Below are 72,089 nucleotides of genomic sequence, written 5' to 3'. Positions count from 1 at the left end.
TAACTCCGCACAACTAACCAACAAGTGCACTGGGTCGTCCAAGTAATACCTTACGTGAGTGAGGGTCGATCCCACAGAGATTGTTGGTATGAAGCAAGCTATGGTCATGTTGTAAATCTCAGTCAGGCGGATAATAATTGGTTATGGGAAATATAAAGAGATACTTGCTTAAATAATAAAGGATAGAAATACTTTTGTAAATTAATGGTGGGAATTTTAGATAAGCGTATGGAGATGCTTGTCCCTGTTGAATCTCTGCTTTCCTACTGCTTTTATCCAATTTTATCACTCCCTTCTATGGCAAGCTGTATGTAGGGCATCACCATTGTCAATGGCTACATCCCATCCTCTCAGTGAAAATGGTCCAAATGCTCTGTCACAGCACGGCTAATCATCTGTCGGTTCTCAATCAGGTTGGAGTAGAATTCAGTGATTTTTTTGCGTCTATCACTAACGCCCAGCCTTCAGGAGTTTGAAGCTCGTCACAGTCATTCAATCCCGGAATCCTACTCGGAATACCACAGACAAGGTTAGACTTTCCGGATTCCCATGAATGCCGCCATCAGTTCTAGCTTATACCACGAAGATTCTGATTAAGGAATCCAAGAGATATGCGCCCGGCCTAAGGTAGAATGGAAGTGATTGTCAGTCACGCGCGTTGATAGGTGAGAATGATGATGAGTGTCATGGATCATCACATTCATCAAGTTGAAGTGCAACGAATATCTTAGAACAGGAATAAATCGAATTGGATAGAAAATAATAGTAATTGCATTGAAACTTAAGGTACAGCAGAGCTCCACACCCTTAATCTATGGTGTCTAGAAACTCCACCATTGAAAATACATAAGTGAAAGGTTCAGGCATGGCTGAATCGCCAGCCCCCATGTGGTCACAAGACAGAATGATCAAAAGGCTTCTAATAAACTAGTAAAAAGTTCTATTTATACTAAACTAGCTACTAGGGTTTACAAAGATAAGTAATTGATGCATAAATTCACTTCCGGGGCCCACTTGGTGTATGTTTGGGCTGAGCTTGATCTATCCACGAGCTGAGGCTTCTCTTGGAGTTGAACGCCAAGTTGTAACGTGTTTTGGACGTTCAACTCCGGTTCGTGACGTGTTTCTGGCGTTTGACTCCAGACAGCAACATGGAACTGGCGTTGAGTGCCAGTTTACGTCGTCTAATCCTGAATAAAGTATGAACTATTATATATTGATGGAAAGCTCTAGATGCCTACTTTCCAACGCCGTTCAGAGCGTGCCATTTGGAGTTCTGTAGCTCCAGAAAATCCATTTCGAGTGTAGGGAGGTCAGATTCCAACAGCATTAGCAGTCCTTTGTCAGCCTCCTTATCAGAGTTTTGCTCAGGTCCCTCAATTTCAGCTAGAAATTACCTGAAATCACAGAAAAACATACAAGCTCATAGTAAAGTCCAGAAATGTGAATTTAGCATAAAAACTAATGAAAACATCCCTAAAAGTAACTAGATCATACTAAAAACTACCTAAAAACAATGCCAAAAAGCGTATAAATTATCCGCTCATCAAAAGCCGAGTTATGGCTCACCAAAATTCGGTCAAAAATTTAATTTACACAAAACCTTCAAACCTCTAATTTCAAAAATTTAATTTGATTGAATAATTGCTTTTGTGACGTTTTGGAAGAAGTTAGAGAATTGGTTTTTAATAGGGAACCTGAAAGTTGTTTTGATTTACATGGGTTGGTTCATTTCAAGTGAATTGGTTTTGAATTGGGTTTGGGACTTGCGACTTTATATGATTCAGTTTTATAATAAATTCCGTTTCTACTTACTCAAACCAAGAAGATATGATTTTAAGGGTTTTCAATAAAATTTAAGAAAATGAGATAGGTTGTTCTCCCCTAAAGTTGGGAGATTTTGCTGTGAAATTTTATTACCAAATTCTGATTTAGAATGAATAATTTTCATGACTTTTGGAAGAGATTTACAATTAATATGATTTGAAGTTGTTTAGAGTTTCGGAAAATGTTACCAAAGAAATAGATTCTTGGTTTGAAAGAAAATTGAATTTGAGAAGTTGTAAACCGGTGATGCTTATGATGAGTTGAGAACTTTGAAAGGAATGATGAACTTATTGAATGTTGAGAGTGTACCAGGCACTATATCCTTGGGTTAAGTATGATAGTGTGTAGGGCACTATATCCCTGGGATTTAATTATGATTAATAACCTTTTCTGGTGCAAGAGTGTGTTAGGCACTATATCATTAGGTTACGTATGCGAGTGTACTCGGCACTATATCCATGGGTCAATAGAGTGTGTCCGGCACTATATCCGTGGGAGTGGCAGAAAAGCGACATCCGAAAGGATGTGTCAGCTTGGCATTTATAAACCGAGAAGAGATATCACGAGCCAATATGACATTCATCATATGCATCTATGTGACATTGTTTGGGTGTGCAACTTTTAAATGGTTTGCCTATGTGAATAATTATGTTTAATTGCTAATTGCTATACTTGATGTGACTTCTTTTTTTGTGTTTGAATCTTTCTACTTGTGGTTGAACTGAAATTGGTTGGATTGTGGTGAATTGGATGTTGATTGAGTTGTTTGGGCTTGAGGCCGTGATTGATTCTTTGCTGGGGCGGAGGCCATGATTGGTTTGTGTCTTTAGTTTTTAATATTTGATAGAAAAGGTTTTGGGTTTTGAGGAATAAATGGATTTCTCTTTGAAAAAGGATTTCGGATTTTTGAAAATGTAAACCTTTGGTTTTGTAAATGATACATAAGGCGAATAACGAGTGCTGTACTCTGAAAACAGATTTATTTTACGTAACTTATTATAGCAATTCTATAACCCTATAGTGAGAACCCTTTCGAGGATGATGTTCTCACTCCCCTACAGGTGTTTCCTTTTCAGGATATCGGCGAAGAAGTCTCAAAGAGTTTATTTTTCTTTCCGTTTACATTATGTATTGTATTGTCTTAGGTATTATGTTTTCCCTCGCCTTTTTCTTTATACATTTTGTAAGAGGGATAGGAATTTGTGATATGTATGTTTGTAAGTTATTTTATATATATATATATATATATATATATATATATATATATATATATATATATAATACTAAAGTATTGTATCTAGTCCGTATATATAAATATATGTTTTCATGAAAAAGCGTTTCTGAAAGGATATACGATTTTAAGTTTCAAAGAAGCTTCTATCTTAGTATTAAATATATTAAGAGTCATTATAATATCCAAGCTATCAGAGTGGCACAGCCAAAAGCGTGACATTCTAATAGTGAGGGTGTTACATATAGCATTGAGATGGGCGCCCAAAATGCTGCATCCAAACCTTTTTGTACCATTACTTTAATTAATTAGTTTCTTTATTAATGAAGAGGAAATTAGTAAAAGGGAAGAAATAAAAAAAAAGGTTGTTATACAGAGATTAGAAAGGTGAGGTTTGTTTGTTCGTTAAGACATATCTTTTACTATTAGCACGTTTTAAAAGTGTAGCCATATTTCTCACATACGGTCACATTTTTAAGCATGACAATTTATAAAAGCGTGACAAAAAATAAAGCGTGGTGATAGGTCACCAAAAACATGGTGATAGAGCAACTGACAAGCTTGCAGATGTGACCCTTTCAAAAGCGTAACGGTAGCTTAAAAAGCGTGGCCCAAAGCTATCGCTACGCTTTTACCAACTTTTTGCCACGCTTTAAAAGCCTAGTAAAATGGATGTTTTCTTATAGTGTCAATTGTTTTCTTTAGCCAATCAATTGGATAATTCAACCAATCAATTGGATCCCCTCATCTAATCAATTGGATAGGTAATAAAATCGATTGATGTAAAAGAGAAAAGATTTTCATTTACTAACCAAACGATTACATAATTGGAAAAATTAGTTGTTTTTCTGCAAATTGCAATTTCCCTTGCTATAAAAAATGTATACCTAGGACACTACTACAAAAATCACTTTTAGCGGCTATTTATTTTACTTTTAGCAGCAATTATACAATTACTGGTGAAGACCTTTTTAACCGCCGCTTAAAGTTATAACTTTTAACGGCTATTTTCATGGCAATTTATATGGCCACTGAAAGTAATTCTAAGATTGCAATATTATTCACTTTTAGTTGCCATTACTGTTGCCATTAAAACCCATTTTAGCAGCAATTTATATGACCACTAAAAATATTGTAATATTATTCACTTTTAGTTGTCATTACTGTTGTCACTAAAACCTTAATATTTTGTTAGTTATATTATACTCATTTTTTTAAAGCAATGAACTATCTTCTTTCTAGAATTTTAAAATTATTTTTGTGAACAATTATTATGATTGTGCATAATATAAATATATTGATATTAATTACTACAAAATAAAATATTTTATTAAATTTAAATTATTAATACACAAATTTCTCTTGAAAAGTAATAAATAATAGAAAGCTGTGTTATTGAAGGAAATTTTAGCTATATTCATTGATACATTGCTCCAGTATGGTTTTTCATACTAAACTAGTAAATCTACAACCATTTTTGATAGTTTAGATCAAGAATGAATCTAATCAGAACCATATCATCAATTAGCCTATGGTCATACCTGAAGCCACTTAGAGTGTCAATTATCTATGTGTAATGAATCAAAGAAATTTGGTTCATTAGAATGAAAACAAACCATATCGAATGGTCTTCAAATTTTTGCTTCCGTCTCTCTTCATGCACCTCCTGGAATATATCTTTAAATTTGTAACACTATTAAACTGTAAATGAGTTCAGATATCAACAAAATAGAGGGTAAGTCACTAATTAGTCTAAATTACTAAGAAATCTGGCATACAAACTTGACATTAAGAAATCTGGCATACAACAGTGACACTAAGTCCATCTCTCTTCACTTATGACATTGTTTTCTCTGTTATATTCACTTATGTTTGACTAAACAGGTTTTAGCCGCAAATTTAACCATGAAAATTGAAAATGTAGTCCATAATCTTCTACTAATTGAAAATGCAATTCCTAATCTAAATCCATGAATATATTTTCTCTTAAGATAGTTAGTTAAGTAATTTAAATACAATGAAACTAGCAATGATGATTGATGCACCACTATTTCATGGTATATTTTGTGCGTAATTTAGAGGATTTCATCAACTTTCTTCACACTTATTCACATAAAATGCATAGTTTTATGTTTCCTTCCTAATTTTGCTTAATGGTTGAAAACATGCTTTTTAGGTTCTAAATAAGCTATATTTTAATCTCCCTTTAGGAGGTAGAGCAAATCATGCTGGGGAGGATAGAAGAGTGTTAAGCTCTTACATTAATCCAAACCCAGGCAACTGTGGGAGTAGCATTTAGAAGCCCACCATACATGCCAACAATTTCGAGCTAAAACCTCAGCTCATCACTCTTGTGCAGAATAATTGCTCATTTGGAGGAGGTGCTCAAGAAGACCCGAATCAACACTTGACCATCTTCTTGAGGATTTGTGACACAGTGAAGTCCAATGGAGTCCACCCAGATGTCTATAGGCTGCTCTTGTTCCCTTTTTCACTCAGGGACAAGGCATCCAAATGGCTTGAATCCTTCCCAAAAGAAAGCCTGACAAATTGGGAGGAGGTAGTGAATAAGTTTTTGGCAAGGTTTTACCCCCTCAAAGGATCAATAGGCTGAGAACTGAAGTGCAGACGTTCAGGCAGCAAGATGGGGAGACACTTTATGAAGCTTGGGAAAGGTTCAAAGACCTAACAAGGAGGTGTCCACCAAATATGTTCAATGAATGGGTGCAGTTGCACATCTTCTATGAAGGCTTGTCATATGAATCAAAGAAGGCAGTAGACCATTCCTCTAGAGGATCATTGAACAAGAAGAAGACCATTGAAGAAGCCATAGATGTAATTGAGACTGTAGCTGAGAATGACTACTTCTATGCTTTCGAAAGAGGGAACACTAGAGGAGTAATAGAGCTAAACAATGTAGATGCTTTGCTTGCTCAGAACAAGCTCATTACGAAGCAGCTAGCTGACCTCACCAAGAAGATAGAGAGGAACCAAGTGGCAGCAATCACCACCTCCTCAACAACCCAAGAAGGAGTTGAAGAAGAAGCAGAGGGTAACCTTGAGCAAGCCAACTACATTGGGAATTCACCTAGACAGAACCATGATCCATACTCCAAGACATACAACCCTGGATGGAGGAACCACCCAAACTTTGGGTGGGGGAATCAACAAGATCAAAGCCAAGACCAGAGACGTTACAACTCCAACAACAATGCAGCTCATCAACAATTCACACAGAGGATATATCAACACCCCCACAACAACACTTCTCCACACCCATATCAAAACCACAACAACACCTCTCATCCTTCCACCTCTAATCCCAACCTACCATCAATTGATGACAGACTCTCTAAGCTTGAAACCTTACTTGAAGGAATATGCCAAGAGATTCAAGAAAACAAGGTGTTCAAAGAGGAGGTGAGAGCCAATATTAAGAACCAGGGAGAGACCATCAAGAAGTTGGAAATCCAAGTGGGATGCTTAGCTCAGAAGATTCCCAAACCTATTAATAGCTTCCCAAGTGACACGGAGAAAAACCCAAGAGGAGAAGCAAAGAAAGTAAGATGGAAAGATTGCAAAATAGTCACTACAAGTGATCAAGAGGCTGAAGACAAGCAAGGCAAACTCTCCAAACAGCCTGAAAACAACTCAACAGAGGAGGAGGATAGAGATCACCAAGAACTAGAAATCTCACAACAAGAGTTGCTTAAGCTCTATGCACCATTTCCCCAACTACTCAATGGTGCTGTGGGGAAGAGAATATACTCAAGGTTCCTAGACTTGTTTGCATCTCTGCATGTGAACATACCATTCATCAGGGTCATCCAACAAATGTCTGCATTCATCAAGTATATGAAGGAACTTCTTCCCAGGAAAAGCTCACTCAAAGGAGGCCAGACTATAGTGTTGAACAAGGAATGTAGTGCCCTTATTCAACCTGAGTTGCCTGCAAAAAGAAAAGACCCAGGGAGTTTCCACATCCCCTGTGCCATAGGAGTGATGTGTGGAAAACGATCCAACACAAAACTCACCGGCAAGTGTACCGGGTCGCATCAAGTAATAAAACTCAGGGGAGTGAGGTCGATCCCACAGGGATTGAAGGATTGAGCAATTTTAGTTTAGTGGTTGATTTAGTCAAGCGAATCAAGTATTGGTTGAGTGGTTTATCATTAACAGAAACTAAATTGCTTGGAATGTAAAGGGAGAAGGGAGAATTGCAGTAAATTAAAGAGCAGGAAAGTAAAAGATGCTGAATCTTAAAGAACAAGAAATTAAATGACTGAAACTTAAAGTGCAAGAAATGTAAATTGCAATAACTTAAATTGCAAGAAATGTAAATTGCTTGAATGGAAAGGGGAGTTGAGGATGGGGAATTCAGAATTTCAGCAAGAAAAATTAAATTGCAACGATTAATACAGCAGAAGATGAATTGGAAGCAACTAGAATTCAAACAGGAAATGAAATGAAATTGCAGCAGGGGTTCACAGAAGAACCAAAAGGAAAATGAGATCTCAGGGCTTTAGAGACTAGATAGCAGAGTCTAGATCTCAATTCCCTTCCCAGATCCAAGTTCACAAAGCAATTAACAAGAAATTAAAGAAGAAGCAGTAAAGGAAATGTAATTGAACTCAATTTTGCAGAAGAGAAATTAAAGAGATCTTGAATGGAGATTGAGACAGAAATTCCTCAATTCTTCATACCCAAGACTCAAACAAGAAAAGTAAAAATGCTCAAGCAAGAACGAGGAAGAAGAGAGATCAATTCTCCTCCCCAATTCTCTGAAATCTCAGTTCCTAGCTCTCAATGAAGTCTCAAAATTCAAAACTCAAAAGAAGGTTCAAAAGCTCAAAGTAAAGTAAAAGTTCAAAAGCTCCATGTGTTGCTGTGTTTGATGGTGCATTTGTTTGTTCAGGTTCATGAATGCATTCACTCCTTCAAGATTCTTTACTTCTTTTTCTGAGATTGCATTCTGTGGTTTCTCAGATGAGTGTTGGTTGTTGACTCCTTTGTCATTGAAATTTGCAATTCCTTGAGCAGTTGTTGTTGCTTTGAGTAGGCCATCTGAGAAGTAGTCCACTGCTTTTCTTGTTTCTGGGGTTAATCCTTCATAGAAAGCTCGGAAACCCACTTTATCAGTTGCTTTCTTGTATCTTTCCCATGCCTTGAAGAGTGGTTCTTCTTCTCCTTGTGTGAATGGATATTCCCCCTCTTTCAGCTTGATGATCTGTCGGGATGAAGAGAATTTGGCCAGAAATTTGGTGTCCAAATCGTCCCAACTAGTGATACTTCCTTGGGGAAAAGCTTCAACCCATTGTGCAGCTTCACCCCTTAATGAGAAAGGGAATAACAGGATCTTATAAGTGTCATGATCTAGACCATCGGTTTTGACAGCACTAGAAGTCTTCAGAAAAGTGGATATGTGCTATTGAGGATCCTCCAATGGATTTCCGTCGTAGGAACAATTGTTCTTGGTTAGTGTAATGAGTGGTGGCTTCATGTCATGCTATTCTTCATCTGCAGAGACTTCTTTTCTAATGATATTCTTTCTTCTGACTTCCCTATTTTCCTGTGGCATGCAAACAATCAGGAGGAACAAACAGCAGCACTCTTGAGACTTGAGTGCAGTTAGTTGAGACAAACTCTCAAACAGTTAGTGAGTTGATAGAGGCAAATTTTCAAACAGTTAGTGTGTTAGTAAAAAAAAGAAAAAGAAAAAGTGCTTAATCTAGACCTCCACTTCACTTAATCATTGTCAATCTATTTCAATCCCCGGCAACGGCGCCAAAAATTTGATGTGTGGAAAACGATCCAACACAAAACTCACCGGCAAGTGTACCGGGTCGCATCAAGTAATAAAACTCATGGGAGTGAGGTCGATCCCACAGGGATTGAAGGATTGAGCAATTTTAGTTTAGTGGTTGATTTAGTCAAGCGAATCAAGTATTGGTTGAGTGGTTTATCATTAACAGAAACTAAATTGCTTGGAATGTAAAGGGAGAAGGGAGAATTGCAGTAAATTAAAGAGCAGAAAAGTAAAAGATGCTAAATCTTAAAGAACAAGAAATTAAATGACTGAAACTTAAAGTACAAGAAATGTAAATTGCAGTAACTTAAATTGCAAGAAATGTAAATTGCTTGAATGGAAAGGGGAGTTGAGGATGGGGAATTCATAATTTCAGCAAGGAAAATTAAATTGCAATGATTAATACAACAGAAGATGAATTGGAAGCAACTAGAATTCAAACAAGAAATGAAATTAAATTGCAGCAGGGGTTCACAGAAGAACCAAAAGGAAAATGAGATCTCAGGGCTTTAGAGACTAGATAGCAGAGTCTAGATCTCAATTCCCTTCCCAAATCCAAGTTCACAAAGCAATTAACAAGAAATTAAAGAAGAAGCAGTAAAGAAAATGTAATTGAACTCAATTTTGCAGAAGAGAAATTAAAGAGATCTTGAATGGAGATTGAGACAGAAATTCCTCAATTCTTCACACCCAAGACTCAAACAAGAAAAGTAAAAATGCTCAAGCAAGAACGAGGAAGAAGAGAGATCAATTCTCCTCCCCAATTCTCTGAAATCTCAGTTCCTAGCTCTCAATGAAGTCTCAGAATTCAAAACTCAAAAGAAGGTTCAAAAGCTCAAAGTAAAGTAAAAGTTCAAAAGCTCCAAAAGAAAGGTTCCTAATTACATCAAACTATCTCCTATTTATACACTTTCTATTCTTGGATCTTGGGATTTAGATGGGCTTTTGATTTGGTGAAGAATTAAATTAAATTGTATTTTTAATCCAATTTTCAGCCCAAGAAAATTTTGCTTCCAGGAGGCTGCCCTGCCCTTGTGGAGGGCAGGGCAGAAAATGGTGCGTGCGTCCTTGGTGCGTGCGTGTTGGTGCTGCAGGATGCTGCCCTGCCCTTGTGGAGGGTAGGGCAGAGTTTTTTGGTGCGCCAGATTCTGCTGCCCGTGCGTGCTGATGCTGCCGAGACCCCCTTGGTGCGCCAGATTCTGCCCGCTGGCCGTGCACCACAAAATGCTGCCCTGCCCTCACGGAGGGCAGGGCAATGTTTCCAAAAGTGAAGTTCCAAGTTCGAAACTTGGCGGAGGCGCACGCTGCTTCTTTTCCTTGGTTTTCTTGGCACCAAAGTCACGCCTAGTTCCTTGCTTCCTCATGGTGCCGTGTTCGATCCTTGTGGCAAGCATTGGTAAGCTTTTTCCTTGAATTTATTCCTTTGATGAGCCCGATATTGCCCTTGAGGAGGGAAGGGCAGAGTTTTTGCTCTCCTTGATCCTTGGCATCAATTTGTGCTCCGCCCTTGAGGAGGGCAGGGCAGTGTTGCTTCTCAAGCTTGTTTCATTATGTTGCCCTCCTGGAGGGCAGTGTTTGCTTCCTCCCTTCCATGCGCCACACTTCTTCTCTCCTTGGGCCACGCTTTCTTAAGCCACGTTTTTCCCTTTTTTTTTCTTTCTTCACCTACAAGAAACCAAAACAACCACTCAAAGTACCTCTAAATTCACAAGGTTTATAATTCATTAAAAATCAATTAATTCTTGCTCAAACCTCATGATTTAGCATCAATTTAATGATAGTTGCTTGATTTAAAGAAGTTATGCATTTTCATTCCAAATCACTTACTTAGGATGCAAGAAAGTGCATAAAGACTAATAAAACAAGTGAAATTAGCTTGAAAAACGGGTATATGATGACTTGTCATCAAGGAGAAACAATGTTCGATAGAGCACTCTGTGATTTGGGGGCAAGCATCAACTTACTGCCATTATCCTTGGTAAAGAAGCTGCAGATCAATGAGATAATGCCCACAGATGTGGTCATCAGACTGGCTGACAAGACTCAAAAGCAAGCAATAGGAGTGGTGGAGAATGTGTTGCTTAAAGTTGGGAAATACTTTCTCCCAACAGACTTTGTCATTCTGGACATGGAAGAGAGTCACACTCACCCAATCATATTGGGAAGACCATTCCTAGCTACAGCCAAAGCACTCATAGATGTGGAGCAAGGGGAGCTAATATTGAGGATCCATGATGAACGACTCAGCTTTAATGTCTTCAAACTCTCACAAGAAGCAGACCAAGAGCACAAGGAACCAAGCAAAGATCACATTGAGATGTTGAAGGAGGAAGCAAGCATTGAAGCACACCCAACTCATTTAGGGAAACTCATGCATGAGGAACAAGAAAACAGGTAGTTGTCACAGCTCAAGGAAAAACTGGAGGAACCTAAACCACCAGAGATATGTGAAGGAAGCAAAAAAACCATCTTAGAAGAAGGAGTCATCAAGAGCAAGGCAATGTCAAAAGACACAAGGAAGAAGGTACCAAGAAAGTGGAGGAACAAAAAGATCCCTACGGAAGACTTCTCTCTAGGGGATAGAGTGATCTCAGCTTACTTCCCAGATATTCCCCCTAATCTCCCAACGGTACCATCTCAGTTACCTAAAGTCTTCACTATCAACAGAGTTCTCTCCCTGGAACATGTTGAGATCATTGATACAACCAATGGATACAAGTCCACAGCAAGAGGGGAAGACTTTAAACATTACCAACCACCCTGATGAGGGAGAAACGTCAAGCTAGTGACGCTAAAGAAGCGCTTTATGGGAGGCAACCCATGTTTTATATGCTTTTAGAAAAGTAAATAAGTCAATGATTATGAAGTCCAACCCTAACTTGACAAACACTTGGTGAATCCTTATTGTGCAGTATATAGTGAGGAACAAGTTTGGTGTTCAAAGCAAACCAAGGTGCATGCTAGTCTTGGGAGCTTTGAACAAAACTTTTCATCACAGTGCTCCAAACTAAGTTTGGTGTCACCCCAAGGTGCCACCAATGTGCATATAAGGACACACAGTTAGTTAGTAGTTGGAGTTCATAAATAAACAATTTAATCTTTTCTTATTTTTTTATTCTAGCCGTAAAGTTCAAATTGTCATTTTGATATCTTTTCTTACTTTATCTTTATAGGAAAAAGAAAAGGAGCATTGATGAGGATTGATTGGACAATTAAATGGAGGGGGATTTGGCCACTTCATGAAGAGAAATACACACTTGTCTCAAGAAGGAACGCATGGGGAAACGTTGCCATGCAACATTGAAGAAAGGAGACCCTTGAAGACCGAACCATTCACTCTCATTAAGTGATGATCCTTGTCCTTCCTTCATGCACAACCCCAACCATCCATCAAGCAACCATTCTTGCAATCCACACCTTCCGTTCTCTCATGATCTCCCTATATAAGGGAACCTTAGTGCATGGTCACTCCTAACATTCAAACCCCCACTCTCACACTTTACACTTTCGGCTTGCTAAAACCCTTCATCATACTTTGTCCTAGCCAACCCACTTTTCATCTATCCGTATCCTCCAACCCCCTCCAAAAATAGCAACCCAAGTTCATGGCATGATCAAGCTCAAAGAGGCAAAAGAGGAAGGAACCCATGGAGAGTGCTCCTTTCGATGAGAAGAGATTCAAGACTGCCTTTCATGAGCGTGAATTTGAGCGGATAAGGGCCAGAAAGATATTGCCAGAATTAATATTCTAAATCAATGCAAATGAATCACCACAGATTCGGGAGAAAATCGAACAGAGGGGGTGGCAATTGCTCACAAGTCCAGAGGGGAAGATCAATGGAAACCTCATCAAAGAATTCTATGCAAATGTAGTTAGAGAAGACAAAACCAAGGCCCCAACCTTCAAAAGCTACGTGAGAGGCAAGGAGGTGGACTTCATCCCAAGTGCCATAACAAGAGCTCTTCACCTGAAATCACCTCATTTTGATGAGGCCAGTTATCAGGCAAGGATAAGTAGAAGCCCTGATAATGATGAGCTCTCAGAAATAGTGTCAGACATCTGTGTTATAGCAGCTGATTGGGAGAGGTACGCAGATGGGAGGCCCAAGTTCATCAAAAGGGGAGACCTTAGCCCTGAAGCCAAGGGGTGGTTTGAACTTGTAAGGAGATCCATCCTACCAGCTGCAAATAATTCAGAAGTTAACATCAATCGAGCTACTATGGTGCATTGCTTGGTACAGGGTGGGGAAATCAATGTGCAAGAGCTCATCGCCGAGGGGATTCAAGATTCAGCTGAGAAGGTTGATTCAGGTGCCAGGCTTTGGTACCCCAGCACCATTCTCCGCCTGTGCAACAAGGCAAGGGTGGTATTTGAGGACAGCAATCCAGACTGGGTTAACCCAGGGAGGCCAGTTACACTCGAGCGATTGGTCTATACCATACCTGCTCAGTAACAAAGAAGGCCACATATAGGAAAGCAAAACGCTAAGGAAAGAACTCATCAGGAGGAATATCATCAGGAAGAATACCAACAAGAAGAGCATCATGACCCAGCCAACCTAAATATGACTCACCTTCTAAGAGCTATTGAGGATTTGGGAATGAGACAAATGGAGGGACAAGAGCAAATACTTCACATTCAATCCAAGTGGATGAGACAACAAGAAGAGTGGCAGAAACAACACATTGAGCAGCAACAGGAGCAATACTCCCAACTCACTCAAGCCATCCACCAAGTTACTGAGAGGCAAGAGCATCAAGATAAACGCCTTCAAGAACTCAACCAGCGGCAACTAGCTCAAATGAAATCATTCAATGAGTTCAATGTGCTGAATGAAGGAAGGCAGTTACATAGGAAAGAGTTCAACGTAAACACTCAGGCCAGGTTGAACTACATGTCCAGCAATATGCATCAGCTACATTATGCCATTCCCACATATGATGAGGTCCAAAAAGCATTTGTTGAACAAGAAGAAAGGAAGGTGAAACAGCAGAAGGACACACTAAAGAAGAAGATGGAAGATGCGGGCTTCTGGAAGAAACTGCTTGGGAAAGGCAAAGGAAGTGGGAGCACAAGCACTCAAGAAAAACACCAAGAGGACAAGCAAGAAGGAGAGCATGGGCAACCACATGAGTAAAAGGTGGTGGAGCTCCTTCTTTGGTCTCTCTTTTTCCATTCTGAAATAAGGAAGATCTTGTATGAAATAGAACATGCTTCCATGTTAGTTTGAACCTTTTCAATGATGCATTTTAAGTTTTATTGCTTAAGTCTATGATTTCTGGTTTAAGTGTTACTGCATCATGCCATTACTTATTGTATGCTTGTTTTTTAAATCAAATGAAAGGAGAATGATTGTGTTTTAAATAGACCAGAGTGGAGTTCATAATATGGAAGTGCATTCATGAGTCTTTGGTGTGATCATAAGTTAGCTAAGTTGGTTCAACCATAAGGTGGGGATGACAACTATCTGGCCTGAATACTATACTTTGAATATACCCATGAGACTAAGTAAATAACAAGATCCTAATAAGAAAAAGGGAAAGAACACTTAAAGTGAAAAACAAAAGAAAAAGAGTAAGCAATATGGCTAGGCACCAATGGTTTTAATCTTAAGGCATGTGTCTGTGGTGTTCCTGTGTGAGGGATTTGCTTGGATGAATAAGCTCTTAGGGGTGCCTTATCACTTGGTAACTTGGGTTAACTAACTTGGGATTATCAGCTGAAAGTCCACTATCAAGAGTAACCCTCACTACAGAGCATTTAGTAACCCAAAGAGGTGCTGGACACCAAGGTCTCAAGAAGGAAAATAAATGAACTAGATGTCTGTGGTGTATATGTATGGGGGAGAGACTTGAGGGAGTAAGTCCTTAGGGGTGTCTCAACACCTAGCACCTTGAACCAACTGGTTCGGGAGTGTTGGCTGAAAGCTTATCTTAAAGAGTTGCCCCCTTATAGAGCACTTAGCTTGAAGAACACAAATAAGCCCTGGAATGTCAATAAAAGGATTAATAAAAGTCTCATGGGATGTAAGCAGAGTCAGTGTTTTAGGACATGATAAAGGTCTGAAAGCCAGGAATGGAATTAACCTAAGTTTCTATGCATGAAACCACCATAAAATCAGTGACATGACTTCCACAAGAATGACTCATTTCTCTTGGCATTCCATTCATCATTCTCTTGTTCCAGTACTTGCTTAGGGACAAGCAAGCTTTAAGTTTGGTGTTGTGATGCCAGGGCATCTTGGCCAGTTTTACTGACCTTTTCTTTACTATTTTTTAGGTAGTTTTAGGCATTTCTTTAGGAAATAAGCTAGTTTTGGGTAGATATTCACTTACACCTTGATTCAAGCATACATTGTGAATTTTACATGATTTCATGAGGATTTTGCATGAGTTTAGTAAAAAATTGTATGTTGCATTACCCATGACTTGGACTAGAACTTTGATGCACTCTATTGCTTGATTTCAGGACCAAAGGAAGCAAGGAAGAACCACTTAGCAGTCACGTTAATCTAATTAACATTACCACTAATGTGGAATGGGAGGTAACTTGCAAAGTTAATGAGAAAAGTGATTGCCAATAACGCTCTCGAAGCCATCATTGCCCATGTTAAGAGTCACGTTAACTAAGTTAACGTGAACTCTAACATGAAGAAGGGACTTTGAGCCAACGTTAGTGACACTTAACATTATCACTAACGTTGGCCAATAATCATAAGTGGCTATGTTAGAGTCCACGTTAACTTAGTTAACGTGGCCTCTAACGTTAAAAGGGGGAAGGAAGCCAACGTTAGTGACACTCAACATTGTCACTAACGTTGGCCTAAGATGCAATGTACCACGTTAACTCCCACGTTAACTTGGTTAACGTGGGAGCTAACGTAAGAGGCAAGGGTGGTCGACAACGTTAGTGACACTCAACATTGTCACTAACGTTGGAAGCAACCACAAAACCCCAAGGAGCCACGTTAACTTCCACGTTAACTTAGTTAACGTGGAAGGCTAATGATGATGAGTGAAAGATGAGCCAACGTTAGTGACACTCAACATTGTCACTAACGTTGGGGATGGCTAAAGATGGCCACGTTAAAAGCCACGTTAACCTAGTTAACGTGGACTCTAACGTGAGACATAGGGGCACATTGGAACGTTAGTGACAATGTTTAATGTCACTAACGTTCTCGAAGGTTGGCAAGGCTACGTTAGAAGCCACGTTAACCTAGTTAACGTGGACTCTAACGTGAGACATAGGGGCACATTAGAACGTTAGTGACAATGTTGAGTGTCACTAACGTTCTCGAAGGATGGTAAGGCCACGTTAGAAGCCATGTTAACCTAGTTAACGTGGGCTCTAACGTGAGGCAAAGGGGTACATTGGAACGTTAGTGACAATGTTGAGTGTCACGAACGTTCTCGAACTCATACTTTCACTAAAACGTCAACTCCCCTAACGTCCTTAGCTAAAGTCTCTGCCCACTTCACACTTTCTCTCTGCAAGTAAACCCAAGCCCAAATGAAGAAGAGAACTGCTTCAAACTCAAGGACAAGACTTGAAGAACCAACTAGAAGCTGAGAAGAGTAGTATATATAGGAGTAGCTTTGAATTATTGGGGGACGGAAAAAAGTTTTGGGAAAAATAGCATTACTCTCTGTATTTGTACTCTGCTAGTTCCATGATGTATTCTCCATCTTTGTTTTCATTTTCTAGAGCTATGAACAACTAAACCCCTTTCATTGGGTTAGGGAGCTCTGTTGTAATTTGATGGATCAATACTAATTTTCATTCTTCTTCTTCTATCTTTTCTCTTGATTTTACTTGAAAGCTTTCGATCTTCATCCCATGGGGTAGTTATCTTGGAAAAGGAGCTATTCAAACTTGGATCTCTTCTGAACCTTGAAAGAGGAATGAAGAGATCAAGCTAGAAATGCTTTCTCATGCTAGACCAAATTGGGTTTGGATGGATATGTGACTATAATCCTCTCAATACTTGATTTGGGAAATGCATGTGGTATAATCAGTGATCACACTTCATCTCTTCTCATGAGCAATTGACCAGGGAATTGGCTATTGATTAAGATTTGAGAGATTGAATTGCAAGAAATTGTAATTCAATCAATTAAGATTGCCAAGGAGATCAATGAGTGCATTGATTGAGGAAGAGATGAAAATGAACTTGATCCGGAGAATTGCAACATCTCCTGCGCCCAATGAACTCCCTAATTCTGATCTCACCCCTTCTCTTTAATTTCTGCGTTTAGTTTCATGAGCAAACACCCCATTCCCATTTACAATTTTGCAATTTACTTTCAGTCATTTACTTTCAGCACTTTATTTCTAGCATTTACTTTTTCTGTTATTTACATTCCCGCCATTTTAATTTCTGCAAATTCTCAACCCAAATTCTGAATTCGCTCAACTAGAACTCTCTTCTAATTAAAGTTGGTTGATCAATCAATCCCTGTGGGATTCGACCTCACTCTATTGTGAGTTTTTACTTGACGACAAATTCGATACACTTGCCGAAGGAAATTTGTTGAGAGACAGTTTCCACTTGTATCGGTCAAGTCTTAATTCTTATAAAAACCACTCACGTTGATTTGCTTGGGACAAGCAAAGCTTAAGTTTGTTGTTGTGATAACTTGCATCATCTACCCTTTTTTCTTGCATAAAAAGGACCACAAAAGAGCGTAATCTCATTTGATCATTGCAATTCATGCAATATTTGATGGATAGTATAGTACATTGCTTTGAAATGAGGTTGTGCTGAATTTCAGGTAAAAAAGACAGCAAAAATAGGAAGAGAACAACCAAACAAGCTGGGCATGTGAAACGGGCGTGCCACTTGGAACAAACACCACAAAAAGTACACTAGCGTGGCACGTCAGGAGCTGGGCGTGGCATGCCAGTGCTGAAGTCCAGAAGGATTCTCAAGCATTTACACGGGCATGGCACACCAGAAGCTGGGCGTGGCACACCAATACAATTTTCCAGAGAGCAACATTGAAGGCCATCAAAGGGGCGTGACGCCAGGTTGAGTGTGGCACACCTAGCCCATCACTTACTATAGGGCGTGCCACTTGATGTCGAAGACGTGGAACGCCAGCTTGAAAAGTAACTTGGGCGTGCCACTTGAGGAGTCAAGCGTGGCACGCCAAGCTTGAGGAACCAACAAATGAGTGGGCGTGCCACTTGAGCAACATGGCATGGCACGCTAGTACAAGATTCCAGAGGAGAAGTTGAAAGCTAAAAATTCCTGGGCGTGCCACTTGAGATCGAAGGCGTGGCACGCCAAGCTCTCATCCCCACTTAGGCATGGCATGCCAATACACAAGGAAGACAAAGAAAGGGCTGGGCGTGCCACTTGGTGTCGAAGGCGTGGCACGCCAGCTCAAGAATCTCACTATGGTGTGCCACTTGAATGCTGAGCGTGGCACGCCAGCTACTGGAACCAAGGCAAGATGATAGGCGTGGCACGCCAACCTCTGGGCGTGCCACGCTGGTTATATTTTCCAGAAAGAAAGTTAAGAAGCCAACAAAAAGGGCGTGCCACTTGGCGACAAAGGTGTGGCATGCCAGAATCCATCTTCCACTCTGGGCGTGCCACTTGAATATTGGGCGTGGCACGCCAGCGAATGAGTCAAGCACACAAATAGGAGTGGCACGCCAAATCCTGGGTGTGCCATGCTAGTTCAACTTTTCAGAAAGATAGATCGAGCACACAGTAAGGGCGTGGCACGCCAAATCCTAGGTGTGTCACGCTAGTTCAAAATTCCAGAAGCAAGAAGAAGAGGGAGAAGACCTGGGCGTGCCACTTTGGCTCGAAGGCGTGGTACTCCAGGCTACATGGGTAATTAAAGGACCCTAGGCGTGCCACTTTGGCTTGAAGGCGTGGCACGCCAGGGAAGCTAATGAAGGAGGGCGTGCCACTTGAAGAGTTAGGCGTGGCACGCCAAGCCAGAATTAGAGGAGGACGTGGCACGCCACTGAAGCGCCAGCCACACACCAGGTGGAAGATCACGTTTATCGAGTTTTTTTTCCCTCCAAATTGTAATTTTCCTTTTTCCACTTTTGTAGTTCTTTTATTTTGAGATCTAGGGGTAGTATAAATAACCCCAAGAAGTATTGAGAAAGGGGGTTAAGCAGTAAGAATAGTTTTTAGTTTTACTTTTCACTCCATTTTGAAGTACTTTTCTCCAAGCTATGAGTAGCTAAATTCCCTCTCATTGAGAGAGAGAGCTCTATTGTACTTGATGGATTAATGATAGTGAATTTTCTTCTTCTCTTCATCTTCTCTTTGATTTGCTAGAAGGAATTTTGTTTTTCATGCTTAGTGTTCGATCATCTTGGAAAAGAGGTTGAATGCAAAATGGGTTTCATGGGAACCTTGGAAAAGGAAACATGAAACCATGCTAGAAATCCCTTCTCACACTTGAGTAGAATCTGGGTTTTGGTGTTTGGATATGGTGACATACAATCCTCCCTCTACCTGGACTTATGATGATGTGTGGTATAATCAGGGACCAAGCATATCTCCCTTCATGAGCAATTAGACCAAGGAATTGGCTTTTGATCAAGATTTGAGAGATTGAGTCACCAAGGTATTGGGGCTCAATCAATCATGATTGCCAAGAGGTCAATGAGTTGCATGATTGAAGAGGATATGAGCTAGATTTAATCCAAAGAAACAATATCTCCTGATCTCAATGAATTTCCCCTATTCTCATCTATCACTTTCCTTATAGCTTTCTTTTACATTCTGTAATTCCCCATTTCCATTTACATTTATGTCATTTAAGCTTCTGCCCTTTACATTCTTGCCATTTCCATTTCTGCACTTATTGCCTTTCTTTATTTTTGAGTCACTTTTAATTCTTTCATTTATAATTCTGCAATTACCATCTATTCTGTTTAGCTTGACTAATTCCCCAATTAATTAAAGTTGCTCAAATCAACCAATCTCTGTGGATACGATCCCATTCTACTGTGGGTTATTACTTGACGATAATTTTGGTGCGCTTGCCAAAAGAGCGGATTCATAATTAAAAAATTTTATGGGTATTAAAATCCGGTCATCATCTTCCCTTGTGTATAGTCTCTTGCATATAGTTTCTAGAGTTTTTGTGCTTTTAGTGATTGTTTGGTTTATGATTTGTTCATAGTAGAGTTGATTTTGCTTGATTTTGGTGTCATATTGCTCATGAGGAGTCCATGGATAATGGTTTGATTGAATTGAGATGTTGAAGAAATGTTTAAGGTTGAGTGTTACATGAGATTTTTTATGTTTTTTTTATCCCTTTAGCATGCATTACTACCAATTTGATGTTGAAAAAAAAGGGGGGCATCCATGCGCAAGCGTGCTGTACGCGTACGCGTCGGTGTGGTTTCACAACTCCTGGTATCAAAACCCGAGAGTTTTGCCTACTTTGTGTCCATTTTGTGCCTGCAACCCACGCATAAGCGTGGGCGACGCGTACGCGTCGATTGCGTATTTTGCACTATCTGGTACAAAAACCCGAGAGTTGTGCCCACTTGATGCCTACTTTGTGCCCGGCAACCGACGCGTAAGCGTGGGCGATGCGTACACGTCGATCTCCATTCTGGAAATCCACGTGTGTGTGTTATGCACGTACGCGTCGATTGTGCTGCATGCCACTCCCGGTACAAAAACCTGAGAGTTAGGCCTACTTTGTACCAACTCTGTGCCCAAGGCACAACTCTGTCCGTGCGTGCACGTCGAGGGATGCATACGCGCACTATCCCGTTCATGCCACCCACGCGTATGCGTGGAAGACGTCTACACATCGCTTAACTCATCCACGCGTATGCGTGGAGTGCGCGCACGCGTCGATTCCCCGGTGCAACTAATACCCAACGCATGCCCTGTTCTGCCTTACTTTCCCTTTCAATTTTAATCTTCCATCTCTTTCTTCCCTCACTTCTTCTATCTTCTCCCATCACCCTACCACCCTTGTCTCCGGCCACTCCGTCGGCGACCACCGCCACCACCTCCGGCGGTCCCACACTTTCTCTCTCCTCTACTTCCCTTCCATATCTTCTTATACTTCTCACCTACATTCCACCTTGCTCTTTTTTTCTTCTCAAGGTTCATCTCTACTCCCTCTTCCTTCTTATCTCTTATTCTAGATTCTCTTTCTCTTACTAGTTGCATTTAGTTCTCTTTTTTTTCTTCTTAGATGGATCTCTATTAATTGATTCTTGCTTATTTGCTCTCTTTCTTTTCTTTTTTTTCCTATGGTGTTGATCTTTGAGTTTTATCTTGCTTTGATGGATCCTTTTGTTATTTCTTGATTCCTTTATGACTTTGTGGTGTTGTGTTGTTGTTTGGTGTTCCATTTGGGGTTTTACATGTTGAATTCTTTCTACTTGCTCATTGTTTGAATATCGCATATCAAGTGTTTGTTGAAAGGCACCTATACCATTTTAGTTCAATTTTGACTTTGTGCTCTCAACTTGGTGCTTCTTCTTCATACACTTGCCTTTCCTTTGTGCATTGAACCTCTTTTGCTTTATGATTATCATTCTTATGCTCATTTTCCATGACTTGCTTCATTCTTATTGATGCTTGAGTGTATTCTTCTCATGCCTTATTACATGCTTTACTCACTCTCGCATCCCATGCTAAGTGTTATGCCCCTTGATTTTATTAATGTCTTGATCACATGTTGCAGCTGTCACGTCCTCAAGACATACCACTCCTTTTGGGGCACTACTTGTCACATGCATGTTATCTTTCAAAAGTTGATTATTTGGGGTTTAATGTTTCCCCTCTTTTTTTCTTTTTCAGGATGACCACCAAGAAAGGCAGGGAGAAGGCGTCGAAAACCCCCGGCCACTAAAAGAGCACTTCAAAAATTAACCTCCAAGGCACACCCTACACTAGGAGCTAAATCCCTCTCAAAGAAGGCGAAGACAATTGTTCATATTGATGAACAAGAGAGGAGCAATCCGGCAAGGGACTCCACAAGGTTCCCTAACCGCTTCTATGAGCTCATGTTTCCCGCCATGGTTGAGAGGAACTATCATCCCGAACACCTACTCGCCCCACCGGACCACATTGCTTATTATGTGATGCCCCGCATTGAGCAGTAAGGATGGGGGTTTCTCATGCGAAGACCACATGTGGCCAACCTCTCTTGGGTGGTAGAATTTTAGACCAACTATTACTTTCCTTCTCTTCAGTCAGTATATGTGCGCCGGAAGCAAGTTCCGGTTTCAGAAGAGGCTATTCAGCAAGTGCTTAATGTTTTACCCGTACTGGAGGAAATGGATGGTTACCAAAAGATCTTGCGCCAGCGTGATGACTTTGAGTTTGTTTTTTATTGGGATGCTATCCGCCGGGTTATTGCCAGACCGGAGTCATTTTGGACCCGAGGGAGCAAAAGATCCCGGCCCAAGAGCATTGATGTACGCCATCTCACTGTAGAGGCTAGGGCATGGGCCCAGATCTTATCTCACTTCATGCTACCTAGCACCCATAAGTCATCCATCACGGCGGAACTCGCCCTCCTTGTTTGGTGCATACTCACGGAGAGGCCAGTCAACATCTCTCTCCTCATCTGACAAGCGATGGGTCGAGTCCAGGCCAAGGGTAATCTACCATTTCCTGCGTTGGTATCCAATTTGGTTGCTGCTGCCGGTGTTCCTTGCGAGGCTACGAACATGAAAGCTACAATTCCGACAAAGGGCGATATCATCCCGAGCGGGAAATATCTTCAGCCTCCCATGGACACCCCGAGCCTTGACATAGCCCCCCTTCCACCATTCTTACCACTTCACCCGCACCACCAAAGTTAACCCATCAATTGCTTGTAAAGCTCCATGAGAAGATAGAACGTTATGAGAGGCGTAACAAGCGCCGATTTACTTACTACAAGAAGCTTTGGGGTTGTGTCAACCCACCTACGGATGACCCGGACATTTCCACATCCGCTTCGGACCACAGTGAAGCGAGTACTCAGGACATGGATGATGGAGGTGGCGACCTCAATTCCACTTTGCATATCACCCAAGGCACGGAGGACTGTAAGAACTTTTAAGTGTGGGGAGCTCGATTACCGACTTCTGTAGGTAACATCTCTTCTCTTTACAACTCCCATGATTTTGATTTTTCTTTCATTAGTTAGAATAGATTGCATGGTTAGTTTTTTTATTTGAAAACTTCTTGCATGTTAGGACTACTTGGTTAGTCAGGATGATAACTTCTTTTCTAAGAAATCATCTATAGGGCACCCTACCCTACCAATTTGAAAATTTTTGTGTTAATCTTGCTTGAAAAATGTATTTTGGAATATGGTTTTGAGATAACAACACAAGCATGTGAGACTTGAGCCCAATGATGTGGTTACAGCTTATAACTACTTATTTCCATTCTTGTGTGTGTTGTTCTCTTTCTATGATTGTAATCTTCGATTTGTTCAATTTTTTATGTCCATTATTCCATGTAGACATGCAGTTATATGATTGAGGTCATCATTTTATTTAACTCACGTACCCAAATGGCCTACCTTTCATCAACTATTGTTAGCCAACTTTGAGCCTACGATTAACCCACTTTGTTCTTAATTTAGCACATTATAAGCCTTAAAGCGAAAAACAATAAATATTCTTAATTCGGATCTTTGATTAGTTTAGACTAGTGAGTGTATGTAACATTCAAGTGTGGGAAAACTTGGGACATTGGTTGAGGTAAAAGGGGTGTTTTTTGTATTTTGTTGAAAATATTGGGAATTGGGTACATACTCATGTGTCATTAAATGTTTGAACCATATGCATTGATACCTTTCGATATAATTACATAAAAAAAGAGAAAAAAACAAAAGAAAAATAAAAAATATAGAAAAAGAAAAAGAAGGAAAATAGAAAAAGAAAGAAAAAGAAATGCAATAAAAAGGGGACAAAACGCCCCAAAGTTAAGTTCAATAAGAATTGAGGCATATGGGTTGTGATCAAGAAGAGAATGCATGAATATGTGAAAAAGTGAAGAATGTGGGTAGTTAGGTTAGCCTTCAAATTGTATAGGTTGTTATATAGGTTAGGTGGGAAGCTTACATTAATCAAAGATTCGAATTTTGAGCTCACTTAGCCATATTCACAAAGGTTGCTAGTCTTCACCAAGAGAAATTAACCAAAATGCAACCAGTGGGATTCGAACCAAGGAGCTCATTCCTTGCAAGGAAGGAGCACTCCATTTGGCCAAGGAAATTAGGCCCTGAATTGCTTTCACCAAGGCTCGAACCAAGTTCCTTGGGCTTACCAAGGGAGGCGCTACACTAAGGCAAGGGGCACTCAATTAAAACATTTTCACTGAGCGCTACCCTGATGCTTGCCACAAGGAGCTTGGTGCGCAACACAAAGGATCCAAGGACACAAGGTTGGGTGCTCAGTTAGAAAGTTTTAACTGAGCGCTACCCTGGATGCAATACACGCAACAAATTGAGCTTGGGACCAAGACTTGCAGTGCTTACTCTTTTACTGCTTTCATCTTTATTTCTTCATCAATCTGTTTGTTGTTGAATCAAGGAAGGGAGTGAGATCTAGCCTTGTTTTCTAGTCTCTTTGATTCCCTGAGATCTTTAATTTCATTTTGCAATTAAGCTGAATTTAATTTCTGTTTGCTTCTTCAAGCTATTTTACCTTCCTGTTTGAATCTGCTACAATTTATTTCATCTTCACTTCTCTGTTTGATTGCTACTTATGCTTTCTTGTTTAATTTCTGAAATCCCATCACCCAATTCCTTTTTATTTTTCAAACAATTTACATTTCTTGCACTTTAAGTTTTTGCAATTTACTTTTCTTGCAATTTAAGTTTCAGCTCTTTTACTTTCTTGCTCTTTAAGTTTCAGCAATTTAATTCTTCTGCAATTTTAATTCCCTGCCGTTTACTTTCTGTTGCTCAATTTCACCCAATCACTCAATGTTAGCTTGACTAAACTAATCACCCACTAAAATTGCTTGATCCATCAATCCCTGTGGGATCGACTTCACTCTAAGTGAGTTATTACTACTTGATGCAACCCGGTACACTTGCTGGTTAGATTTGTGTGTTGGGAATTCGTTTTTGCACAAAAACACCATCAAGTTTTTGGCGCCGTTGCCGGAGATTGATTTAGATCAACAATGATTAAGTGGGTGAGAAGTCTAGATCAAGCATTTTCTTTGTTTTTGTTCTCTGATTTAAGTTGATAGCAAGGTGTTTGAGTTATTGCCTCACTAAGAAATTCTTTCTCTGTGACATGAATTTTAATTTTCAATGGTATTGTATTTTACAAAATTCAAATGGAGTTCAACTCATCTTATGATCAAACAAATTTTATGGGATATTACCCACCATCACCAATCTCTAATGGTGGCTGGGAATATCACCAATAAATTACAGATCCTGAGCACTCCAATCCATGGAGCTATGCTTCAGAACCACAAGATGAGCAAGAGAATCATATGGGACACTTCCTAGAGACACAATATGATCCAAACTTAGAGGAGTCTAACAACTACTCATATTGTGGCTGGGAAAGTCAAAATCAAAGGAATCAAGATGATCCACACTTTGTTCATCGAGAAACATCATCACTGGCATGTGCTTCCAATAAACTCATTCAAAATTGTCCACAAAATGGTATTACTTGGACGACCCAGTGGACTTGTTGGTTAGTTGTGCGGATTGCAAAAGTGTGATTGCAATTCCGTGCACCAACCAGCAACATGTTCTCATTTCAGAATCCAAACTAATCTAAAAGCATATCAACAACAAAAGTAACTGAATGAGGTCGAAGAGTGTGAGACAGAGTTAGTGAGATAGAGTTACCTAAAATTAAATTTAGAATCAATTCAACATTCAGCAAACTGAATTCAGAATCCGTACTCAGAATCATATCAACATTCAACAAATTAAATAATCCAATTTCAAACTCAATATAGACTTAGCTCAGAATCTTCAAAATTAGTTGGAAAATAGATGAACGACAATGACAAAATGAGGCTGGAGAGTGTAAGACAGAGCTACCTAAAATTAAATTCAAAATCAATTCAACATTCAACAAATTGAATTTAGAATCCATATTAAATTGAATTCAGAATCACATCAGTGTTTTTAAATTAAAAAAAATCTTATTATATAATTTGGTGTTGCTTCATGAACCTTAGCTTATTATTATGCCCTTAGATATATGTTCCACTCGAGTAAGTAATTGAGGAAATAAAATTTGCGAAATAATTGTTATCAATTTAGGGTAAGAGTGAGAACCATATACAAGAAAATCCCAGCCCCTCCATAGTGTCACTGTTGCGGTGGATTTGGACAGAATTTCGGAAACAAATTCCATTGATTCCACCAAATTGCCGGCAAACTATAAGCTCTATTCCAATCTGTTCATCAACAAATTAAATAAAACATTAGTAAAAATCAATTGGGATTTTTTTGGTAGCATTACAACAAGGAAAGAAAGATTTTGAATTATAAGTATAGTTTACTATGACAGAGCACAAATTATATAAATTATAATAAAATCAAATTTTAAATATTAAAAATAAAAAATTAAATGGTAATAACATTTTATATTATTTAAATTTGATTTAATTAAATTATATGTAAATTATGATATATTCCATACTTTTATATAATACATAAAATATTGAGCAAATATAATAAAAAATTTACTAATGGCACATATAAAATAATATGGTATATATATAATTATAAGCATTACATCTATTGAAGATTCACTTGTCACAGTGAGATGGAGGCTTTTACTCATTTTTAAGTTCAAACCTTAGAGAGCCTGTAACACCCTAACTACCAAAGCTCACGCTTCCGGCTGCGTGACTCTGATATCTCGGACATTACGACGACTCTTATACTATTTAATACTAAAATATGAGCCTGCTTAAAACTTTAAATCGCATTACCGCTCCCAAAATACTTTTGCTATGCAACATACATCCATACATACAATACAACTTACAAAAACTCACAACTGAGCACTTACATATACATACATACATACATATATATATATATATATATATATATATATATATATATATATATATATATATATACTAGCTGGCGTTCAATGCCAGAACAGAGCATGGACCTGGCGCTGAACGCCAGAAATAAGCAACATCCTGGCGTTTGAACACCAGGAATATGCCCTGAGGAATGCTGGTGCTGAACGCCAGTAACAAGCATGGAACTAGCGTTCAACGCCAGAAACATGCTACACATGGGCGTTGAATGCCCAGAACGTGCACCACTTTGGCGTTTAAATGCCAGAATGGTATGCTAAGGCATTTTACATGCCTAATTAGTGCAGGGATGTAAATCCTTGACACCTCAGGATCTGTAGACCCCACAGGATCATCTCAGGATCTGTAGACCCAACAGGATCCCCACCTAACATATTCCCACCTTACCTCCTAATTAATCCTATAACACACTTTCCCAAAAACCCTTTACCAATCACCTCAATCTCTCTTCCCAATTACCCCCTTCACCACTCACATCCATCCACTCTTCCCCATAAACCCCACCTACCTTCAAAATTCAAAAATATTTTCCACCCAAACCCACCCTAAAATGGCCGAACCTACCCTCTCTCACTTCCCTATATAAACCCCTCCATTCTCCTTAATTTTCACACAACACACACCTCTCTTCTCCTTCTTGGCCGAATACACCTCTCCCCCTCTCCTCCATATTTTCTTCTTCTTCTTCTTCTTTTCTTTCTTCTCTTGCTCGAGGGCGAGCAATATTTTAAGTTTGGTGTGGTAAAAGCATAAGCTTTTGGTTTTTCCATTACCATTGATGGCACCTAAGGCCGGAGAATCCTCTAGAAAAGGGAAAGGGAAGACAAAAGCTTCCACCTTCGAGTCATGGAAGATGGAAGGATTCATCTCCAAAGCCCATCAAGACCACTTCTATGATATTGTGGCCAAGAAGAAGGTGATCCTTGAGGTCCCTTTCAAGCTAAAAAAAATGAGTATCCGGAGATCCGATATGAGATCCAAAGAAGAGGTTGGGAAGTTCTAACCAATCCCATTCAACAAGTTGGAATCTTAATGGTTCAAGAGTTCTATGCCAATGCATGGATCACTAGGAACCATGATCAAAGTGTGAACCCGAGTCCAAAGAATTATCTTATAATGGTTCATGCGAAATACTTAGATTTTAGTCCGGAAAATGTGAGGTTAGCGTTCAACTTACCCATGATGCAAGGAGATGCACGCCCCTACACTAGAAGGGTCAACTTTAATCAAAGTTTGGACCAAGTCCTTACGGACATATGTGTGGAAGGAGCTCAATGGAAAAGAGACTCCAAAGGCAAACCGGTTCAACTAAGAAGACTGGACCTCAAGCCTGTGGCTAGAGGATGGTTGGAGTTCATTCAACGCTCCATCATCCCCACTAGCAACCGATCTGAAGTTACTGTGGATCAGGCCATCATGATTCATAGCATCATAATTGGAGAGGAAGTAGAAGTTCATGAAGTCATCTCCCATGAATTCTGAAAAATAGCCGATAAGTCCTCTACTTTGGCAAGGCTAGCTTTTTCTCATCTTATTTGCCATCTATGTTACTCAGCTGGAGTTATCATAGAAGGAGACATCCTCATTGAGGAGGACAAGCCCATCACTAAGAAAAGGATGGAGCAAACAAGAGAGCCCACTCATGGAACCCAAGAGACGCATGAGGAAGCTCATCACCAAGAAATCCCGGAGATGCCTCAAGGGATGCACTTTCTTCCCAACAACTATTGGGAACAACTCAACACTTCCTTAGAAGATTTGAGTTACAATGTGGATTAATTAAGGGTGGAACATCAAGAGCACTCCATCATTCTCCATGAAATTAGAGAAGATCAAAGGGCAATGAAGGAGGAGCAAAAAAGGCAAGGAAGGGACATAGAAGAGCTTAAGGACATCATTGGTCCTTCAAGAAGAAGACACCACTAAGGTGGATTCATTCCTTGTTCTTATTTTTTTTTCTGTTTTTCGGTTTTTATGTTATATGTTTATCTATGTTTTGTGTCTCTACTTCATGATCATTAGTAGTTAGTAACTATGTCTTAAAGTTATAAATAAATTCCATGAATCCTTCACCTCTCTTAAAAGAAAAATGTTTCTAATTCAAAAGAACAAGAAGTACATAATTTTCGAATTTATCCTTGAATTTAGTTTAATTATATTGATGTGGTGACAATACTTTTTGTTTTCTGAATGAATGATTGAACAGTGCATATTTTTGATCTTGTTGTTTATGAATGTTAAAATTGTTGGCTCTTGAAAAAATGATGAACAAAGAAAAATGTTATTGACAATCTGAAAAATCACGAAATTGATTCTTGAAACAAGAAAAAGCAGTGAAAAAGCAAAAGCTTGCGAAAAAAAAAATGGCAAAAAAAGAATTTAGAAAGAAAAAGAAAAAGCAAGCAGAAAAAGCCAATAGCCCTTAAAACCAAAAGGCAAGGGTAAAAAGGATCCAAGGCTTTGAGCATCAATGGATAGGAGGGCCCAAGGAAATAAAATCCAGGCCTAAGCGGCTAAATCAAGCTGTCCCTAACCATGTGCTTGTGTCATGAAGGTCCAAGTGAAAAGCTTGAGACTGAGTGGTTAAAGTCATGATCCAAGGCAAAAAGAGTGTGCTTAAGAGCTCTGGACACCTCTAACTGGGGACTCTAGCAAAGCTGAGTCACAATCTGGAAAGGTTCACCCAATTATGTGTCTGTGGCATTTATGTATCCGGTGGTAATACTGGAAAACAAAGTACTTAGGGCCACAGCCAAGACTCATAAAAGTAGCTGTGTTCAAGAATCAACATACTAAACTAGGAGAATTAATAACACTATCTGAAATTCTAAGTTCCTAGAGAAGCCAATCACTCTAAACTTCAAAGGAAAAAGTGAGATGCCAAAACTGTTCAGAAGCAAAAAGTTACAAGTCCCACTCATCTAATTAGAATTAATATTCATTGATATTTTGGGATTTATAGTATATTCTCTTCTTTTTATCCTATTTGATTTTCAGTTGCTTGGGGACAAGCAACAATTTAAGTTTGGTGTTGTGATGAGCGGATTATTTATACATTTTTTGGCATTGTTTTTAGGTAGTTTTTAGCATGATCTAGTTACTTTTAGGGATGTTTTCATTAGTTTTTATGCTAAATTCACATTTCTGGACTTTACTATGAGTTTGTGTATTTTTCTGTGATTTCAGGTATTTTCTGGCTGAAATTGAGGGACCTGAGCAAAACTCTGATAGGAGACTGACAAAGGACTGCTGATGCTGTTGGAATCTGACCTCCCTGCACTCGAAATGGATTTTCTGGAGCTACAAAACTCTAAATGGCGCACTCTCAACGGCGTTGGAAAGTCGACATCCAGAGCTTTTCAGCAACATATAATAGTCTATACTTTATTCGTGATTAGATGACGTAAATTGTCGCTCAACTCCAGTTCCATGCGGTATTCTGGAGTCAAACGCTAGAAACACGTCACGAACCAGAGTTGAACGTCCAAAACACATTACAACTTGGCGTTCAACTCCAAGAGAAGCCTCAGCTCGTGGATAGATTAAGCTCAGCCCAAGCACACACCAAGTGGGCCTCAGAAGTGGATTTATGCATCAATTACTTACCTCTGTAAACCCTAGTAGCTAGTTTAAGTATAAATAGAACTTTTTACCTTTGTATTATTAATCCTGGATCCTGAATTGTATTTTTTGATCCTGTGATCATGTTTGGGGGCTGGCCATTCGGCCATGCCTAAACCTTCATTACTTATGTATTTTCAACGGTGGAGTTTCTACACACCATAGATTAAGGGTGTGGAGCTCTGCTGTACCTGAGTTTTAATGTAAGTACTTCTATTTTTTATTCAATTCGACTTATTCTTATTTTAAGATATTCGTTGCACTTCAACTTGATGAACGTGATGATCCATGACACTCATCATCATTCTCACCTATGAACGCGCTTATTGACAACCACTTCCGTTCTACCTTAGACCGGACGCATATCTCTTGGATTCCTTAATCAGAATCTTCGTGGTATAAGCTAGAATTGATGGAGGCATTCATGGGAATCCGGAAAGTCTAACCTTGTCTGTGGTATTCCGAGTAGGATTCCGGGATTGAATGACTGTGACGAGCTTCAAACTCCTGAAGGCTGGGCGTTAGTGACAAATGCAAAAGAATCACGGGATTCTATTCCAACCTGATTGAGAACCGACATATGATTAGCCGTGCTGTGACAGAGCATTTGGACCATTTTCACTGAGAGGATGGGATGTAGCCATTGACAACGGTGATGCCCTACATACAGCTTGCCATGGAAAGGAGTAAGAAGGATTGGATGAAAGCAGTAGGAAAACAGAGATTCAACAGGGACAAGCATCTCCATACGCTTATCTGAAATTCCCACCATTAATTTACATAAGTATTTCTATCCTATTTTATTTATATTTTAATTATCTAATCCAATCACATTTGAATCAGCCTGACTGAGATCTACATGATGACCATAGATTGCTTCATACCAACAATCTCCGTGGGATCGACCCTTACTCACGTAAGGTATTACTTGGACGACCCAGTGCACTTGCTGATTAGTTGTGCGGAGTTGTGACTAAGTGTAATTCACGTATGAGAGCTACCAAATTATTGGAGCCATTGTTAATGATCACAATTTCGTCCACCAATAAGCTAATTTAATGAGCTTTGAACTCATTTTCCAGCCCTAAGAGAGAGAGGGCCGCGGATTTTAGAGAGGAGAGAAGAAGAGGGATGACACTATTCATCCTCCATTTCTGGGAGCCATAACTTGAGCTACGGAGCTCCAATTGATGAGCCGTTTGCAGCCACGTGAAGCTGTTGTCGAGCTCTACATTTCTATCTAAAGAAATCTGGTAAGAAATCGCATTTTACTTCCCAGTTTTCTGCCCTATGTTTCTATGCATTTTTAGGTTGGGGTTTTGAGCAAGTTTTGTGGTTTTGCTTGTTTAGGTGATCTCTAGTAGCAGGTAATTATTGGATTTTACCCCTACTCTCGTTGGATAAGGTAAGGTTTGACTAAACCCTTGTGTTTAGTTGTTTTGAGTATCTTAGGTTTTGATTTTGGTGATATATGTGATGTTAGATTGAGTTTTGGTGTTTGTTGGTGTTGGTTGAGGCTTTGGATCAAGCTTGGTGGCTTTGTTTTGGTGTTTGGTGCATTTGGGAATCGGCCAAGGTATGGTTTCGGTTTTCTTTATGTAATATGTAATGTTTCTAGATACTTAGGCTAGTTGACCTTAAGATAAGATTAAATTATGTAAGTGATATGTAAATTGTGTTGGAGATTTTATGAGTTGGGTATGTTAGAATTTGATTATGATGTTGATGAGAAAATTGATGATTTGTATTGTTGATGTAGCTTGATTGATGTTGTAGAGGTGATTTGTGGAAGGATATGGAATAATAATAATTTGATGATGATTGTTGACATTTTAATGATTATGAATATTGATGATGAATGTGAGATTTATTATTGTTGATGAGGATTTGTAATGATTGTTAATATGATTGATGGTTGAGATTGATTATGAATGTTATGATGGTTTTGGGTATTGGTGACGATTTTGATTATTGGTTATTGTGGTCCATAATGAAAGTAAGTGAGTGAGGTGGTTAAAAATTGAATGGATTGGATGATAATAATGGAATAAAGGAATTGGTGCTTGTAGCATTGATTAATGTTGAGAATTTGAATGGTGGTATTAAGGAATTGAGATGTGATGTTAGGTTGAATTTTAGAGTTGGATAAGGTGAGTATTAAATGGTTTAGATGATTGAATGGTTGATGTGGTTGGGAAATATTGGGTTTGTATTCTTGAGTGAGTCTAGTATTTTTGGGTTGTGAATAATTGGTTTTGAATTGAGAGATTTGGTGAATTTGAGTTTTTGAGATTTTAGGCAAAAGTGAATTTTTGGTGGACTTTGTATGATCATATCTTTTGCCTCAATTTTCAAAATTTGTTGAATTTGGTTTAGAATTAAAGATTATTAAAAATCATTCGATTTGATATAAAGTTTATAAATTTTGGAATTTTGTAGAGGAAGTTATGATCATTCAAAGATTGGTGTCAAAATCTGAAATTCTGCAGAGTTGCAGAATTTTGTGATTTCTGGTATGTGCGTACGCACAGCCTTGTGCGCACGCACACACCAAGGAAGTTTTACAACCTGTGCATAGGCACAGCCCTGTGCGCATGCACAAGTTGGAAAAGGTCGTCTGTTGGGGGCGCTAGCGCACGTTGTGCGAGTGAACAGACTTTATAAGTTCTAGTATCTGTGCGTACGCACACTCCTGTGCGGTACGCACACTTTTAAAATCTTCCTAGGCGTGCGCGCGCACACCTCTGTGCGTACGCACACACCCTATTTTATAAATTTAAACTTTGTTTTCACCTATTTCACCTTTCCAACAAGGTTGTAAGCTTCTATAACACCATTTTAAAGCTTTTGGGCTTAATTTTGAGTATGGGAATATGGGAAATAAGCTAAGGGTTTTAGTTGATGATTATTTTGAAAATTTAGAGGACGGAGGCCTAGGTTTCTGGTGTACTAAGGATTGGTTTGATGGGATGCGAAGGAAGAATGGTATATGAATAGAGAAAGTGATTATCAAGTGAGTTCGGAATAGAAAGTTGTGAATTGATGATGGTTGTGACTTGTATGAGTGGAAGTGTGTTATGAACAGTGGTCTCTGAGATTAAAAATGTGATTACGATATGCATTATTCTCCGTCGTAGGGGCTGTGGCAGTCTTCCGCCTACGTTCGGGTGTGAGGGTTGAAGCTGAGCTTCTCACTCATATTTCTCGCAACCAAAGGAAGGTGGTAGGGTACTATCCCTCGTAATGTTTCCCTCTGAAAGAAGAAGGTGGTAGGGCACTTATTCCTCGGAATTATTCCTCCTGAAAATGTGACTTCTCTCTGATTGAGGGTGGTAGGGCACTATCCCTCGGAATGTTTCCCTCTGAAAGGAGAAGGTAGTAGGGCACTTATCCATCGGAATTATTCCTCCTTATGCGAATAGAGAGACTAATCCAGGAGTTGTCGACCAGGTTTTCTGTTGGGCTTGGCACTATAATCGACAGGTGACATCACAGCCAATAGGGCAGACATTCATCATGTGCATCTTCTATATGTTTGCTTGCTTTGTTTACTTGAGTTTGTCTAATTGTATAACATGCCTACCTGCTTCCTGAACTACTTGTTGTATATGAATATTATCTGTGTTTTACTTGTTTGCATTAATTGTGATTGTCTGGTGCTGAGGAGGTTAGGTAGGCAGTGGCAATGGGATCACACGGAGATTAGGTTGGCGAAGGCTGTGGGATACAGCGGTGTGATTAATATTAGTTAAAATTCCCCTAAGTTTAGATAACTCGGTTTATGGTTTAAGTTCCTGATTTATTTATTTATTTATTTATTTTGTTCTAAGCTTGAATATTTGTATGTGATGTGAAGTTCTAGGATTGCCTTCGACGTCCCGGAGCCTTACATCTTACATCATTGGGCACTGTTACCATACTGAGAACCTCTGGTTCTCATTCCATACTTTGTTGTTGTTTTTCAGATTCAGGTCGTAATCTATTTCGGTGAGATTGTGGATACAGTGACAGAGCAGAGTATGGTTTGTTCCCTGCTTATTTCTATTTTAATCTTGTTGTAATATTCTCTCACCTCTTGTATACTTATCTTTATGGCCTTAGAGGCTTATTTTGAGAGAATAGTTGTATAAGCTATTTTGAATTCCAAAACTCTATATTTTTTCTATTTGTAACTAGTCGGCATAAATTCCGCAAGCTGCGGTTAGTTCCTTATGATTTATTATAATATTATATCTATATATGTTCTATTCTCTTGCATCCATACCTTGTGTCTTATGCATTAGTTTCGTGTGAACGTTTCGCGCTTATGTAATCCTGTTTTTGAGCTTAATCCTTCATCAGGCTTCTAGAATATATTATTTCCTTCTATATAAATATGTATAAGCCTTAGGACTGTCGTAACCTCTGATTAACCTTTGCTTTACGGCTAGAGGTAAGGCTTAGGATAATTGGGGTGTTACATATATCATCATCACCATCATACAACTTATCTTCAAACATCAAAATCACATACAATTAAACATACACCCAAACATCGGATCCTATCTTAAGGTCAACTAGCTTAAGCTTCACGAAACATTACATATTAAATAAAGGAAACTAAAACCATACCTTGGTCAATTCCCAATGTGTGCAAAACACCAAAAGCTTGATTCCAACAAGATCAACATGCCTCAAGCACCAACACCACCTCCAAGACTCACCAACTATCAAGCCATACACATATAACATACCAACATCGAGCTTAGGGTTCACAAAAAACAACTAAACACAAGGGTTTAGTGTAACACCCTAATTAGCCTAAGCCTTACCTCGCGTCGTAAAGCCAAGGTTAATCAGAGATTACGACAGTTCTAAACTCAAACATAATATATATATATATATAGAAAGAATAGTATAATCTAGAAGCCCGATAAAAGATATAGCTCAAAAACAGAATTTCGATGCACAAATGTACTAACGGAGCTACTAGCTTAAGGGAAACAGAGAAGATATAACAAAAGATAAGTATATAATATCATAGGGAACTAGTCACGACTCGCGGAGTTTAAGCCGGCTAGCCATATACTGATATACAAAACCATACAGTGAAAACAGCTTATACAAGTTTTGTTCTCTCAAATACATGCCTCTAGGCAAAACAAAATACAAAAGGAGAGATGTATAAACAAAATAAACCAAAAAGAACTCAAAATGACCCAAGATTCTCCGCTCCTGTCACCAACCAAAGCAACTCACCGAGATGGGTTGCGACCTGCATCTGAAAAATACAACAACAATATGGTATGAGAACCGGAGGTTCTCAGTATGGTAACAGTTCCCAGTGATATAGGATATAAGACCCCGGGATGCCAAAGGCAATCCTAAGCTTCATATCCATCACAAGATTCAACTTAAAGCATTATAAAACATTTAAGCATAATATACCAACTTGACTTAAATAAACCAGGTTATCTATCTTAAGGAATTTCTATTTTAACCAAACACCGCTGTCCCACAGCCTTCACCAACCGATCCTCCATGCGATTCCATCGCCACCGCCTTCCGAACCTCCTCAATCCCAGCAGAAAACACAGATAATGTTCAAAGCAAGTAAAGCACAAGTAGTAGCATATATGGCAAATAATTCAGATAGCAAGTAAGCATGTTATTCAATTAGGCAAACCATTACAAGTAGACAAAGCATACAAGCAAATAGGAAATGCATATGATGAATGCCTGCCCTACTGGCTGTGATATCACATTGTCGGTTCAACTGCCAACCCGACACATCTCCATGGAGACGTCGCCTTTCGGATTTCTTATATGGGAACCCCCGAGATATAGTGCCCGGATCACTGTCCAGGTACCGGCGCCAGCTCGCCCTATAGATCCGAAGGGATGCGAGCGGGATATTCTTGCCTCAGACCTCACATCTCAACGTAAGCGGGATTAACCACCGTCCTTATGCCGCCGCCGCTACCTCGACAGGCGGGATTAACCACCGTGCCCGCCAGGTGCATAGCGTCTCAAAATATCATGTAAAAATATTATTTCAGTGGTTTTCAAAAGTATTTTCAGCATACATATATCCATCACTTAAATCCGAGTCTCCGACTCATCTCAACCACTGTCCCTTTATAACTCAGTTTCCAAATACCAAAAGTCTATCATTTCTCATCTCATATACCAATCATCCTTCACCTAACGTCAAACCATTCTCAGCACGCCAGAAACCTAGGCCTCCGTTTTCTAATTTACCTTAAAATCATGTACTAGAGCCCTTAATTTATATCCCATGTTCTAATACTCAAAACTAGGCCCAAAAGTCTTAAAATGGTGTTATAGAAGCTTACAACCTTGTTAAAAAGGCAAAATAGTTGAAAACAAATAAATTTTTGAGAAACAAGACGTGTGCACCCGCACAATTCAGAAATCATGAAACTCTACAACTTTGCAAAATTTCAGATTTTTAACACCAACTTTGAATGATCGTAACTTCCTCTACAAAATTCCAATTTTCACAATCTTTATACTGATTCAAAGAGTTTTCAAAGATCTTTAATTCTAAACAATTTTCAATCAATTTCGAAAACCGAGGCAAAAGTTATGATCGAACAAAGTTCACCAAAAAAATCAATTTTTCCAACTTCACAATTACCACCCTATCTCACCATACCCATACCAAATCATACCAAACCATCCAAAGCTCCATTTTTCATCAAAATGTACCTGTTATAGCATAATACATCAACCTCACCACATTTTCCTCCTCATTTCATTATTCTCAATTCCAACATTAACTATATAACACATATGATCAAAATCACCATCAAACCCACCATTTCTTAAATCATAACACTACAATCATCATAAGAACCAACTCCCAATCCATACAATCATTCAACATCATCATATCATTATAATTCATCACAATCAACTCAACATTCATCAATTCATCAATATTTAGCACACCAACCATCATTTTAGTTCAACCTATCCTATTGGTCACTAGCCTATGTGTCCATGAATATTATATACTACATAGAGGAAACCGAAACCATACCTTGGCCGATTCCCTTTATGCACCCAAACTCAAAATGAGTACCAACAAGCTTCCAACCACAATCCAAGCTTTCAAATCCACTCCAACAAGCACAAATAAGTTCCAAAAGCTCCCAAAGCCACAATAATCAAACTATATACATATAAATCACCACAAATCAACCTAGGGTTCAACATAAGCATAATCTCACAAGGGTTTAAGAGCTTTTACCTTTCCCAACAGATTTGATAACACAAATCCAAAGCTAAGCAAGGATTAGAGCAAACCTAAACATCCAAAATCACAAAAACCCATTTAACCCAAAACTCTAATAAAACCCGAAATTTTGAAGAGCAGAACTGGAAGGATTTCGTGATTACCTTGAGGGTTTCTTGGGTGGGTTTTGTAGAGCTCTTCACAAGGAACGTGTAGCCGCAAACGGTGCGGCGATCGGAGCTCCGTAGCTCAAGATATGAGCTTGGGAAGTTTGAAGTGAATAGTAACAATGGTGGAAAGCTCTCACCTCTCTCCTCACTTCAGCTGCTGTTGTGTTTAGGTTATGAGGGTGAAAGTGGCTGAAATGGGTTCATTTAAGTGTATTTATATGTTGGGCTTGGACCCAACTTGGGTCCGGTCCAACCCGTTAGCGTTTTTATCCCGTTTAGCCTAACTTCGGGCCAAATCTTTAAAATTAAAGCCCGGTTTTCCATTTCTAATGTTTTTCTAAGGTTTTTGATGGTTTTCACTTTTCTCGTGCGGTACCAGGCAGACTTGAACCGATTCAACCGGTTCAATTGCCGGTTCGCAATTTTTTACGGTTTTTCGTAGAAAGCACATTTTCTGACTCAGAAAGACCCACTGAGTCCAAAAATCACCTTTAAATCCTCAAATTCTCTCTCTAACCTTTCGGAATCTAATTTGGGCAATTAATTCACTTAATTAACCGGTTGATTCGTTGCAGTTCTTACATTCTCCCCACCAAATAAGAAATTTTGTCCTCAAAATTTGAATTACCTGAGAAAAGCTCGGGATAATCCTTTCGCATCTCAGACTCCAATTCCCAAGTGTGCTCTTCTACTCCTGCTCGCTCCCAAGCAACTTTAACCAATGGGACATCCTTTCCTTGTAGCTTCTTCATACTAGTGTCATCGATCCTCACTGGTGTCACTTGGAGAGTCAAGTTCTCTTTCAACTTGACCGATTCAGGCTCCAACACATGAGCCGCATCCGACGTGTATTTACGGAGCTGTGACACGTGGAATACGTCATGCAAGTTAGACAGATGAGGTGGCAAAGCTACTTGATATGCCACCGGCCCGAATCTCTTCAAAACTTCAAACGGTCCTATATATCTTGGGTTCAACTTCTTGGTCTTGATTGCTCTTCCAATCCCAGTTGTCGGTGTAACCTTAAGGAATACGTGTTCTCCCACTTCAAACTCTAAGGGTTTCCTTCTCTGATCCGCATAACTCTTCTGTCGACTTTGGGCAGTTAAAATCCTTGCACGAATCTTCTTAATGTTCTCAGTAGTCTCTGCTATCAAATCTGGACCCAAAACACTTACTTCTCCAATTTCATACCAACAAAGTGGAGACTGACACTTTTGTCCATACAAAGCCTCATACGGAGCCATCCCAATGCTTGCATGAAAGCTGTTGTTATATGCGAACTACACCAATGGCATGTAACGATCCCAACTCCCGGGTTGATCCAACACACATGCTCTCAGCATATCTTCCAACGTTTGAATAGTTCTTTCCGATTGTCCATTTGTTTGTGGATGATACGCCGTACTAAGACATAGCTTCGTACCGAAAGCTCTTTGGAAAGCTCCCCAAAACCTTGATGTGAATCGGGGATCATGGTCCGATACTATGCTTGACGGCACACCATGCAACCTCACTATCTCTTTGATGTATAATCTTGCCAATTCCTCCATAGAACAGTTTAGTCGGATAGGCAGAAAATGAGCGGATTTGGTTAAGCGATCTATGATCACCCAAATCGCATCAAACCCCGACCTAGTCCTCGGTAAACCGGTAACAAAATCCATAGCAATTCCTTCCCACTTCCACTGAGGAATCTCAAGTGGTTGTAGCATTCCTGACGGTTTTTGATGCTCTATCTTCACTTTCTGGCAAGTCAAACATTTGGATATCACTGTAGCTACATCACCCTTCATCCCCGGCCACCAGAACATCTTCTTCAAGTCATAATACATCTTCGTGCTCCCGGGATGAATAGAAAACCCACTGTTGTGAGCCTCCAACAGCAAGTCTCGCCTCAAACTCCCAACATCTGGTATGCAAATCCTTCCCTTGTATCTCCATAACCCTTCCTCATCCTTAGTGAATTCTTCGCGTCTCTTATCACCAACTGGTTGAAACAATTGCTGAAACTTCTGCTCATCTTGCTGAGCCCTTTGTATTTCTGATTTAAACGTGCTTGAAATCTGTAACTGATTCAAACAAGCTCTTCCGGCAACTTCACTAATATCCAGCTTAAGATCTACAAACTTATCTACTAGTTCTTCTTCTTTGATTCTCATCCAAGCAATTGTTAAAGATTTCCGACTCAAAGCGTCTGCTACCACGTTCGCCTTTCCAGGGTGATAACTCAACTCAAAATCATAATCTTTAAGCAACTCCATCCACCTTCTCTGGCGCATATTTAGCTCTTTCTGATCAAAGATGTACTTGAGACTCTTATGATCAGAAAAGACGCTAAACCTTACTCCGTATAAGTGGTGTCTCCAAATCTTCAATGCAAACACAATCGCCGCTAATTCCAAGTCATGAGTGGGGTAATTCACCTCATGCGGTCTTAGCTGACGCGATGCGTAAGCCACCACATTCCGGTGTTGCATCAACACGCAACCTAAACCCTTCAAAGAAGCATCACAATATACCTCAAACGGTTCACGCGGTTTCGGTAGGATTAGAACAGGTGCTGAAGTTAATCTCTGCTTTAACATTTGAAAACTTTCTTCACACTCCGACGTCCACTCGAACGGCACTTCTTTCCTTGTCAACTTTGTCATTGGTAGCGCAATCCGGGAAAATCCTTCGATAAATCTCCGGTAATATCCGGCTAAACCCAAAAAGCTTCTGACTTCCGTCACAGTCGTCGGTCTTTCCCATTCCATCACTGCTTCTACTTTAGAAGGATCTACAGCTATCCCTCCCTTACTCACCACGTGGCCTAAGAACTTTACTTCCTCCTTCCAGAACTCGCACTTTGACAACTTAGCGTACAACTTTCGCTCCTTTAAGATTTGCAGTACAATCCTCAAGTGTTCCTCATGCTCCTTTACCGTCTTAGAGTAAACTAAGATGTCATCTATGAAAACCACCACGAATTTGTCCAAAAAGGGACGAAACACTCTGTTCATGTAATCCATGAAAACAGCAGGTGCATTCGTTAACCCAAAAGACATTACCGCAAACTCGTAGTGTCCATAGCGAGTTCTAAAGGCAGTCTTAGGGATATCATCTTCCTTCACTCTTATCTGGTGGTAACCGGATCTCAAATCAATCTTGGAAAACACTCCAGTTCCTTGTAATTGATCCATCAAGTCATCTATCCTTGGCAGCGGGTACTTGTTCTTTACTGTCACTTTATTTAACTGTCGGTAATCCACACACAAACGCATCCCTCCATCTTTCTTCTTCACCAATAAAACTGGCGCTCCCCACGGTGATACACTCGGTCGAATGAACCTCTTATTCAGAAGCTCTTCCAACTGAGTCTTTAGCTCTGCCAGCTCTATAGGAGCCATTCTATACGGTGCAATTGATACTGGTCTGGCTCCCGGCACTAATTCAATCGTAAACTCAATTTCCCTTTGAGGTGGGAACTCGGGGATATCTTCCGGGAACACTTCTGGAAAATCTCTAACCACTGGAATTTGATCTAAGTTCTGGGCATCGCCCAACGCATTGGCAGCCAACAGAATATAACCCTGACACTCCTCCCCACTATAATGCACCATTACAGAGTTCAGGTAATACCCTGTAGCTACCACTGCTCCATTTTCTCCTTCCGGCATAAACCGAATTGTCCGTTCAAAGCAATCCAACAAAATTCGGTTCTTCGACAACCAATCAAACCCTAAAATCATCTCCAGCCCCACCATTGGTAAACAGATCAAATCGTGTACAAAGTCTCTACCCTCAAGCTTGAAACCTACTTGTCTACAGCTTGACCTAGTCATAATTGTTTGATGCGGAGTATGTACATGTAGATCAAAAGGTAACTCTGATACTTTCAAGCCTAATTCCTCAACTTTAGCAAATGAAATAAACGAATGCGAAGCTCCAGTATCATATAATGCAACTGAGGATTTATCACCAATTAGACATATACCTTTCATCAAAGGATCCGCCTTGGAAGCATCCTTGGCATTCACAGCAAAGACTCGACCTTGATGCTGACTCTGGCCCGCATTCTGATTCCTCCCACGAGGGCAATCCCTCGCAATGTGGCCAGGTAACCCACACTTGAAGCAACCACCTAAACCAATCTTACATGGTCATAAGGGTGAAAACGTCCACAACAATCACAAGCTAAATCCGGATAACTCTTACTCTGATTTCCTCTTCCTTTAGCATACTGAAACTGATTCTGATTGTTCTTTCTGAAGCCCCCTTGGCCTTGAGGAGTATATCCCCTTCTTTTGAAGCTTTGTCCTCTAGGATGAAAATACTTGCCACGCCCACGACTAGAGCTCCCTCCATGAGTGTCCTTAGATGCCGCCACTGTCTTGGCATACTCCTCCACTACCCTTGCTTTGTTCACCAAGTCGGAGAAGACACGGATCTCCATAGGAGCCACAGCAGTCATAATGTTGTCCTTCAAGCCCCTTTGGTACTTAATGCACCTCCAGCTCTCGAAAGTCTCCGGGTCACCCTGACATACCCGAGAAAACCTACAAAGCTCTTCGAACTTGTTGGTGTACTCTGCCACAGACATGGAACCTTACTTCAGCTGCATTAGCTCCATCTCCTTTGCTTCCCTTGCAGACTCAGGAAAGTATTTCTTATAGAAAGCCATTTGGAACACCTCCCATGGAATGTCGGCGTTCTGAAGCTGTAGCAAACGACACTCAGCTTGCCACCAGGGCTGGGCCTCTCCCGCTAGCTGATAAGCGGCAAACTCTACATATTGATTGAGAGGAACATGCTGCGCCTGTAAAGCACGCTCTATAGCCTGGAACCAGTGGTCCGCTTCAATAGGATCTGTGGATCCTCGGAAAATTGGCGGATGAACCTTGAGGAACGTCGCCAGGGTCATCGAAACTCCTCCTGTGTTATCGCCGTTACCTTCAGCATTATCATTGGTATTCCCTTCGCCATTCCCATTTCCGTTGCCATTCCCAGTCGGTTGGCCCAATCTCTGCACTGCTTGCAGAGTCGCAGCAGCATTAGCTTCCATGGTGTTAGCGAGATTCGCCATTGTCGCCATGAATTCGGCGTGATTGTCAGCTGGTTGCTCATTCCTACTTCCTCGTGTACGCGTTCGACCTCGCCCGCGAGTAGCCATGTAGGATTCCTGTCCACACCAAACAATAGATATCAAGGTGATCAGTCTCAATATCAAAAGTCTAGTGCTTCAATTAACCCAAACATGCACTCACAAACAAGCATGCTATGCATATATCAAATAGATAACCTAATAGCATCAAAGAAAAGACACACAGAGTATGCAATGAAGCACAATCGGTCCATCCCTCAGGCTCACGAGGACGAACCGCTCTGATACCACTAAATGTAACACCCTAATTAGCCTAAGCCTTACCTCGCGTTGTAAAGCCAAGGTTAATCAGAGATTACGACAGTTCTAAACTCAAACATAATATATATATATATATATATATATATATATATATATATATATATATATATATATATATATATATATATATAGAAAGAATAGTATAATCTAGAAGCCCGATAAAAGATATAGCTCAAAAACAGAATTTCGAAGCACAAACGTATTTTCAGTGGTTTTCAAAAGTATTTTCAGCATACATATATCCATCACTTAAATCCGAGTCTCCGACTCATCTCAACCACTGTCCCTTTATAACTCAGTTTCCAAATACCAAAAGTCTATCATTTCTCATCTCATATACCAATCATCCTTCACCTAACGTCAAACCATTCTCAGCACGCCAGAAACCTAGGCCTCCGTTTTCTAATTTACCTTAAAATCATGTACTAGAGCCCTTAATTTATATCCCATGTTCTAATACTCAAAACTAGGCCCAAAAGTCTTAAAATGGTGTTATAGAAGCTTACAACCTTGTTAAAAAGGCAAAATAGTTGAAAACAAATAAATTTTTGAGAAACAAGACGTGTGCACCCGCACAATTCAGAAATCATGAAACTCTACAACTTTGCAAAATTTCAGATTTTTAACACCAACTTTGAATGATCGTAACTTCCTCTACAAAATTCCAATTTTCACAATCTTTATACTGATTCAAAGAGTTTTCAAAGATCTTTAATTCTAAACAATTTTCAATCAATTTCGAAAACCGAGGCAAAAGTTATGATCGAACAAAGTTCACCAAAAAAATCAATTTTTCCAACTTCACAATTACCACCCTATCTCACCATACCCATACCAAATCATACCAAACCATCCAAAGCTCCATTTTTCATCAAAATGTACCTGTTATAGCATAATACATCAACCTCACCACATTTTCCTCCTCATTTCATTATTCTCAATTCCAACATTAACTATATAACACATATGATCAAAATCACCATCAAACCCACCATTTCTTAAATCATAACACTACAATCATCATAAGAACCAACTCCCAATCCATACAATCATTCAACATCATCATATCATTATAATTCATCACAATCAACTCAACATTCATCAATTCATCAATATTTAGCACACCAACCATCATTTTAGTTCAACCTATCCTATTGGTCACTAGCCTATGTGTCCATGAATATTATATACTACATAGAGGAAACCGAAACCATACCTTGGCCGATTCCCTTTATGCACCCAAACTCAAAATGAGTACCAACAAGCTTCCAACCACAATCCAAGCTTTCAAATCCACTCCAACAAGCACAAATAAGTTCCAAAAGCTCCCAAAGCCACAATAATCAAACTATATACATATAAATCACCACAAATAAACCTAGGGTTCAACATAAGCATAATCTCACAAGGGTTTAAGAGCTTTTACCTTTCCCAACAGATTTGATAACACAAATCCAAAGCTAAGCAAGGATTAGAGCAAACCTAAACATCCAAAATCACAAAAACCCATTTAACCCAAAACTCTAATAAAACCCGAAATTTTGAAGAGCAGAACTGGAAGGATTTCGTGATTACCTTGAGGGTTTCTTGGGTGAATTTTGTAGAGCTCTTCACAAGGAACGCGTAGCCGCAAACGGTGCGGCGATCGGAGCTCCGTAGCTCAAGATATGAGCTTGGGAAGTTTGAAGTGAATAGTAACAATGGTGGAAAGCTCTCACCTCTCTCCTCACTTCAGCTGCTGTTGTGTTTAGGTTATGAGGGTGAAAGTGGCTGAAATGGGTTCATTTAAGTGTATTTATATGTTGGGCTTGGACCCAACTTGGGTCCGGTCCAACCCGTTAGCGTTTTTAGCCCGTTTAGCCTAACTTCGGGCCAAATCTTTAAAATTAAAGCCCGGTTTTCCATTTCTAATGTTTTTCTAAGGTTTTTGATGGTTTTCACTTTTCTCGTGCGGTACCAGGCAGACTTGAACCGATTCAACCGGTTCAATTGCCGGTTCGCAATTTTTCACGGTTTTTCGTAGAAAGCACATGTTCTGACTCAGAAAGACCCACTGAGTCCAAAAATCACCTTTAAATCCTCAAATTCTCTCTCTAACCTTTCGAATCTAATTTGGGCAATTAATTCACTTAATTAACCGGTTGATTCGTTGCGGTTCTTACATTCTCCCCACCAAATAAGAAATTTTGTCCTCAAAATTTGAATTACCTGAGAAAAGCTCGGGATAATCCTTTCGCATCTCAGACTCCAATTCCCAAGTGTGCTCTTCTACTCCTGCTCGCTCCCAAGCAACTTTAACCAATGGGACATCCTTTCCTCGCAGCTTCTTCATACTAGTGTCATCGATCCTCACTGGTGTCACTTGGAGAGTCAAGTTCTCTTTCAACTTGACCGATTCAGGCTCCAACACATGAGCCGTATCCGACGTGTATTTACGGAGCTGTGACACGTGGAATACGTCATGCAAGTTAGACAGATGAGGTGGCAAAGCTACTTGATATGCCACCGGCCCGAATCTCTTCAAAACTTCAAACGGTCCTATATATCTTGGGTTCAACTTCTTAGTCACAATTGAGTCACTAATCAAAAGCTTATTTAGTGAGGAATTAGTGACCGCTTCACAACTTTTAGACTTTCCTCACTTATTTCATTTTGCTACTAATTTGTAAGGAAAAATGTTAGTCCTTATTCTGGCTGTATTTCATTTTGCTACTAATCGCTAACCTCTATATAAATCCATGAAAAATTCATGGAATTTCAAAGCACGATAATGTAATTTGTCACAATTTTGTCACTAATCTAAAGCTATTTTAAATGAGGGAATAATTAAAGTCCTAAAGCCGTGACTAATAATTAGCTAGCTAATTTTTAATAACTAATAATTTACTATATTCTAGCAAGATGTCAATTCTCCAATTTTTTTACAAATAATTCAAATCAAAAGCTGTTTCTTAAATTTTTTTCTCCTATTAGATCACAAATTTGTCGTTATTTTTAATGAAAAGTTTGCTGTTAATTTGAATTGAAGTTTAAAATTAATATATTTTAAAGACAAGTTTAAAAATTCAATATTTTTAGAAAATAGGAGCATAATGTTGATATTTTCAATCACAAAATATACTAAAAATATATATAATAGATAAGATAATTAAATTTTTATATATGAGAATTTATTTGTATATGATTGTACAAGTTTTATTTTAATTAGAATCATTTTGGAATGCATTCAATAAAGATTAATTTGAGCTAGCTGTTGAATTAATTAGGATCATCAAATCTGTCAGACTAACTCGTTTACTTGACTAAATAGATTGATATTTGACTCTAAAATTAAACTTGTAAAAATACAAGTCTAAATAACTTAGCCATAGTTATCTGAATCGTACTAGATTGGCTGGTTTGACTGAAAAACCAATGAACCGATGTCCTATCCGATTTGGTTCATTATTAAGACCGGATTTGCAATTAACTCGGTCAATGGCGGTCAAACAGTTAAAACCGGATGGTTTTGTCACAAACCGAACTCGGTTTAGGCAATTGACCCGCACTTCCTCCTTTACCTGCGCGCTCCACACGTTGACCAGTAGGCTGTGGATCAACGTAGGAGCATCTATTTGAATCCCCTTCAAAAAGTGGCTCTATAAGACCCAGAACTTTTGAAAAAGGGCTATCATGAGCTAATTTCAAATTCAGTATTCCTATAGCTTTAATTTCATAAATTTCTTTATTAAAGAAAATTAAAGCAAGTTTCAATTTAATTGAATTTGAAATAAATTGAGATTTTTATCTGATTTTACAATTATTGGATTATTTTCTATATTTAAATTATAAAGTTGGTAGTTATGAAATAATAATAATTTTATATGATTTGGATTAAATAATTAATATTTTAAAATATTAATACTACTATTTTGGAAAATAAAGGATTTAATTATATTATTTCTAATTATTGGATTTAAATATTTTATTGAAAATAATTTGTAAAATTGATGAGCAAATAGTATTTTTCATATTCCCAATTTTATTTGAAATTACCAAATTACCCCTAACCCTAATTTTCAAAATAATGAAACCCTAACCCAGTGACCCCTTACCCGACCCGGTTCCCTTTCACCCACTCTCAGCAGTAGCAGCAGACCTTTCTCCCCCCTTTCCCAACAGAACGCAACACACACACGGGTTTTCCCTCCTCCCATAAACAAAAGAAACATAAGCAAAAAGGGAAAGGGAGACTGAGCTGCGGAAGAAGGGAGGAGGAGAGGAAGACTCGCACCGGCGTGCTGGTTTTCGCGCTGCCATCGTCACCCGTCCATGGAACCATGAGTCTTGCCTCTGTCACTGTTAGGAAGAGGGAGAAGGCACGATGGTGGAGGAGCGTGACCCACTGCGCTGCCGTGGGTTCCTTGCCGTCGAGTTCGAAGGAGCAAAGGAGAACGATGCTGGGTTTGAGGGAGACAGAGGTGGTATGGTGTAAGGAAGGAGGCAAGTTGTTCGCATCGCCATTTGCGCCACCGTTGTTAAGCCATAGCGCCGCCGCCGTCGGGTCTCTCACTACTGTGCGTCGCCGTCCAAGGAAGAGAGAGTCACGATGGAGCTCCATTTCTGCTTCTCTGTTCCGCCGAGAGAAGAGCTCGTGGGTGGAAGAAGGCCAATCGAGGGAGAGAACGCCGTTGAGTGGGGTAAACGCCTCTGCCGTGCTTTTCGGTCACTAGTGGTGGAGCCACGTCGCCGTCACCCCTGGGCCGCCGTTCTTACCGCCGGTGATGAAACATGCCGAAGCTGCTCAGAGGTTACCGCCACTCCATTTGATCCTACTAGAAGCTGTGCCGTCGCGGCTGTGGTTGTCGAAAACCACCGCCAGAAACCCTGTCTTCTTGGTAAGCGTTTTGTTTCCGAAACCCCTTAAAGTCAGTGCTCTGTTATACTCCATTAGAGATTCTGAGATGTTGGTTACACAAGGTTGAGTTCTGGTAGTTGCACGTCGAGATTTAGGGTTGATGTTGAGCCACCGGAGGTTTTGGCTGCTAACGGAGCTATTGCCGGGTCGATTTTGAAATCGCAGCTGCCTCGTTTTGCTATTTCAGTAAGTAAGTATAGTTCAAAAAGACCCACGTTAGTATTTTGTTGTGTTTGGTTAATGAGTATGAGTTTTGGTAACGTGGGATCGAGTCCTGATTATTATGTATTGCAATTAGAGTCGTTGTGGTTGCTGAGAAAGCGGTTTGGAGATGAGCTTGCGGCTGCTGCGGTTGCAGGGCGAGTGAAAGCAAGTTGTAATGCGTTTTAAAGCTTTTGAGTTTCAACGATCAAGGTAGGGCGCTTTCCGAAAACTACATTTTTTTATATTGGAATTATTACATATGGATACTGATGTGAGATAATGTGTATTTGGTGATTGTATCAGCCTTATGTATTGTTTGATTGCCTCGAATGATTATAAATGTTTGTTTGGTTGGATTGTTGTGCGACTCTGTGAAACGAAATGTTTTTCAAGTTGATTCTTTTAAAGATTTGAGATCTGGTTTAATCCATTGAGAATTGATTTGAGTTGAGTTAATTTTCTTGATAATGTGAAAAATAGAATACCCTTTTAGATTCAGCCTCGTTTACTTTAATTGACATGGTTTTGATAAATGAATTATTGTTGAACCATTTCTTTAAAGCTTTGGAAATGAGTTTTATCGGCTGATAATGAATTGATTTTGAAATGGTTTCCATGAAATATGAAAATGAGGTGACTGTTGGATTTAGCTTGCTTTTGAACTAATTTTTTGATCTGGACTGTTGAAAAGGATTGTGGAACGGTTTAGTTGGGACCCAAACCGGGTGGCAAAGTCCAAGTTTTAGGGGAGGTGCTGCCGAAATTCCGGTAGAATCCGGGACTTTATTGAAATATTGTTTGGAAAAAAATATGAGTTAAAGACTTCTACTATTTTATATGAATTATCAAGAAAAGGATGGTTCATGCTTTTGAAATGAATTATTAAAGAGGAAATTGTGGTTTAGTCTTGTTTTTTAAGAAAGACATTGTATCTCTTTGGGAGAAAGTTATTTAGATGAAACTTATGTTTTAAAGCTGTTTTAAATGTGAAAAGGGCTTAGTCTTTGAATTTGACTGGAGGGTTTCAATTAGAGGAGTTTCAGTGACTTTGAAAGAACTTGAACGCCTATTGATAAATTTCAATTTTAAAATGTTTTTGGGAAAAGTTTCAAGTACTCTTTGAATTCTGAATTTTTGCAAAACCATAACAATTTTGAGCAGTTTGAAACGCTTTAGAGTTTATCATGGGGTTGGAGCTAGTTTTGCTTAAGTAAAGGAAACGGCTTTGAAAGGAGTATTTGATTACATGACTCGGTTTGGCTTAGATCCTATTTTATTACTCAAATCAGGAAGCCAAGGTTTTAATGATTTTAAGTGAATTTGACGAAATGAGTTATGTTATTCTCCTTTAAAGACTTGAGACTCTGCCGAGGGACTTTGTCATAAAATCTCGTTGTTGGATGGATGATTTTGAATATTTCAAAATAAAGCTCTAACTTGCCATGGTTTTGGAAGTTTTAGAAAGAGAATACCGAGAGTGGCTTTGTTTTAAAAAGGGAACTTACTTTGAGTAAAAGTGGCTTATGAGCCTAGGATGATTTGAGAAATGAGATCTTTAAAGCCAAGACTGAAAAGAGATGAAATTTGATTTCAAAGTAAAGTGAATTGAGAAAAAGTGATTTATGGTTTGAATGCCGCTTTTATGAATTTGATAATGTTGGATGGTGGAAGTTCTATTTTGTTATGAGCCGGAATGGCTGTGAGTGATAATGAATTCTGGCTGATTGTGGAATATGTTATGAGCCGGATGCTGACTATGAATTATGAATTTCAACCGCATGGCTAAGACGAATGTTGATTCATGGCTGAGAATGAATGCACATATGCTGAGCTATTGATATTGTGATTGTTGCACTTCCACTATCAGAGACACGAGTTTCCCTGGAAGAAAGCAGTGGCTAGCCACCACGTACTCCAGGTGGAAACTCGAGACTCTGCTGACCCTATGTCATAAGTGTGGCTGGGGCACTGTGAAAGTCTCGGATGAGCTCGCCCCCGTGAATATACACCAGTGAGGGTGTTGGATATGAATTATGAATTATGAATTATACTGAGTATAACTCGAGTTGGAGATGCACGACAGAGGGACAGTCTAATGGTTAGCTACCAAGACTTGTCGGGTTGGCTCTATAACCGACAGATGATATCATCAGCCACTAGGATAGGCATGCAACATATGCATCTATGTGACATTGTTTGGGTGTGCATATTGTACTTGGTTTTCCTTTGTGATTAATTGTAATTAATTGCTAATTGTTCTACTTGCTGTAACTGCTTGTTTGTGCTTGAACCTCCCTAATTGTGTTTGCGACTGAGACTCTGTTGGATTGTGATGGATTTGCTGCTATTGGATTGTTTGGGCCTAAGGCCGTGGTTGAAATGAGATAGACCGATGGTTGGTTTTGGTTTTGTGTTTCTGGTTTGGAAAAGTATGAAAAGCTAATTTGGTTCAACATAGATAAACCTTTTGAAAGGCTTTTGAGTCTTTGAGAATTGAACAGTTCCTCTTTTAGAAAAGATTTCAGACTTTACTTTTATTGTAAACCGTTGTTTTTGAAAAAGAGGCATAAGACGGTTATTAATCACTGGTACGGTTTACCCTCATGTATCCTATTACAGTAATTCCCAAAAATCCTCTACTGAGAACCCTTTTGAGGATGATGTTCTCACCCCCTACAATTTTCTCCTTTCAGGATATGGACGCAGCAGTCACGAAGAGCTTATCTAGTTGTTGTCGTGATGTTTTGTATTGCTTTAATTATTGTTTATTGTTCCCTCGCCTTTATCTATCTCTCTCTCTCTCTCTATATATATATATACATATGTAAGTGCTCAGTTGTGAGTTTTGTAAGTTGTATTGTATGTATGGATGTACGTTGCATAGCAAAAGTATTTTGGAAGCGGTAATGCGATTTAAAGTTTTAAAGAGGCTCATATTTTAGTATCAAATAGTATAAGAGTCGTCGTAATGTCCGAGCTATCAGAGTCACGCAGCTGGAAGCGTGAGCTTTGGTAGTTAGGGTGTTACAGGCTCTCTAAGGTTTGAACTTAAAAATGAGTAAAAGCCTGCATCTCACTGTGACAAGTGAATCTTCAATAGATGTAATGCTTATAATTATATATATACCATATTATTTTATATGTGCCATTAGTAAATTTTTTATTATATTTGCTCAATATTTTATGTATTATATAAAAGTATGGAATATATCATAATTTACATATAATTTAATTAAATCAAATTTAAATCATATAAAATGTTATTACCATTTAATTTTTTATTTTTAATATTTAAAATTTGATTTTATTATAATTTTATATAATTTGTGCTCTGTCATAGTAAACTATACTTATAATTCAAAATCTTTCTTTCCTTGTTGTAATGCTACCAAAAAAATCCCCCAATTGATTTTTACTAATGTTTTATTTAATTTGTTGATGAACAGATTGGAATAGAGCTTATAGTTTGCTGGCAATTTGGTGGAATCAATGGAATTTATTTCCGAAATTCTGTCCAAATCCACCGCAACAGTGACACTATGGAAGGGCTGGGATTTTCTTGTATATGGTTCTCACTCTTACCCTAAATTGATAACAATTATTTCACAAATTTTATTTCCGCAATTACTTACTCGAGTGGAACATATATCTAGGGGCATAATAATAAGCTAAGGTTCATGAAGCAACACCAAATTATATAATAAGATTTTTTTAATTTAAAAACACTGATGTTATTCTGAATTCAATTTAATATGGATTCTGAATTCAATTTGTTGAATGTTGAATTGATTTTGAATTTAATTTTAGGTAGCTCTGTCTCACACTCTCCAGCCTCATTTTGTCATTGTCGTTCATCTATTTTCCAACTAATTTTGAAGATTCTGAGCTAAGTCTATATTGAGTTTGAAATTGGATTATTTAATTTGTTGAATGTTGATATGATTCTGAGTACGGATTCTGAATTCAGTTTGCTGAATGTTGAATTGATTCTACATTTAATTTTAGGTAACTCTATCTCACTAACTCTGTCTCACACTCTTCGACCTCATTCAGTTACTTTTGTTGTTGATATGATTTTAGATTAGTTTGGATTCTGAAATGAGAACATGTTACTGGTTGGTGCACGAAATTGCAATCACACTTTTGCAATCCGCACAACTAACCAGCAAGTGCACTGAGTCGTCCAAGTAATACCTTACGTGAGTAAGGGTCGAATCCCATGGAGATTGTTGGTTTGAAGCAAGCTATGATTATCTTATTATTCTTAGTCAGGATACCAATAGGGTTCTTTAGTCTCAATTGTAAAATAAAGTGAAAGGGCATAAAATAATTAATTGTTACTTAATAATGGAGAATATGTTGGAGTTTTGGAGATGCTTTGTCCTCTTTATTTCAGCTTTTCTCTTGTAATCCTCTTCACACACGCAAGGCTCCTTCCTTGGCAAGCTGTATGTAGGGTGTCACCGTTGTCAATGGCTACTTCCCATTCTCGCAGTGAAAATGGTCCAAATACTCTGTCACAGCACGGCTAATCATCTGTTGATTCTCGATCATGTTGGAATAGAATCCATTGATTCTTTTGCGTCTGTCACTACGCCCAACAATCGCGAGTTTGAAGCTCATCACAGCCATTCAATCCTTGAATCCTACTCGGAATACCACAGACAAGGTTTAGACTTTCCGGATTCTCATGAATGCCGCCATCAATTCTAGCTTATATCACAAAGATTCTGATTAAGGAATCTAAGAGATACTCATTCAATCTAATGTAGAACGGAGGTGGTTGTCAGGCACACGTTCATGGATTGAGGAAGGTGATGAGTGTCATGGATCATCGCCTTCTTCATGGTGAAGCGCGAATGAACATCTAGGTAGGAACAAGCATGTTTGAATAGAAAACATAGATAATTGTATTAATTCATCGAGACGCTGCAGAGCTCCTCACCCCAACAATAGAGTTTAGAGACTCATGCCGTCAAAGAGTATAAAATTTAGATCTAAAAATGTCATGAGATACAAAATAAGTCTCTAAAAGTTGTTTAAATACTAAACTAGTAACCTAGGTTTACAGAAAATGAGTAAACTAAGATGGATAGTGCAGAAATCCACTTCTGGGGCCCACTTGGTGTGTGCTGGGGCTGAGACTTAAGCTTCTCACGTGCCTGGGCTGTTTCTGGAGTTGAACACCAGGTTGTAACCTATTTCTGGCGTTGAACTCCAACTTGCAACCTATTTCTGGCGCTGAACGCCAGACTGCAACATCGAACTGGCGTTGAATGCCAGATTACGTCATCTATCTTCGCACAAAGTATGGACTATTATACATTGCTGGAAAGCCCTGGATGTCTACTTTCCAGCCTAATTAATTGCGCGCCAATTGAACTTTTGTAGCTCCAAAAAATTCATTCCGAGTGCAGGGAGGTCAGAATCCAACAGCATCAACAGTCCTTTTTCAGCCTAAATCAGATTTTTGCTCAGCTCCCTCAATTTTAGCCAGAAAATTAATTGAAATCACAGAAAAACACACAAACTCATAGTTAAGTCCAGAAATATGATTTTTACCTAAAAACTAATAAAAATCTACTAAAAACCAACTAAAACATACTAAAATCTACATGAAATTACCCCAAAAAGCGTATAAAATATCCGCTTATCACTAGTTAAGAATCTTTAGTGGTGGTGGATAAGAATGGCTTCGTCTACACATGAGTAATTCTTTACTTTCTTAGTTCAGTATCTTAGCTCTATAAAACAAGTTATAACTTAAGAGTATCCATTTGTGCAGCTGGGGATTTGGTGGTTATGGAAGATTTGTGCATAATTTTCAGATTGGTTGTCAATGTTATGTAAAATACAAAGAAATCACAACAATTAGATGATTCAATTCAAATTGGTTTTATTTATTTATTTATTTGGTTGGTTTGTGAATTCTGCATGTACTGTAGGTATGCTTGACACAAATTCAATTCCCTTCGTTGTCTTATATATATGTCTAAAGTCTAAACAAATTTATTGTATAAAGAACTTGATCTGTGCATAGAAATACTTGAGATTTCTGTACTTTAGAGTCTGAGAGGTGAGAGTGTAAAAGGAAAGAAGATCTTGACCAGTATGAACTTTTGGATGGGGATAGAAATGTAACCAGCATACTTCTTGCAGTTAAGGTGATTGTCATATTACTACTAGTAAAATTTACTTTTTTTCATGAATACTATTATCACTTCTCATTAGTAACACTTATCATGTTTCATGGTAGTATATTAGGACAGCAGGGAGGGAAGCAAGCTTGATTCGACCAATGCCTATATTGCAGAAGACAATTGATTATCTGCTTTCTCTGCTAGATCAGCCCTATATTAAGAGGTTTCTTGGTGCATCTAAATTCTTGTGGAATAGGAAGAAAGCAATTAGAATGGACCTGAGAATGCAACACATTTTCTATCAAAGGGCTATTACTATGCTTGAACAGATGGTACTTTTTATTTTTAATAAAAGTATAATAAAACCTTATTTTTCTCTTATTAAAGTGGATCTAGCAAGGTTTGTAATTTCAAATGGAAGTTAGCCACTTTTTTTCACCTTACTTAGCTTGATTATTGTTAGGGGTATAGTGCTTTCATTTGTTTTGACCTTAGCTTGATTATTGGGACTTTATTGATTAATCAATTAATTAATTAATTAATTCAAGACAATTGATTTTGTTCTGTTCTTGATTTTCTCTGTTCTTGATATGGTTTATTCTTCTTCACTGCTATTTATTTGTTGTTCTTGACTTCTTGCTATTGTTTATTCTTGATTTCTGTTCTTAATTTGTTGTTCTTCATTATTGCTATTTTTTTGTTGTTGATTTTTAATTTGTTGTTCTTCACTGTTGGCTTCTTCTACTGTTATTTTTATTTTGAATTTTTCAATTATTGATTTTAATTTATTGGTTCTATTATTTGGTTCTTGATTTTAATTTTTTTTCTTCACTGCTGTTCTGATGGCTACTATTTTTTGCATTTAGTTTATTGTTGATTAAATAATTTATTACTGTTCTGTTTTTGGTTTTGATTCATTGATGTGCTGTTATTTATTGATGTTATTTTTCTTTGATATTTTTGCAGTTTGATCTCACTAAAAGTGACAATATTGGTGAACTGAAGGTGGAATTGGTGGACATGTTCTTTGTGCAATTGATATGCCAAGTCTTAGGTGCTGTTGTATTTTTCATTTTTTAAAATTTTCAATGTGCAATGAGAAATCGAGATGTGTAATATATAATGAATTTTATAGAAGCAGGAACACATTTGTGTAGCCAGATTGAAACATCTCTAAAGAAATGAGTGAATACTTATTTTTACATGATATTGTAAGTGAGCTTTTTTCTTTGTTAGCTTACTAATTAAATTTTCTTTGCCCAAAGGCTTGGTTATTATCAGGTTAAGTTTCAATACCTAATTTTTTGAAACATGGTTTGAATCTCTTTAAACATGTATAATTTTGATTAACTAATTTATTCTATATGTGATATAATTTTTTAGCTCAATGCCAAAAAAAAATAATATGAGGTTTATTTTAGTATAGCGACATACTCGCGGTTGATGATAGTGACAAATTGAAGACTTCATTGTGACTACAATATTTGTGAGATTGCTATCGATTACTAGTTTAAAAAGAATTTGCGATGACATTCTCATTTAGAATAGCTTTAGTTTAATGACAAAATTCCTACAAATTTGATTAGGGATTTCAATGATTAGCTATAGATTTGCTACAAAATGTGATAGATTTACGATCATATTAGCGAGCGAACAACTTGCGATGTGTTAGATTCGGAAAAATTTCTCGTTAATTAGTGTCAACTAAGCATTACATTTTGTCTACGAAGTTAGCTTGAATTTAGCAATGAGTCGGCTGCAATAGAGTTTGCTGCTAATTAGCGACTACCTTTTAGTCTATTTTTTCTATGGAATTAGCTTTTGATTTAGTGATAGATTTGCGACTATCTATTTGGTCGCGAAAAACTTTCCGATGAATTAGCGACTATTGTGTTTGCCTCACTGATCTGTGACTTGTAATTAGCGAGAAAAGCATTGGTTGCTAGGCGGTAGCTAATCCAGCATAAATTATATTTTGTATTAGATTAGCGAGGATTTTTTGACTATTTTTGTGGTAGCTAATCGGCCTTATTCTTGTAGTGTGCTAGATCACCCCTAAATAAACAAAATCACAAAATCTATTCAAAAACCAAACCCAAAAATGCAGAAATGTTAGAGCAGGAAACTGGAGTATGAGCTTTGAGTTCTTACCAGATTTTCTTTAATAGAAATGAAGAGTTCAACAAGAGCTTCATGTGGCCGCAAATGGCTCGTCAATCGGAGTTTCGTAGCTCAAGTTATGGCCAAAAGAATGAGGAAGTGAATAGTGCACTCTCTTCTTCCTCTCTTCTCTCTTTCAGCGCCCCTCTCATCATATTAGGGTAAGAATGAGCTGAATGCTCATTAATAGAGCATATATAAGTTGGGTCTTGAGCCTGGTTTGGGCCCGATCTAACCCATTAGCGTTTTTAGCCCGTTTTGTTCACTTTAGGCCAAAACCTTAAATATTAACGCCCGGTTTTCGATTCTAAATTATTTTTATCCTTTCAAAACAATAAATCAATTTTTAAATCTTATTTTTCAAAATACGCAGTATTGGACAAACTAGAGTCAGTACTGCCAGCTTAGGCGCCAGTACGCATTTTTACGAAAAATTTTCGAAAAAGATACATTTTCCAACTCATTGAAATCAAATTTCACCTTTATATTTTCAAATTAAAAATTCTAACTTTTGAATCTACTCTGGGCGCTTAAAAATTATTATTTTTACTGAAGCAGTTAAGCCGTTTCTTACATTCTCCCCCTCCAAATAAAATTTTTGCCCTCGAAAATTCGAATTATGCGATATATCTTCTTTGAAGCGTTCTACCGTGTCGATATTCCCTTTCGCCTTTCGCTGCGTCACTCTGATTATTTGTCACTAAGAGTCTGACTTACTCCACTACCTCGAATAGAAAATTTTCCTTTAAACCAAAAACTGCTTTTTGTACCATTTTTTAAAACCTTCAAAACAACTTCAATCTAAACGAGCTCATTGTTAAGGCTTTTTCAAAGGAGTCAAAAATCATTTCCTCGTAAGTCAAATACTTGAAATAACATTTTCTCAAATAAAACTTTTCAATTTAAATATGCATTCAACAAGATAAATTAGAAACCAAAAGTTCACAAATTGACAAAATCATAGAACTCACTTTTCTTTTAAATTATATCATTTAACCAAAGAGTTCCGACCTAGTTTCAAAACCAAATCATTTAAACCAAAGTTCCAAACCAAATTTCAAAATCATTTTAAGGTTTAAAACTTTTTCAATAAGGTTCAAGACCATACCAATTAGAAACTGAAAATCATAGTTAAAAATCACAAAAGCATCCGTCGTTACTTTTGTTGCCACTAGTGCTGAGCCACACCCATCAACCGATATGCCGCAAACTCCACGAACAGATTTTTCTGGAACATGTTGAACTCGTAACCCATAGGCTAGGTTACTAGGTTAGTCATCCTCAATACCTCTCTGTTAATGTGATCGACCTCATCCATGAGTTGCCATTCGGGTTTCTTTTCCACACCAAACAATCAATATCAAGGTGATCAGTCTCAATATCTCAAGCTTAGTGCTTCAATTATTCCCAAAGGCACTCACAAACAAGCATGCTATGCATATCAAACAGATTTCCTAAATAGCATGAAAGAAAAATCACCCAGAATGTGCAACAAAACACAATCGATGCATCCCTCAGGCTCACGAGGACGAACCGCTTTGATACCACTAAATGTAATACCTTAATTACCCTAAGCCTTACCTCTAGCTATAAAGTAAAGGTTAATTAATGGTTACGACAATTCTGAGACTTATACATATTTATATAGAAGGAAATAATATATTCTAGAAGCCCGATGAAGGATTAAGCTCAAAAACAGAATTAAAAAAGTGCGAAATGTTCACCTGAAGCTAACGCATAAGATACAAGGTATAAATGCAAGAGAATAGAATATATATAGATATAAGAGTATAATAATCATCAGGAATTAGCCGTAGCTTGCGGAGTTTAAGCTGACTAGTATATACAGACATATAGAGTTTTTAAAAGTAAAGCAGCTTATACAAAGTACCTCTCTCAAAGTAAGCTTCTAAGGAAAAATAAACACAAAAGTGAGAGAACTAGTCAAAGTGGCCAAAAAGACAACAAACTAGAATAAGATCCTCTGCTCTATCACCATCGAACAACTTACCACGGTGGGTTGTGACCTGTATATGAAAAACAACAACAAAGTATGGAATGAGAACTGGAGGTTCTTAATATGGTAAAGGTGCCCAATAATGTAAGATATAAGGTTCTGGCACACCGAAGGCAATCCTAGAACTTTACATCGATTACAGATATTAAGGCTTAACAATCATAAATAACTTAGACCATAAACCATAAACAGGGTTATCTAAACTTAGGGGGATTCAAACTAATACTAATCACACCGTTGTATCCCACAGCCTTCAGCAACCTAACCTCCGTGCGATCCCATCGCCACCGTCTACCTAACCTCCTCAGCACCAGACAATTGCAGATAATACAAGTAAGTAAAACACAAGTAATATACATGTACAACAAGTAAAACAACTAGCAAATAAGCATATTATTCATTTAGGCAAGAGATGCAATTAGGCAAAGTAAATAAAGCACATAGAAGATGCACATGATGAATGCCTATCCTATTGGCTCGTGATATCACTTGTCGGTCCATAATTGCCAACCCGACACATCCTCCCGGATGTAGCCTTTTCTGCTGCGCCAGAGATATACTACCCTGCACACTCATGCAATAGAGAGTTTGCTGCATCAGAGATATAGTGCCCTGCACACTCATGCAGCAGGGAGTTTGCCACGCCAGGGATATAGGCCATGCACACTTCATACAACAGAGAAGGAAACAACAACAACTACTCATGCAGCAGAGAATTCTGCTACGCCGGGGATATAGGCCCCGCACACATATGTAGCAGAGAAATCTGCTACGCCAGGGATATAAGCCCCGCACACTCTTAACAACAACTACTCATGCAACAGAGAAATCTGCTACGTCAGGGATATAGGCCCCGCACACTCTCATATAATCCAAAAAATTCATCGACCTCAAATCATCACCAATCATCACCATTTGTCATCTCAAATCACTTTCAATTATCAATTCTCAACATTCCAAGGATATAGTGCATGGCACACTTTCCTTCAATATCCATCAAGCTCAGAATAACCATCATTGGTTCTTAATTTCACAAGTTACCGTCCATTCACACGTTCTCAAGCCATTGCCAATAAAACACTTCGCAAATTCACCCACAACTTCAGAAACCTAAGTCACCATCTTCTAAACTCATAACCAAAATGCTCCTTTTCATTCACCTATTGTTTTCTCCGTTGATTCAAGGCCTAAAACTGGTAAAAAGGTTTTAAGTAAGTGCTTCAGAAGTTTGCAAGCTTGCCGGGAAGGTAAAATAGTTAAAAGCAAGGTTTTCGTTGAAAAATAAGGCAGTGTGCGTACACATAGAGTTGTGCATACGCACGCCCATGGATATTTTCAAGAAGTGTGCGTACGCATAGAGGTGCGAACGCCCTCAACAAAGTGCACCTTCCAACGTGTGCGTGCGCACAAGGCTGTGTATGTGCACGGCTTACAAAACTTTATTGGTTGTGTGTGTGCACAGAGTGTGCTAGCGCTCCCAATAGTAGCCATATCCCCGTGTGTGCCTAAGCACATGGGTGTGCATGCGCACAACTTTAAAAATACACAGGATGTGCGTGCGCACAAAAACTAGAAATCACAATTTTTGCAGCATTCACAAAATTCATATTTCGGACACAAACTTCCAACGATCATATCTTTCTCTACAAAAGTCAAATTTCCACAAGATTGATGCAGTTTTAAAGCTCTTTGAATTATCTTTATTTTGATATAAAAATCATTCAATTTCAAAAATCATAGCTCAAGATATGATCCGTCAAAGTTAGCCCAAAACTCATTTTTACCAAAAACCTTAAAAACTCAAATTCACTAAATCTCTCAATTCAAAACCAAACTACTCACATTCCAAACAATACCAAAATAACACAAAGGTTCCTACCATCCATTTCTCAAAAATCAACCATTCAATCATCTAAACCATTTAATACTCTCCTCATCCAACTTTAAAATTTGACCTAAGTTCACATCAAATTTCCTCGACCACTATTTAATATGCACATTAACCACAAGATCCAAAATCGAAAATCATCATCAACATATTTCATCACACATCATAATCATCAATAACCTTTAATTCAAACCATCACAAACATTTGACATTAATGCATTACTATGAATTCTCATAATCCTTATTATTTGTAACACCCCAATTACCCTAAGCTTTATCTTTAGCCGTAAAGCAAAGGTTAAACAGAGGTTACAACAGTTCTAGGGCTTATACATATTCATATAAAAGGAAATAATATATTCTAGAAGGCTGATGAAGGATTAAGCTCGAAGACAGGATTACAAAAGCATAAAACGTTCACACAAAGCTAACATACAAGATACAAGGTATAGGTATAAGAGAATAATATATAAACAATTGTAAGAATATAATAATCATAGAGAACTAGCCGCAGCTTGCAGGGTTTAAGCCGACTAGTTACAAATAGACAGATACAGAGTTTTAGAATTAAAACAGCTTATACAACCTATCTCTCAAATAAGCCTCTAAGGCCATAAAGATAAATATACAAAAGATGAGAGTATGCTACGACAAAAGTAAAACAGAAGTATACAAAGAAAGAACCATACTCCGCTCTATCACCATATCCATAATCTCACCGAAGTAGATTACGACCTGCATCTGAAAAATAACAACAAAGTATGGAATGAGAACCAGAGGTTCTCAGTATGGTAACAATGCCCAATGATGTAAGATGTAAGGCTCTGGGGCGCTGAAGGCAATCCTAGAACTCCACATCACATACTGATATTCAAGCTTAGAACAAAATAAATAAATATATATAAAGAACTGAAACCATAAACAGGGTTGTCTAAACTTAAGGGGATTCTAACTATTACTAATCACACCGCTGTATCCCACAGCCTTCGCCAACCTAACCTCCGTGTGATCCCATCGCCACCGCCTTCCTAACCTCCTCAGTACCAGACAAACACAGATAATGCAAGCAAGTAAAACACAGGTAATATTCACATATAGCAAGTAATTCAAGAAGGAGGTAGGCATGTTATACAATTAGGCAAACTAAAGTAATCAAAGCAATCAAGCACATAAGAGATGCATATGATGAATGTCTATCCTATTAGCTCGTGGTATCACTTATCGGTCCATAAATGCCAACCTGACACATCCTCCCGAACGTAGTCCTTTCTGCCACGTCAGAGATATAGCTCCCTGCACACTCATGCAGCAGCTCTTTTGCTATGCCAGAGATATAGTGCCCTGGACACTCATGTAATAGGGAGTCTACTATGCTGGGGATATAGTCCCCACACACTTCCTGTAGTAGAGAAGGAAATAACCACAACAAATCATGCAGCAGAACATTCTGCTATGCCGGGGATATAGGCCCCGCACACTCTCAACATCCAACAAGTCATGCGACAGAAACATCTACCATGCTGGAGATATAGGCTCCGCACACTCTCATATAATCCAATAACTTCATCATCCTCAAATCATCACCAGACATTACCATTTCTCATCTCGAATCACTTTTAACAACATCTACTCATGCAGCAGAGAAATCTGCTACGCTAGGAATATAGGCCCTACACACTTTCCTTCCATACCCATCAAGCTCATTGTACCATCATTAGTTCTTAATTCCATTCCGAACTCACTAGTTTGTAAATTTCTCAATTTATTGTCAGCAATCACCATATTCACCACTCTTCCTTCTCTCTCAACCAACTCATCTGCAATACACCAGAAACCTAAACTTCCGTTTGCTAACTTTTCAAAATAATCATCAACCAAAAACCCTTAACTTATTTCCCTTCTTCCCATACTCAAAATTAAGCCCAAAAGCCTTAAAATGGTATTATAGAAGCATACAACCTTATTGGGGAGGTGAAATAGTTGAAAACAAAGTTTAAAATTATGAAACAGGGCATGTGCGTCTGCACGGGGTGTGCGTGCGCACGCCCAGGAAGATTTTGAAAGTGTGCATAGGTACATGGGTGTGCGTATGCACAGGTACTAAAATTTATAAAGCCTTTTCGCTCACACAAACTATGCGGGTGCCCCTAACAGACGTTCCTTCCCGACTTGTGCGTGCGCACAGGGCTGCGCGTCCGCACAGGTCGTAACTCTTCATTAATGTGCGCGAGCACAACCTATGCTAGCGCTGCCACCAGAGCCCTTTCCCCTGCCTATGCGTATGCACAGGTCTGTGCGTCCGCACAGAATAATATTTTCGCAGGGTTGTGCATGCGCACAAGGTTGTGCGTGCGCATATATCAGAAAATCATGAAATTCTGCAACTCTGCAGAATTTCAGATTTTTAACACCAACTTTGAATGATCATAACTCCCTCTACAAAAATCTATTTTCCTCAAACTTTATATCATTTTAAAGCCCTTAAAATCATCTTTAATTTAAAATAAATTCCAATAAATTCTGAAAACCGAGGCTCAAGTTATGATCCTCCAAAGTTTGCCAACAATCCATTTTTTACCAAAAACCTCAAAACCTCATTATTAACAAATTCTCAATCCAAAACCACGTTACTCACAATCCAATTAATGCAAGTCAAATACAAAAGCTCATACCACTCATTCCTTAATCTCAACCCTCAATAATCTCCCAATTCCACTATCCCACACCATCAAAACCCTTAGTCATCAATATCCAAAGCCATCATAATAATTCATAATCATCATCAATCAACAACAACATCAACCACTACAATTCCTCATTAATTCCAATAATCATCACCAACAAAGTCTAACATTAACCAAGTCCATCATAAAACCCGTCAACACCAATTACACTCAGCAATTATCATCAACTACACTAACCAACCATAAAATCATCATCAACCTCCATCTTCAAATCTCAACACACACCAACACAATTTATCCATATTCATCATCTATCAATACCAAGGATCACACCCAATCTCATTTCATCTAAATCTAATTATTTCACACCATATTTATCATTTCAACATCATAATTCATCAATATACTAAAAAATCATCAAGCCATCATAATTCATCATAAATCATCATTCAACAACTCAAATCCTCAAATCATTATACATCATTATCATCATACAACAATCCCAACAACCAATTTAATTCAATCCTATCCTATGGGTCACTAGCCTAAGTGTCCAGAAACATTACATGTTACATAAAGGAAACCGAAACTATACCTTGGCCGATTCCCAATATACTCAAGCACCAAACTTGATTCCAATCAAGCTTGTACCAAGCTCCAAACCATCAAAGCCAATTCAAAAGCCACCATCAACTCCAAAAACAAGCTTCATACATACAACATAACCATACATCAACAACTAAAACTCATACTATACCAGACCACAAGGATAAAGAGGTTCCTTACCTTATCCAACGAGATTAGGGGTAAAATTCAATATTTACTCGTTACTAGAGATCACCTAAACAACCAAAACCACAAAACTTGCTCAAAGACAAAACATGAAAACGTGCAGAACTTAGGGTACAAAACTGGGAAGTAGAACGTGAGTTCTTACCAGATTTCTTTGAATAAAAATGTAGAGCTTGACGAGAGCTTCGTGTGGCTACAAACGGCTTGTCAATTGGAGCTCCGGATCAAAAGTTATGGCTTCCGGAAGTGGAGGATGAATAGTGTCATCCCTCTTCTCCTCTCCTCTATAAAATCCGCGGCCCTCTCTCTCTTAGAGTTGGAAAATGAGTTCAAATCTCATTGAATGAGCTTATATATGTTGGACCTTGGGCCCGATTTGGGTCCGGTCTAACCCGTTAGTGTTTTTGGTCCGTTTGGTCCACTTTGGGTCAAAACCTTTAAGATTAGTGCCCAGTTTTCAATTCCAAATTATTTTTATCCTTTCACAACAATAAATCAATTTTTTCTAAATCTTATTTTTCTAAAAACACAATACTGGGAAAGCTTAAATGGGTTCGACCGGTTCGGCTGCCGGTTCTCGGTCTTTTGCAGGAAATACATTTTCTGACTCAGAAAAATTCATTGAAACCAAATTTCACCTTTATACTTTCAAATTAAAACTTCTAAATTTTGAATCTATTCCGGATACTAAAATTATTTTTAAAATGGTTTTACGTGAAAGCATGGGTTCTTACATTATTCATCAATATAACAAATCACCAACAATACTTATCAACACCAAGCATCAATTTATCATCATCCAAAATTCATAATCCACATCATTTATCAACAATCTCAACACTCATCTTTAATTACCAACAACATCAATATTCATCATTAATCATCAACCATATCAACAAACCCTCATCAACAATAATAAATTACAACATTCATCATCAACCTTCATAGTCATTAAATACCAACAATCAACATCAAAATTCATATATTCCGCATCCAAAACTCTATATCATCATCACCACCAAAAATCACATATAATTAAACATACATCCAAACATCCAATCCTATCTCAAGTTCAACTAGCCTAAGGTTCACGAAACATTACATATTACATAAAAAAAACCGAAATCATACCTTGACCGATTCCCAATGTGCACAAAACACCAAAAGCTTGATTCCAGCAAGATCAATAAGCCTCAAACACCAACACCACCTCCAAGACTCACCAACTATCAAGCCATACACATATAACATACCAACATCAAGCTTAGGGTTCACAAAAAGAACTAAACACAAGGATTTAGTGAAACCTTACCTTATCTAACGAGATTTAGGGTAAAATCCAACAATACTCCAATGCTAGATCAAAACAATATATTATTTTTCAAAATTTTATTTTTCAAAATACACGGTATTGCCGTACTGGACAAACTAGAGCCGGTACTGCTAGCTTAAGCGCCAGTACGCATTTTTACAAAAATTTTTTGAAAAATATACATTTTCCAACTAAAAAAAATTCATTGAAATCAAATTTCACCTTTATATTTTCAAATTAAAACTTCTAAATTTTGAATCTACTCTGAGCTCTTAAAAATTATTATTTTTACTAAAGCGGTTAAGCCGGTTCTTACAACGATCTTCGCACCATTTGCGGCCACGGGTCTGCTGCGTCGAGCTCTACAAAGCCCACTAACTAATTGGTAAGGAATCTTGGATCTCACTATCAGTCTCTCTTTTCCCCCAATCTTTCAAAATTATGAGCCATGAGTATTGAAAGTCCTCATGTCTTGATTTTAGGGTCAAATTACTTTGAGGAATTAGCGGGTTTTTGTTAGCTTGAGGCACGGTTAAGGTAAGGACCTTCAAACCCTAATAAATTCCTTGATTATATGTGGTTGGATATTGAAATTTGGTATTTAAATGTGATAATATGTGTTAGGTAATTAATGATTCCATATTTGATGATAAATTTTGGTTTGATTTGAGTGGATTTCATCATATAAATCCACATTTATTCACCTAAATAGCATGCTTTTGTGTTTTCTCTCTAAATTATGCTTATTTGTGAAAACATGCTATTTTATGCTTAATTTAATCAATTTTGTTTCACTTTCGTTCCATTTGACGCCTTGATGATTTTGATGAGTGATTTCAGGTGTAATAGGATGGAATGGCTTGATAATAGTGAAAGATAAGCATGCGATTGGGAGAAAACATGAAGAAAACAAAGGAGAAGCACACAGCCATGTCTGCATATGCACAACTCTCTATGCGTACGCACAAGATAAAGATCAGCAAGTGTTAGTACGCACAAGAGGAAAATTTGGCATGTGTGCATACGCATAGTCCATGTGTGTACTTTATTTAATTGTGCATTAATTGGGCTTGCCTATGTGATTATTATGCTTACCTGCGATATTTGCTACCTGCCATATCTATACTCTACTTGTGTTTGCTTTTTCTACTTTGCTTTTCTGTGTGGTTTCACCGGAGTTGGAGGATTGGAAGAAAGGTGAAGGATTGAGGGTTTTAGTTAGGTTTTGGTTAAGTTAAGAACCTTAGAGGACTACACTGTTTATGGTTTTCCATTTTAAATCTTTAAGTTTTAATCTAAGTGTCGGAGTTTTTGGATTGCCTCTACCTTTCCCGAAACATTATATCTTATGTATGCGGAACCATTACCATGCTGAGAACCTCCGGTTCTCATTTCATACGGATATTTGTATTTTTCAGATGTAGGTCGAGAGGTACCTCACTAGGCGTCTGGAGTACTTGCAGCGAAGTAGGTTTTTTTGAAATATTATGTTTTGTTCTACTTAGACATGTCTATATGTATAGAACTCTCCTTATGTATATATTTTTCTTTTTCACCTCATAGAGGTTTTATGGAGAACCATGATTTCTTTTGCGTACTTTGGGACTCGGACCTTTATATGTATGTATGTAAATATTCTTTGGATAGCTTAGCTTCGCGGGCTAAATTTGAAGCTTGAATATTTTGTACCCTTGATACTCCGCTATGGTTACATATATGTATCTTTACTTTTCTTTGTACTCAAGTAGTCGTCACCTTAAGCGTTGTGCATTTATTTTTCACCTTAGTCGTCACCTTAAGCGTTGTACTTAAGCATGCATTTGGAACTTTGAAGTACTAGACTTGCAATATTGAGACTGATCAACTTGATATCACTTATTTTGTGTGAACAGGATCCAGATGTCAACTCGCAGACGTGGTCGTGGGTGAGGCAAGGGTAGAATAGGCAATGCAATCCCGGAAGCAGCAGGGAAAAACCTTGTGAATTTTATAGTTGCCCTGGGAAATATGGCTGTGGTGATGTAGGTGACAACTGAAGCGTTGGGGAATCAAATGAATAACAGAAATGGGAATAACAGTAAGGAGGGGCCAATGACACTTGCTACTTTCCTGAAGATGCATCCTCTGACCTTCAGAGGGAACACAAACCCTACTGAGGATTATAATTGAATTCAAGCAATGGAGCGGGCTTTACAAGCTCAGCAGGTTCCTGAAGAACAATGGGTGGAGTTCGGGACCTACCAGTTACAGGGTGAAGCTAAATACTGGGGGTAGGAAATACGACGTATTCTACAACCAGATGGTGTTGTGATATCTCGGAAGGTGTTTTGGGCTGAGTTTTATAAAAAAATATTTCCCTAATTCGGTTAGAAATGTTAAGGAGCTTGAGCTGCTGCAGTTAAAATAGGGTCAAATGTCTGTTGCGGAGTACACAGATAAATTTGAAGAATTGTGTCAGTTTTTCCAAATCTGCCAAAGTGCTCCGAAGGATTTTGAAGAATGAAAGTGTATTAAGTACGAGGAAGGACTTCAAAGTTACATTCTTATCTTCATTGGGCCGATGTAGATTAGGGTTTTCTCAGAGTTGGTAAATAAGAGTCGAATTGCTAAAGAATGTGTGAGAAAGGTTGTTATGGCAGAGAATGATAATAGGGAGGTCCACCGAAGATACCACCATCAAAAATTGGTACCAAAGAGTCAGGAATTCAAGAGGACTAGGAATTACCATCCGGATAGAAAGCATAAAAACGAGCAAGGTTTGTGTTACCGGTGCGGATTACTTGGGCATCTAGTTAAGGACTTTCCTAGTTGACGTGGGAGGACTCAGGATGCAGATCGATCGCAACACCAAGGTTGAGGTGATTGCAATAACTGAATTTATAGAGAAGTGATAGATAGCCTAAGGTAGGAATGAAAACCTAAAACTAAAAATGTTAAGCTTAGCATTAAACTTAGAACCATACTGAGTCATTCCGAGTAGAGTATTACCATTAGAGCTTGCAGAGTTTAGTGAGGTTTTTGGTTGGCATTGGACGAATGATCAAAGTTCTTAGAGATAAACAAATCAGAGTTCATAGAATAGGAAGCCCTTAGGACGACTATATATTAAATTAGAAGGAGGGTTACTTTCATGAACTTGCATGGCGGACGATATTTTCGAGGGAGAAAATTTCTGTTAGCGGAGTAGGATGTAAAACCCAAAAAATTAGTAAATAATTAATCCTAAATTTATTATTATTTAAAGAAACTAGAAAAAAATTAAATTTTATAGTTTAATGAGGTCGAACTAATTAAAACACAAATTTTGATACTAATTTTAAAGAATTTGGCCCAAAATTTGGCTAAACGGGCCAAACCGGTCAACCCGGTCCCTTATTGGGCCCAAGGCCCAACCCAACCCACTAAGTGAAATGGCATCAGCCACCTCCCTTCCCCATTCATATACACACATGCTGAAAACATAAGGAAGGGGGAGGAGAATTTGCAAACCCTTGTTCTTGATTCAATCTCAGATAACTTCCAATCTGGAGCTCCGATCGTCGCACTATTTGTGGCCACGCGTCCACCGCATCGAGCTCTACAAAGTCCACTAATTAATTGGTAAGGAATCTTGGATCTTACTCTCAGTCACTCTTTTCCCCTAATTTTTCGAAATTATGAGCCACGAGTATTGAAAGTCCTCATGTCAAAACATCAGGGTCAAATTAACTTGAGAAATTAGCAGGTTTTTGTTAGCTTAAGGCACGGTAAGGTAAGGACCCTCAAACCTTAGTAAATCCCTTGATTATATGTGTTTGGATATTGAAATTTGGTATTTAAGTGTGATCATTTCTGTTAGGTGGTGCATATGTGTGCTTTGTTGATTGTGCATTAATTGGGCTTGCCTATATGATTATTATGCTTACCTGCTGTGTTTGCTACCTGCCATATTTGTACTCTACTTGTGTTTTCTTTGTCTGCTTTCTTTGTCTGTGTGGTTCCATTAGAGTTGGAGGATTGGAGTAAAGGCAGAGGATTGAGGGTTTTAGTTAGGTTTTGGTTAAGTTAAGAACCTTAGAGGACCACCCTGTTTATGGTTTTCCGTTTTAAATCTTTAAGTTCTATAATCTAAGTGTCAGAGTTCTAGGATCACCTTTGGCTTTCCTAAGACCTTATATCTTATGTATGTGGCACCATTACCATGATGAGAACCTCCGGTTCTCATTCCATACGAATATTTGTGTTTTTCAGATACAAGTCGAAAGGCACCTTGATGATCGGATTTTTGACGGTTTAGAATTTCACAAATAAGTTCTCGTTGAAAGTATAGCTTCTAAACCAACAAGAATCCTTTCATACAAAAGTTTGGTTGTCATAAGTAACAAAACCCTTAAAAAGTAATAACCGAAGTATTTAAACCTCAGGTCATCTCTCAAGGAATTGCAGGAAAGTGTGTTTATTATTGGTTATGAGATTTTCTGAGAAATTTTGGAGTTGGAGAGTGGAAAAATAAATGATTATAAATTGAAGCAATGAAAATTAACAAGAGGTTTTTTGTAATTAAAATAAAAAGCCTTGGCTAGGAGAAGATTAATCGGAAGTTCTATCCTTGTTGGATTTTCCAAGATTAATAATAATAGGTTGTTGTTTCTACTTAATTAACCCTCAACGAATGAAGGAAAGTCAAGTAGTTGAGCCAACTTCTATTCACAAGTCCTAATCCTCTCCCTTGGGAAGGATTAGCGTTATCAACTGGAGAGCTAGCCAACAACAAATCCAATTACAATTTAACTCTTGAGTCTTCCAACTCAAGAGTCTCCAAATATTAATCTAACTCCAAAGTCAAGTTGAGAGCCTACTCCATTGACATGGATGCCATGTTCGCATACATTTAAAGGGAGTAGAAATAAGACATAATAATCAAATTAATTCAATGGAAGTTAAAATAATCAATGAATAAATAAATTAAATAGAGAAGTATCTTTTGCATTAATAAATCCCAAAATTAGAAATATTCATATGTAACTCATGAATAAGATAAATGGAAATTAAAAGAATAAGGAAATAGGAAACAAACTATAAAAATAAAGACTTCACAGAGGTAGTAATATCCAACTCAAGAGCATAAAACTAGGAATCCTAAATCCTAGAGAGAGGAGGCTCTCTTCTCTTTCTCTAGAAAACTACATTTAAAACCTAAATTGTGAATAATGAGAGATGTCTCAATTCCTCCACTCTGCAGCCTCTAATCTGTGTTTTCTTGTGGAAGAAATGAGATTCTGTGCATTTGGCCATATTCCATGATTAAATGTCACCCATAAAGCTTTTGAAGGAACTGGCACATTTCTTTGATTTATGTCATAGCTGCCTAGATACATGGTATGGAAAAATCAAAATCACCCCTACAAGATAAGGGATGTTCTAGGCTTAAATGCAACAAGAAATTTTTGCTTTTGTAATCCATTCTCTCAATAAAATTTCAGTGTTGTTTTTAGGTTACTTTGATGCTATTAAATTATTTCATTGCTATTGTAGGAGATTATTTTTTAGAAAAAGTAAATATCACTGATGAGCTAAAGGAGGTTGTTGAAAGCTTCAAAGGTTCTTCTTTGTCATATTTGACAAAATCTTTGCTGGAAATTAATCTAGATGGAGATGAAAATCAACTGAAGTTCAAGAGAACATTCATTCTCTTCATCCAAAAGTGCTTCTTGTTGCCAACAATAGCTAGAAAAATTTTTCAGTTCACATGCCAGCAATTCTTGATCCTGACAACACATGAAACGAATTAGGCTTCACATATGCTCAACTTCCTAATTAAATGAATCAGAAGTCATAACAAGGACAACAAATACTTTGTCAATGGGTGTCTTTATGCGCTGATGATTATATACTTTCACGAGTCAAAATTTATCGATACACTAACGGATAAAACACCAAGACTATCATGGGTTGCACATTGGACAATGAAAAAGCTGGTTGAGAGGATAGAGCATGAGACAAAGGATGAAATAGTAACATAAAAAAACTCATTTCTTGTGGCATTCCATGAAAGATTATTTGAACTGATTGTATTAATTAAATAATTGTCTATTTTAGAACTCATAAACATATTAGAGCTAAGAGAAGAAAAAGAAAAGAAGAAACATATTATGGAGGATTCTTGAGAAATTGAGACTAAGTTTGACTACAAGTAAGATTGAGGATCTATCTATTTATTTAAAAATATATTCGGTTTTTTATCTAAATGTTTTAAATGTATTGTCAGAAAAGAAGAAATGCAAAAACAAAAAACAAAAAAAAAGAAAGCAACCAGAAAGGAGATGAGAAAAAAGATGATAAGCTTAAGAAGGTAAGTATTACTTTTTGATGTCATTTTAAAATGTTTATTATGTTTATTTGGATGATGTTTTTGTTCTTTTCTAGGATGGAAGCAAAAAAGAAAGATGCTCCAAAAAACACCAAAATAGAAAAAAAAACAAAGATTATTCAGCCTGAACAACCAAAAAGTGGGGATGACTCAATAGAAGCTCGCCTTGATTCTTTAAAGCATAAGATTTGATATTTTTCCCCTTTTGTTGCTAAAATTTCCTAAAAGCAATTGTGATACATAATATCACATTTCTCTAATTTTACTGAATAATATTTTTCTATCCTTAGAATACCA

The 72,089-nt window shown here is 38.3% G+C and overlaps 1 protein-coding gene and 1 long non-coding RNA gene across 2 annotated transcripts; both read right to left on the bottom strand.

Annotated features, from left to right (window-relative positions):
- Window positions 1–35,526: 35,526 nt before the first annotated feature.
- Window positions 35,527–38,130, bottom strand: LOC112710971 (uncharacterized). The gene is made up of 4 exons (XR_003157126.3): window positions 37,937–38,130; window positions 37,788–37,843; window positions 37,578–37,709; window positions 35,527–35,792 (listed from the first exon to the last, which is right to left on the bottom strand). It is a non-coding gene; the product is annotated as an uncharacterized lncRNA (long non-coding RNA).
- A 500-nt stretch (window positions 38,131–38,630) lies between these two features.
- On the bottom strand, window positions 38,631–47,949 carry LOC140175123 (uncharacterized). The gene is made up of 12 exons (XM_072202050.1): window positions 47,583–47,949; window positions 46,869–46,987; window positions 45,622–45,789; window positions 42,618–43,106; window positions 42,143–42,464; window positions 41,922–42,068; window positions 41,356–41,840; window positions 40,996–41,064; window positions 40,465–40,872; window positions 39,556–40,155; window positions 38,725–39,225; window positions 38,631–38,636 (listed from the first exon to the last, which is right to left on the bottom strand). Exons 1-12 carry the CDS (start codon window positions 47,947–47,949, stop codon window positions 38,631–38,633), a joined length of 3,681 nt encoding a protein of 1,226 aa, XP_072058151.1.
- Between the last annotated feature and the right edge of the window lie 24,140 nt (window positions 47,950–72,089).

Source organism: Arachis hypogaea, chromosome 9 (assembly GCF_003086295.3).
Source record: "Arachis hypogaea cultivar Tifrunner chromosome 9, arahy.Tifrunner.gnm2.J5K5, whole genome shotgun sequence".
In the NCBI taxonomy this organism is placed as follows: domain Eukaryota; kingdom Viridiplantae; phylum Streptophyta; class Magnoliopsida; order Fabales; family Fabaceae; genus Arachis; species Arachis hypogaea.
This window is presented reverse-complemented; position numbering and strand designations above follow the sequence as displayed.

Bases quoted from the DNA above. Each gene is read 5' to 3' on its own strand.
- LOC140175123 (XM_072202050.1), bottom strand. From the start codon at position 47,949: ATGGAGCTCCATCGTGACTCTCTCTTCCTTGGACGGCGACGCACAGTA. The intron at 43,107-45,621 runs GTAGAAGAGCAC...TGGTGTGGACAG, and splicing joins TTGCTTGGGAGCGAGCAGGA to GAATCCTACATGGCTACTCG. The intron at 42,465-42,617 runs GTGTTCCAAATG...CGGGTATGTCAG, and splicing joins ACGCCGACATTCCATGGGAG to GGTGACCCGGAGACTTTCGA.